The 72,089-nt window shown below is 39.4% G+C and overlaps 1 pseudogene; it reads left to right on the forward strand.

Moving 5' to 3' along the window:
• Window positions 1–3,801: 3,801 nt before the first annotated feature.
• Window positions 3,802–55,853, forward strand: LOC120961256 (nuclear transcription factor Y subunit gamma-like; annotated as a pseudogene).
• Window positions 55,854–72,089: the final 16,236 nt, after the last annotated feature.

A 72,089-nucleotide genomic window follows, 5' to 3' on the forward strand; every position in this document is an offset into this window, starting at 1 on the left:
AATGTTATCCAATTGCGTTTTCTCAATCAGAATCTTCGCTAACCGATCAGTTTGGCAGTGGAGTGGAATGGTGTTTGCCGCCATAGCAACGTGGTTAAAAAGTCGAGCAGTGGGATATGCAGTTGAAAACTTCATATAAAAAAACCATTTCAGTCGGATAGCCATATCTACTGCTCCACCCCAGTTGATATAACAGTGGAAAACTAAATAATATTAAAAACCATGTTTCACAGCTCGCAAAAAGGATGTTTTATCGCTGTTTGAATTATTTAAGATGTTTTATCACTCGATTTAGCTAAAATATTATTTTTTAGAAAATATAAATTTACCTGTTTTTTAAAATAAATAATCAAAACACATAAATTTAGGTTTATAACAGGTATCTAGTTTTTATAGTTCAAGCTAAGAAATAAGAAACCAACAAAAGAAATCCTTTTCTGCTAATCCTTCTCTTTTATCCAACCTTTTGTTATGGCCTTATGGCATGTTAGAATCGGTTCCGACACGTAAATGCAACGAGATTGAGAAGACCAGTAGTATACTAGGTACAAAACATTATATGCAACTCATATCCGTTGGAGCGGCGAGTTCCGGTTGGAATCGTTTGCGTTGTTTTGCACCTATCGAAGGTGTTGTGTCTACTTGTACCTTCCGGACTATCCCCAAAAACTCAGGGTCGCTTATGGAAGGGTACAGCCCGGGAGTGTTCGGATTGACACACACATCGCTATGTTCCACGCCTCGTGACAAACGTGTCACCCAATGAATTTTTTTGTTCATCCATTTAAACGAATATGTACACTTGAATAGCTTCTCTTCTGAATCACATACATTACAATTTTAACGTAGTTATTTTATTTTTATCAAATCTGACGCAATCATCATCGTACGTGTGGAAGCACACTCATTGTCGTATCAAGCTCGCCAGTCTTCAGTGGACGGTCCTTGTTCAAGGCATGGAAACGATCGTCCCAGGTGTTGTGCAGGGAGAGGGGGTGGGGGGAGATTTCATCTCTTGGCTTTGAATCAAATACACTTTAATTTTTTTCTTGGGGGAGTGGGGGGTATTGGTCGGAATCCCTCATATATGGGCCCCTGTAGTCTTTGAGTCTCTTCGTCCATGGAGCCTCTATCGTTCATGGAGGTCCACGATGAGACTACTGTACACACCATATATGCTGGACTTTATATCCACGGAGCCTCCTGCGGCCAATCAGTCCGCTTACGGTTAAATCCGCAATTGCGGAGAGGGCGTAGTAGGTTTAAATTTAAGTGGCCAAATGACTTGGAGGCGTCAGTCATTAAGGCCAGGATAATGGACTGGCGAGGGCGAGAGACCGTGAGCGGTTTCGGACACTCCTTATTGCACGGAATAAGTGTACCGCGTTGTTTCAATATATTTTTGCACGAGGGCGTAAAATACGGACGTTCACGGATCCAACGTTCGCGGTGGCTGGAGTTGATGGACGCACATGGTATATGGCACAGGACAAGCGTCAGTGAAGGTGGCAAGCTCAGAAAGGATTCAAACCTCGTCCTCCAGTTCATACGATTTTGTTTCAACTAGACTTGTTCAGCCTACAACCCGTTTTACACTTTACCCGGATTGTTTGAATAGGCCTACAGTCAGTACTGTCTAAGGCCTGGTGTGGATTCTTCACTAGATGGTCCGTAAATAAGCAAAATTTACTATTTTATTCATTCCGCAAAACAACACCTCTAAATGTAAACAAAAGTGTGATTGACAGATAGGCAAAATCAATGGCTACTCGAATCGGAAAGAGTTATCCACCGGTGGAGAAATTATCCACCGGTGGAGAAAATTATCCACCGGTGGAAAATAAATTCCACCGGTGGATTCGAGCAAATTAACCGATCGGATAAATTTTATCGACTTTCGTTCGCGATGAGGCCCATTGTTCGTTAACTGGAGCTTGTTTACCTCTCAGTTAGCCGTCACCTACTGTACATCAAATTATCAGAAAAATGCATGATTTTTTTACTCAGGAGTAACTGTCCGAAAAGGTCGTATTGCTTAATATGAATTATTCTTAATCAGCCAAGAATTAACTAAGAGCAAAAAAAGAAGGAAAATCTGCTTATGAATGCCAGGTTATTCTAGCATTTGTTTACCTATCATAGACTTAGCATCATACCATGGAGCGCAGGTGTTGACGGTGGTATACTAGGGTAAGTGTACCAATTGAGGCTATGTCACCAATTATGGCTATAATGAACAATATTTTGGCTCTAAAACAGTCAATTTGCATTTTGAAATCACGGTAGTATTTTTATTTCAAATATGATTATTTTAAAACATTTGTGCTTAATTAGTTCCATGCTGGCCACTTCCGTTTGTTAAATATCACCCTTTTAAAATGTGTTGCCAAGATGTTTGACATCTCTTACCATTTTGCAAAGGGGAATACCGGTAAGTAATAAGAAATATTTAGTATTAGAGACCAGTATTTCTTCGATAAAACAACATCATGGTACAAAATATTAGTTATTTAATCACTCCACTTCAAATTTTTCTGACATTTCATTTAATCATTTACCAATTATCGCAGCATGCTATGAATGCATTTTTCAATACTGTCAGTTTGGTCAGAGTGCTAGCTAACGAGTGTTGCAATTTCTTTGTTTGTGTCGGTTTTCCGTAAAATTTGTATAATTTGCTAAACAATAACCAGGTATGTAGAGTTTAATTGAACAAACGTTTTCTTTTCAATCTAATGTGTTGTTTTTTTTAGAATGGCTCCGTCACGTAATTTGTACGTACACCGAAGATGCGATTAGCGACTGTATTAAGTCTATTCATGCCGGTAAAACATTGTACGCTGCCTGTAAGGAATTTGGTATCCCAATGTCCACCAGCCGTTACAGAATAAGTGGTAATTGGAGAAATAAGTTTAAACCGGGTCCACAGTCTGTACTATCAGCAGATGAGGAACAACGCATTGCTGACTGGTTGAACGAAATGCAGGATCGTAGATTTCCAGTCACCCGAAGAGTTTTGCTATTTAAGTGAAAATAATTTCTAGAAGTTAATCCAGATCGAGTGACTCCTTTTCGTAACAACAAACCGGGTAAGAAGCGTATGAGTCTGTGTTTAAATACCAATTGTTAGAAACTGGCGCTCTAACTGGTAAATTTGTTAGGTAAGCACTGAGGGTGCACCAAAAAATTAGTTTTTTTCTTTATTCTCTGTTATCTTCGCTCTTGGGTGTTTTTATCGCAATTGATCGTTTCCGCGGTTTTTCTGCCTTTTTAACTGCTTGCGCACACACAAACATCGCCTCAGCTGACAGTCTGTTGGAAACCTTACAACAGTTTCCAACACCAATAATTCACAATATCTCCTCACTTCAGGTTGCAAATGGTTACGCGGCTTTATGCGGCGCAACAACAGTTTTTCCTTCCGTATGCCCGAAGCTTTGTCTAGTGCTAGTAGTCGAGTTAGTGAGAAAGATATCCGCGGATGGTTTAATTTGATAGATGGTTGGCTAACTCAGAATGGAATGCGAGAAATATTGAATGATCCAGATAGATTTTTTAACGCAGACGAAACCTCATTTTTCCTTCATCCAAAATCAAAAGAGGTTAATGCTTGTACTGGTTCCCGCAATGTTTACGAAGCAGAGCAAGCTGCCGCCAAACATAATGTAACAGTTATGTTTGCATTCGGAGCAAATGGCATTATTGTACATCCACATGTGATACTGTCAGGTAAACGTTTGCGGCAAGAGGTAGTGCAAAGTTCCTTCCGAATGGGGTATTGGTTAAAGCGAACGCGGTTGGATGGATTCCCCTAATTTTAAAGGAATTATTCATAAAATATTTCACCCTTTTGTCATCAACCAAGGGGTGAAATTGCCTATAATATTATTTGTTGATGGCCATGCATCGCACAATGCACTAGAAGTAGCCGATCTCTGCACATCACTGGGCATAATATTGATATGCCTATATCCTAATACCACACATATTAGACAGCACACATACGTGGCTATATTTAAGCCATTAAAAAACAAATGGAAGCGTGTAGTAGAAGGAGATTGAAAAATCAAGGTTGTGCTCTTAACATCTTGCACTTTGAGCCAGTTTTATGTGAGGCTATGGAAAAAGGAATTAAGAAGCCATCGATTATCAATGGTTTTCGGGCATGCGGATTGCATCCATTTGATGCTAATGCGGTAGACCAGGGGTCTCCAAACTTTTCAATTCGCGGGCCGCATTGCTTTGTAAATAACGTTGTTGAGGGCCATTTTGACGTTACTTTTGGTAATGATACCGTTTAAATCACGTTTTCATATGAAAATACTTTATGAACATTTTAAAATTCTGCACTTTTCTTTTATAGTAACTATATTTTTGGCTTGGTCTAGTAAAAATAAAAAATGTGATGAAAATTGTAAAACTAATATGATATTTACATTATCCTTGGCAACATCACCGCGGGCCGCATTATAGGCTCTCGAAGGCCGCATGCGGCCCGCGGGCCGTAGTTTGGAGACCCCTGCGGTAGACTATTCCAAGTGCATCGCCAAGACAGCAGCTGCTTTTAAAGTTGAACAGTCTGAAGTTGATGACTCTTGCGAAGCTCTTCGTACATCAATTATGGAGCCAAATAGCACAGCTAGACAGGAAGATAGCGGTGAGGAAAACGTCACAATAAGCTTGGAACGTATAATTGAGGCATACGACCTGATTGGTGTTGATATGAGATCTAAAATCGAAAGGAGACGTGAACCTCTTGTCTCGTGAAGAACGTGTCATTCGATTTTTTTTCGTGTTCGTCCTCATGTTGTATTCGATCAACAAAGATCTCCAATGAATAGCTTTGAGACCAATTCTACGGACATCGATGTAAGCAAATGTGAAACTGTTCACATTCAAGACACTGAAATGTTGCCAAATATATTGCCTTTGGATGAATATCTTTTCGATGAACCACGAACTGGCAATATTATGTTAGAGCAGCCTAAGGATTTCGAGCATGGTAAGTGTTCGCGCCCAAACGGTTCGCTCCGACAGTGAACTAGTTGCAGCGCGTGTGAAACACGCAGCAGAAGAAAGAGAGAGAAGTTCTAGAATTCTTAACGTTAACGTTTTTGCATTATTCTCGTGCGCGATCGAATTTATTCTCTCACACCCACACATATGAATTTCTTACGATTCTCTCCCATGCGCGAACGGTTAAAAGCGCGAGCCAGCGCTGAGAGAGTTGTTGTTGGTTTAGAACTTGCGAAACAGACAGACGTGCAAATGAACACAAGCAGTCCTGTTTTGGTACTCCGAGTGTATCAATTCCTCGTGTTAGGCAGAAAGAAAATCGGTCTTCCTCCAGACTGAAGCTAGTGGGCTTCAGCTCTTTTTTCACCGGGTGTTCTCCGCGAGGTGGAGGCCTTACAACCCTCCACAGTTTTCTTCTCTTCCCACGTTGGGGCAGCGCAGTCCCCAACAGTAAGTAAAAAAAACTGACGTTTGTAAAATAAATTTTGCCAAACGAACTATAGAACATTTTCCCAAGAATTACAGTGGAGTTAGACATCTTGGACGATCATAATACTACACTTAGCCTGCCCGAGGTATTAACTCTACCGCCAACGCCGCGTCGTAGTATTACAACCGTAAGTATTACATCGGAAGTACAAAACAAATTTTCACCCCGTACTAACGGCTGGAGAACGTACGGAGGCAATCCAACAGAAAAAAGTACAAAAAGAGTAAGAGGAGCAACTAAGGCAAAGAAAGGCTGAAGAACACCGAGAAGCCAAAGAAAAACGAGAAGAAGCAAAACGGACAAGATTGGAGAAGCGCGAAAAACATAAGAAAGGAGGAAAACCAAAAAAAAAAAAATCAAAGCAAAACGAAAACCGGAACTAGTTATGATTAGCAATTAATTAATTTGACTTCTACATAGATTATAGATTATGATTATTTTGATCTTGTGTATAGAATTAAGACTACCTACTTGCCACTAAAAAAAATCTTCTGATCTTGAATAAAAAATGTAATGGGTTATAAAATGGAAAAACAACATTTTTTCTTATTTGCGATCAAATTCAACTGAAATTGTGCTAAATTTCTAATTTTGTCATGGTTTGATAATAGTAGGAAAAATCATTTTCATCATAAGATTTAAGATTTATGGTTTATATCCATCATAGAAACCCTTATGGCGAATTGCTAGGAACACTATAGCCATAATGGGTACCAAAAGGTGCAATTGTTATTTAATTTTTTCCCGATTTTTATGAACAGTGAGTCAAAATAAAAAATATCCACATGTTCTACACATTTAAGGCTTCCAGAAAATGATCAGCTTTTTGCAAAGCAGCTCATAAATTATTTTTACCGCAGTAAAATCGGTATATCGACGACAAATTATAGCCACAATTGGTACACTTACCCTATTTTATGTTAATTTAACAGACAAACCTGTTAAAAAGTCACCTCCCATGATGTAGAAGTCTGCAAAAATATAACCGAAGATGGCAGATTGTAGACAACTTCCGTTATCGATTACAGTCTGTTGAAATAAACCCAGTAACTTGAGAACAAAAATTATATAAAATAACTGTATATCATCATTCCTGAATAAAAAAAATGTAAATCATATTTTATAATTTTGTCAAACAATCAACCTAAAAGTCAAACAATAGGAACTGGTAATACTTTTCATTACCGTATTAATACACGATGCGCAATCTCAGATTGCGCATACATTCGTTTAATCAAAACATATGTCATTTCGCGTAGCCAACCCTGAGCTATAAACGTCATTTCCATACAATTTCAGATTGCGCCAAGATTGCGCATAAATTTTCAAGATTATATGTTCGAGATATATAATTTTTTTTGACAGATAAATATATCAAACCAATCCGTTTGACAGATTAATACATGCGCAATCTTAGATTGCGCATCGTCTATTGCTACGGTTAGAATAACTTCACAAAATAATGCAAGACACATATAAGCAATTCGTTAAGAAAAAAAAAATCAATTGACATTCAAACTACATTTTTTTTACAGTCATGTCATCGCAAAGACACTGAAGGTAACTACACAAATGAATGTCGGTTTTCGACAGTCGTGTCATGGCAACAAGGAAAATCATGAGCTAGGAATGATTTTGACCAGCAGCCTACTGCGAAAGCCACAAAAAAATGAATACAGTTTACAACACTGGCGGAGTGCCACCATTGCATCGACAGTGCAGCGTAGTGCTACCGCTACACCGGCGGTGCAGCGTAGTGCCACGGGCCCTTTGTGGGCACAGTGAAGTACCATCGTTGCATCTGTGGCACAACGAAGTGCCACCGTTGCATCGGCGATTCAGCGAAGTGCCATCGCCAATCAGGCGGGCATCAGCGGTCGCTTCGCCAGTCCGGTACGATAACCAGCAGGTTCATGCGGTATCACCTGTCCCATCCACCAGCAAGAACCGGTCGGTGTTACTTCGACGTTCGAAGGCAGCTACTCCTCTCCGGTCGACCGTTACTCATTCGGGTACGGCTTCCAATCACGCAGATCCCGTCTCTACTCCACCCCGAGCCACAGTCACCGCCACTGACTATCCTGGTGTCGATCCTTCGACTGATGTGCGGCAGCAAATAGCGGACCTATTTGCATACGTAAAACGACGGTTTGACGATGTCGAAAACAACCTCCAGGCACACAGCGCAACTCTAAATAAGGAGATCCCCGTCATCCGTAAGACAGTGTTGATGACGGATGTGGTTGTGAACCAGATCAGAGCAGCGGTGTGTGCCGACGAAGGACGAACTCGACAACATGGAGCGAAAGTTGGCTGAGGAATATATGCGGCACTGTGTGTCGTGGCTCAAATGTGAGGTGATGTCGCCGTATTCGATGAAACGGTTGAACCAAGCAAGGGCAAACTGCTTTTTTCAAAGGCGTTCATGCCTTCCTGTAGGTGAACAGCCAAGAACGGAAATATACCGCTCAAAAATTATCCAAATATTGTGTCACTGATGGCAAAAGTTGGAAGCACTGACCACATGGTAGTGAAGGAAGGTTTCATCAAAATGTAATTTATTTTAAAATTGCACTACGCCGGCGCACGCGTTCCTGAGAACTAAGAAGCCAAAAACGAAGAACCTCACCTGAATGTAGTAGATCTTGAAGGTCTTCAAGATCGCGAAGATCTGAACTTTGATTTGAATTTGTAAATAGTAGATATGTAGTTTTTTGCCATATATTTTTTTCAATTAGTATAGTATAGTTAGTATAGTTCTAAATAGTAGCATAGGTTTTGGTTAAATTGAATTATGAAGAATTCATTTTGGTTTGTTAGTAGTATTAGTTCAGTGGTGTCCGTTTGGTGAGCTGTACGAAAAATGAATAATATTATTACGATACATGAACTCATGAAAAATATACCGAACTTAAAATCCAAAAGCTCTATATTTGCATCCACAATCCGAAAACATATTAAGTAGCAATTGTATTATGTGGGACGCATAAAAAATAAGAAAAAAACATTATTTTAAGAGGAGTAAGTATGCGACATGAAAATTTGTTTTTGGAGTTGCAGTCTTGTTTGCAAAGATTGCATACACCGTGAGGCATGTATATGCATGCACTAGTTGTTGCGATCGTTTCGCTCAAGATCACTTTTTGTACAGGAGAGCACCATAGGTTCGCTATATGATCCATAACGCAGCAACATATGCATCATAGGGCACATAAGGTGTAGAATATGGAGCGGAAACAGTGCATTCGTCTATGGCTCGCAATATGCACCATCCTAACGGACATGAATTGTTCATTACTATCCCTTGAGACTGTGCACCTTAAGCTGATTCCAAACGCGCTACCAGATACCTGTATAAAATAAATAGTAAAAGTGTTAAGTAATATGTGTTGCACCCAAATATTACTAATTGATAATAACCTACTTTTATGACTTTGTCACTTGCCAAAGAATCTGCTGCTGCTTGCTGACTCACGCAGCAAAAGCGGTTCCCTATGCCATGCGCTTACCACGCATGAAGACATGCAGTATAGATCTCTCCTGGGCTATAAAATGGCAATATACATTGCTGAATGTTGCTAGAACAAGAGCAATGCATAGGGTAAGAACTTTATCAAACAACAAGATGCTTATAAGTACTATTCTTACCAGGTACAACTGCTTAACCCCTACGATTGCCGTCGATTCGGTGTCCATTACATTGGCAATGGGCGTGCACAGGAACGATCACGCTTTCCGGCTTAAGCTGTGTTGTTGCTGTAGCAGATTTACTGCTAACAGTTCAACCAACCTATAGAGCCACCTTAGCAGTTATACAATCGTTACTAACCTAAAACCGGACGACATAACATTAAGAGTTCAACCAACTCAAAAAGGCCACCTCAACATAATCGTTGCTAACCAAAACCATCCAACTAAAAACACATCCAAATTAACCAACAATCGAATCAGGTGAGACAGAAAACCTACCATGCAATAAATGCTTAGCACACACAAACCGTAGGACAGAAAGCGCGAACCGACAATTTATAAAAATATAACGCGACGGTAATATGAAACGCGCCTCGCAACTCAGAACGGCTGCAAAACGATTGCGCAACAATAACGCCAAATGACAAACAAACAACCGGACATTGACTTTATGTTTTGATAAACAAACCTCAAACCAGGAAGGTTAGCAACCACATAATGAAAATAGGTCAATATTAGTCGTAAACATAAAATAAGTGTAAAAAGACATTGTATCATCACTGTTTAAGAATTCGTTATAAATAAAGCAGCAAAGCCGTCCGTTGCATAAGTGTAACTTGACCATCTCTTCTTAACGAAGTGAACGAATGATACAATTTATTCGCAATTAAACCAACTACGGTACGTTCTCGCCTCGATACCCCGCCTCGTTCTGCACTCTTCCTCCACATTCCGCGCATCGACTTACCGCACACGGTTCTGGTAAGCAAAGTGCGCGCCGAACCTACCACATGGTGACCGTGACAGCGTAGCAAGAACAAAGCTACAAGAACATTAAAGTGGAGTTGAAAAGCTAAAGTGCAGTGCTGTGTAAAAAAGCAAGTTATGCGCAAAGTGCGGTGCAGAAAAACAGACAGCGCCCGAAAAAAACCCTTTAAGGATATACATTACAAGTGATTAATAAGCAAGACTGAACAAGTGGATAAAAAGAACTAAAAGTGCAGTGAGAATAAGTGTATATAAAGATCGATTAACGATCATTAGGCCATCAGAAGTCACCTGTCCAATGTACATCCAACACTCGGACGCTGCGATAACAGTAAAGCACCCGAGCGACGGTTGGATCAGCGACGAAGACAACACGGATTTTGACGGACCGTCAGAGCCAGAGGACCCAGCGATCGTAGAGGCACGGCGTCTTACGTGGAAAGCCATCGACTCCGTGGAGCAAACCACAATCCTAACCCCAGAGGAGGAGTTCGAGGCAAAGCAGCCCTAACGGCCAACACACGAAGACATCTGCAGTTGCATCCGGGACACAAACGCGACGCTGAGGATCCTGGTCAACCTAGGCGTGGAGGTACCGTACGATCTTTTAGAAGAACTTATAGCGGCGGTCAGTTGCTATATTGAGGGAGTAGTCGACACGTAATTGGCTCTAGAACTCATTTCAGACGTCGACTACGATCCTAGTAGCTTGCGGTAAGTCTTACCAGCACGCCTGGAAGACAACGGTGTTCGACAGACTAGAACCGCAGATAAGGCGCTAAGAAGAATGTGCTTACCTCGGGAACCGAAACCTAAAGCTGTAGTCCTCACGGAGGAGGAATGATTTCCTGGAACTCAATGATTTCCTGGATCATTATGAGGATTAGGAAAATAAAATGACATTATGCATTGAAAAAAAAATATTCTTCTTGTAAAAGCAAATTTGAAAGAAATTTTTTTTTTCACTTTGAAGATTTTTCACCTCGAGAAAAAAAAAACATATATACGTATATATATTTAATAATAATATTTTTCGTCTAAAAGTAATTTTGAAAGAAAGAAAAGATTTTTTTAACTTCAAAGGTATAATTATATAATTCTAATTCATATCATATAATATAATTCATTATATATATATATATATATATATATATATATATATATATATATATATATATATATATATATATATATATATATATATATATATATATATATATATATATATATATATATATATATATATATATATATATATATATATATATATAATAGTAATAATTATATAAGTCTAATTAATGTAATATAATACGTTTTCCTTCAATTTGGTCATGTAAAATGAATTATAAGAAGATTAGAATTAATCAACAAAACATTGCAGCAAAATCAGGGAAGAGTAAGGCAGTGTGCTCTAACCACATACAGACTACAGGTGGACGAAATATACTCCGTATTTAGGAAAGAAGTAGGGACAAATTACGACAAATACGACGAGACAGAAATTAAATTTTACAATATTATCATTCAAAATTTAATTACTAACATAATCGAAAGAATGAACAAAGAGACAATTAACAACTCAAACGATTTAAACGAGACTTTGAAAACAAATAAGAAACTAACATCAAAGACCACAACTCACATAATCATATCACTTTTAGCTGCATACAAAAGACGAAAGCAATTCGTTCGCATTGCTCACGGAGCAATAAAAACAAATACAAGCGTAGACGCAAATAACCTGCCTAACATGGATATCTTAAAAATCATCAATACTGCAACCAATACCATACCAACATTCAGCGGTAGAGATGACGAAGCCAGGGCAATGCTAGCTGCATTAGAAATGCTAGAAGAATCAGTTGATGAACAACATCATCGCATAATAGTGCAAGCTATTGAATCAAATAGAGTCGGTTAATAGAGTGACGAAATAATAAACAAAATCAAGGCTCATTTGAAAAAGCCTCAGCCATACATGCTACAAAGCAAAAAACCACACCGAAGGATTTTGGTGAGGAAATTTAAGCACTGGCAGAAGAACTGGAATGGGCATATCTCAATGAAAAAATGGATCCAGAATTAGCTTCTGAAAAAACCAAAAAAATCACTTTGACCGCTTTTGGAAAAGGACTAAAAAAGGAACTACATCAAGGGCTAGTTTTGTCAGGTACAATCCCCAGCCTAGAAGCTGCTATCAAAGCAATTGATATCATGGACAAACTAAGTCAAAATCTCCTGTGAGTTTTGTCCTGTGAGAAAGTCGAATAAATGGCAGAATAATCAGGACAAAAGATATAATAGTTCCAACCAACGACAGCCCAATAATCCAAGAAACAATGAACAACGTTCAAATAACAACTGGAGGCAAACCCCCCCCCAAAACAATAACAATTGGAGGGCACAACAGCCGCAAACCGGGAGACAAGGGAATGCCCAAAATAGACAGTCTACACAGGGAACAGGGTATAATACTCAAAATAGGCAATCCACCAGTCCAAATTTTTTAGGGCAACGCGAGCCACAAAGAGCAGAGGTGGACCAGCCCTCCACAAGCCAATACGGGCAACATACACAATAAATGTGCAAAAATCAAATTTTATTAAGGGCTAGCAGATTCAATATGCAACCTATTTGTAGATTCAGGTTCCGACATTTCTATCATCAAAGGCAACAAAGTAAGACCTACACAAACTTACAAGCCAAAAGATATAGTGGATATCATAAGCGTAGGAGAAGGAACAATAACCACTCATGGGTCCACAATTACGGATGTAATCGTGGAGGAAAAGAAAATCCAACAATTATTTCACATCGTACCAGACAACTTCAAGATACCGGCAGATGGTGTACTTGGTACAGATTTTTGGATCATCGATGTATAATAAATTATGATACTTGAATTTTCTCTGTAAAACACTATGGAGAGTTTTTAGAAATACCCATTGAAGATACTATCAATGGCAAAACACTCATACCTCCCAGATGTAAAGTAATTAGAAAACTAGATAAGTTAAAAGAACTAGATACGGATGCGGTAGTATGCGCAGAGCAACTGCTAGAAGACGTTCTTGTTGGAAACTGCATTGTAAATAAAAACTACCCATTTATTAAAATCATCAATACTTCTAATAAAGCTAAATTAGTAAACAATAGCCATATCAAGACAATACCTTTAAATGAATTTGAAATTGTAAAAACTAATAATCATAAGGATGAAAATAGGTTAGCAATCATAAAGGAATTAATCCGAAAGGAAAACATTTCCGAAGATACAGATAAATCTTTTGAACAACTACTGTTTAGCTACAATGATATTTTTCATCTACCTAACGATCATTTAACTACAAATAATTTTTATAAACAAGATATAAAATTAGAAGATTAAAGACCCGTGTACATACCAAATTATAAATAAAATCATTCCCAAGGACCAGAAATCAAAAAGCAAATTAAAAAAAATCACCCATCTTACTGGTACCGAAAAAGTCCTCAGATGAGAAAAAATGGAGATAAGTAGTCGATTTTAGACAGCTTAACAAAAAGCTGCTCCCTGATAAATTTCCACTACCTAGAATAGACTCCATATTAGATCAGCTAGGGCGAGCAAAATTTTTTAGCACATTAGATCTCATGTCAGGATTTCATCAAATACCACGTATAAATACAATTTACCATCTTCATCGCTGCTTTTGATCTACGCACTGTTCTCCACAATAGAATTCATAGGTAGAAATTTGTCTGTAAAAAATGTGTACACAAACATAATAAGCGGTTTGCCATCCACAGTTTATAATGATTGAAACTTATCGTTCACTTCCATAGGGCCTAAACTTACTTAGTACACCAGTGGCACAGCATCATCGACTCGGTCATCTAAAACATAGACAAAAGGAACATATTGAGGACACTTTTCCTTAGACCGCACAGCTTAATGTTCTCTTACCCGGGATCCGGTTCCGGTTGTTCAGCAAAACGCATTGGCGTCGCAGCATGTTCGCGTTCTGTTGGATCATAGCACACATTGCATTCATAACATTTTCATGCAATAACTATTAATTGATCATAGTTCACGTTGTTGTATTCTGGACTATAAAAAGTAGGGAATGCAAATAACACGTTCAGTTTTAATAAACCTATCGATTGGAACTCATCGTAGTCTGGCAATTCAGTACACAACACGTTCCAACCGTGCTATTTGACGCGCATGACTATGGACAGTGTCGGGATGCATTAAATTCATTCTTTTAACACGGCTTGATACTATTTTCACTCGACTTTATACAATTGTTATTTAATAAATGCTGGAGCACTCTTGGATGAGCAGTCCACAATGTTTACATTTTCTGTAGGTGCCGCAATCGCTCCACATCAAGCATACGTAGGTGTGAAAGAGACGACAATAGACAAAAAATGAAATCGCACGTAGTCTTAGTTCTCGGTGGCAGTTAGGAACGTCCAATGGACCAAAATCCATTTTAACTAACGACGAAGAAAAACAAATTGCTCTCTGGATAATAGAAATGCAACAAAGAGGATTTCCAGTTACTAGAAACCACTTGTTACGGAAAATAGTTGACTACATAACACTAAATTCAAAAACAACGCCGTTTAAGGATAATCAACCTGGTATGCTTTTATGTCGTGTAAGAAAAACAAATCAAAACTAATTTCTCTTTTTGTAATGTTTATAATATATGAAGAAAATGGCTTGAAACATTTTTAAGGCGAAATCCCGAGCTATCGTTTCGCAAACCAGAAGCTGTATCAACAGCACATAGCAAAGTGAGTGAAAGTGATATCAGAGGATGGTTTGCATCTGTGTTCAAATGGTTAAGTGATAACGGCTATACCAATATTCTACAAGACCCTTCAAGAGTTTTAAATGGAGATGAAACATCGTTTTATATGCATCCTAAAACAAAGGAAGTGCTTGCATAAAAAGGGTCACGTAATGTATATGAAATCGAAAAAGCACTAGCAAAGCAGAACATAACGGTAATGCTGTCGTTCAGCGCCAGTGGATTTTTTGTGCATCCACACATCATTTTTCCCGGACAACGACTGAAAAGGGAAATTTTACAAGGTTTTCCGGCTGCATGGGGTATGGGCCATAGTATCCCATAAATCTATGGAAGTTGCAGATATTTGCGAATCACTTGGTATAATTTTAATTGCATTATACCCCAACACAACCCACATCACCTAACCTGCTGACGTTGCCGTTTTTAAACCGCTGAAAGACGCATGGAGAGATTCCCTGGAGCAATGGCGTTATGAAAATGCTAATGAAAATTTCACCCTGAACTATTTTGGCGAAATGCTACAGAAAGCAATGAAAATCGGTATATACACAGCTAGCTTAAAAAATGGATTCCGAGTGTGTGGTTTGCATCCCTTCACCCCAGAGCACGTTGACTATACAAAATTCCTAAACAAATTACAGTTACATCCCGGCAACAAATTACAGTTACAAGTCATCCAGAAATAGCTTCCCAGGCAACGGTAATACATGCAGAAGATACCAGAACAACACCTGCACATCCAAACAGTGATTAAAAATATGCATCAATTCCAACTGGCACACTGAGGCATGCGTTAGACATGATTGGAGACGAAGCGCTGCAAAGAATAACAAAAAAGACATTACAAAACTATCTCGCCTTGAAAGATACATTAAATATTTTATACAGAATTCATAAAGCCATATGTTACAATAAAATCAAATATGGAAGATTATGATTTACAAAGCATCTCACATTTAAGTAATTATGAAATGGAAATACCATTTGAATCCCAGAACCACCCACACGAACATAATATTGATACAGTTTATACAAGTGAACCTTTATCGACCGAATTTTATTCAACATTATTGAATGAAAATCTAGACAACCAGGAAATGGAAATACCATCTGAATCGCACAACTACTCACAAGACCATTACAGTGCAACAGTTTGTACAAATGAACTATTATGGACTCAACATTATTCACATGGTTTTGCATGTGAAGATCTGATTATCGATCCTGTTGAACCATTTTCTTCCGTCGAACTGTACAGACAAAGTTCCATACATTAATACGTTTTTTTTTTCGAACCATCTGAACCACCAATAGAGCAACTGATTGATCAAAATGATCGTTGATCGTTGATCGTTGATCGTTGAATGATCGTTCATGGAACAGGCTGAGCCCCCAAATTCTTCAGAAGGATCTAGCATCCTGGAACGTCTGGTGCAAGAATCGTTTGCGAGAGCCTAATACAGCAGACAAAGCTCAAAATAAGGAAAATGTGCCATTTTCAGACGTTTTCAACTTGCCCCCCACACCTTGCCAAAGTCAAAAACATCGCAATTTTAAATTGCGCTACTACTCAGTCCTTACTGCAGGAGAGCGGCTGCATGACATGAACCGCAAAGAGGAAGAAAAACTTCGACTGCAAGAGGAACGCAAGAAAAAAGCTATGCTACGCCAGAAAGACAAAGAAAAGCGAGAAGCGGAACAAAAAGCTACAAAAGAAGCTCAATTGCTAAAGAAAAACAAATGTGATAACGTAAAAAAATGCTATAGTCGAATTAAATTATTATAGTTAAGTGAAATAAATAGAATCTTATTCCTTAACAAAATTTTAACTGTGTTTTTCATGGTTTTTTTTTATCTGCCTGAAACAATATTTGATTATGAAAAGTAAGTTATAAAGAGTATAGTCTCCTCTCTCCGATACGGGTGTTAAAAATGATAGTTGAAACCCTCATAAATCGTACCCCTTATTACTAATTTTTCGCATTACGAGCAAATTCAAATACTCTACAAATGCCTCTCTCAGCGAGTAAATTCTCGAGTGACGATCAATATTTTCCACGTTCAGGATATGTATTTTAGCGAGCTTATGTTAACAGTAAGCATTTCTATAATTTTGATAATTTAATTTTTTTATTAATTGCCGGAATTAGTTTCCTCACTTTTCATTCAAATCATATGGAAAAGAGTCCCCTGCATAACGAGTTTTTCACATAACATTACATAACGAGTGAGTCACTGAAACCGGTAATCTCGTTATGCCAGGTTCTACTGCGCTACATGCTGTGTACACCTATTCTCATCCAAATTTGAATCATAATCCGATTGATATGGATTGCAATGCATGTGCATTTAAACGATTGTAATGGATCATTTGTACGTATGTTTGGATCCTTCGCAACTGCATTTTTATGGGCTTTTGATACGATTGAGGTTGGCAATCCATAGCGACCCGATTGAAATTCAAAATTACGTGAGATCAGATGTATATACTTAAGAAATTTTTACGCAATATTAAGACAGTTTGCCTAATATAACTAAAATTTTATTGATAATGTTAAAATTTGAAGCACAATAAAAAAAGGTTGAATAGAAGCATGGTTCAGTTACGATAGTCTGCCGAAAGCGGGAACTGTATTGGTTAATGTTTTGCTGTTAGTTTCTATTATGACCGTCACTGACAGCATCATCAGCATCTCGCAGCCTAAAGACATCAAAAACTGACAGTACGATAAGCAAAATTGTTAACATAAAATAAACTATTTAATCAGTTTTAATGAATATTTTAAGGGATATAGCAGTTTTAAAATGACATAAATAATTTATCCTAATTATTTATAATGAAACAAACGATTTTCAGTGTATATTCGCGATGCCGCAAATAGGAACAAAATCTGCCGAAAATAGGAACATTCTGCCGAAAATAGAAGCAAAACCAATGTTTGAATTTTCATGAATATTTCATCTAAAAGCTATTTAAAACTCAGCAAATGTGAAAATCACAACATACTAGGGTATTTTATCAACCAAACTAAAATAACTTTGATAGCAAAATATACCAAATAACATTATTTTTGCTATTTTACACCAAACAGTTGCATTAGGCTGCCGAAAACTGGTACAGTTACCCTAATGGTCTATGGTCGGAATATATAATAAATTTCTGGCCATAAATATAATGCTTAAAGTGTTCAACTGCCCAAACAATTTCTAGCAATTCCATTTCTATCGGATGATATCGTTTTTCAGCCCCTATAAGGGATCTTCTAGCATAGGCAATTAGACACTCTATCGTTTTCTCGTTAGATAGCACCGCCCCAAAGGCGTAATCACTCGTGTCAGTAGTAATGACCAAAATATCTGTATAATTCGATCTCAATAACAAAGCTTCAGAAATGAGATATTGATTAAGTGTCTTAAAGGCTTTATCACACTTTCCATCCCATATAAAATTAGTATTTTTCTTTAAGAGTTCGTGCAACGGTTTACGAATATCAGAAACATTGGGAATGAATTTCCCAAAAAAATTGATAGTTACTGTTGCATAGTAACACGCATAACGCAGTAACATTGCAAGACTCGATCAGAGTACACATTGAGTGAATAAAGACGATTCCATTCTGAACTAAGGAATAAAGCAGTTGTGTTTTTCTCAAGATATATTCCCTGCGACATATCATTTTGGCGACGAGGATTATTACTGAACCCGGAACCCGAAGCTCACGAGATTCTGAAGCTAACGAGAATTAGCGTCAAGGATGAACAATGAAAACCTTGAAACCGTTATCAACCAAATGGCTCAACTTCTTCAACAGATGGCTGCTTTTAAAACTAGAAGTCCTGACGAAATCCTTGAATCTTTATCGAAAACCATCGAGGAGTTTCGTTTCGATGAAGAAAACAACATCACTTTTGAAAAATGGTATGTACGTTTCAAAGACCTTTTTCAAAACGATGCCAGCAGTTTGAATGACGAGGCGAAAGTGCGACTTTTGCTGAGGAAGCTGGAAACGTCCGCTCACAGCCGGTATGTGAATTACATTCTTCCGAAGCAACCGCATGAAAATTCGTTTGAAGAAACCGTCAATATTCTCAAAAAAATCTTCGGAAAGCAATATTCGGTGTTCCACAAAAGGTACCAGTGCTTGCAGATAGTGAAATCTGCATTAGAAGATATCATCACTTACGGCGGAAGAGTGAATAAGGCATGCGAGGATTCTGAGTTCGAGAATTTGAAATTAGACGATTTCAAATGTCTAATTTTCATTTGCGGACTGCAAGCTCCGGAATTCTCGGATATCAGAGCAAGACTGCTATCTCGAATAGAAAACGCGACGCCGGAGGCTAAAGTGAACATTCAAACACTAATGGCAGAATTTCAACGGCTTATCAATCTGAAAGCGGATACAACGATGATCGAAAATCATTCAAGATCGAAGCATTCCGTGCATGCAGTTTCAGAGAAGAAACCGTATCGTTTGCCACAGCCTTCCCGATTCGACAATTCAAAAGATCAGCGTCAACCGAAATCAGATTCGAATACTGTCCCTCGTACTCCTTGTTGGCAATGTGGAAAAATGCATTTTGTACGGGATTGCAATTTTACAGATCATCTCTGCAAAGTGTGCAAAAATGTAGGCCACAAGGAAGGTTACTGTAAAGCCATGAGATCAAAATCTTCAAACAACAACACATATCAAAAGAGTGAGAAGAATCAAAATCAAAATCAAAAGAAATCTCAGGGAATTTTCGTTAATCATGTCACGAAAAACACTGCTAAAAGGAAATTTATCTCTATCATAATCAATGGCACACAAGCAATCATTAGACACATTTCTTCAGCGTTTAAAAGAATATGGCTTCCACGTCAAGCTGGAAAAATGTCATTTCTATCAAACTGAAATTGTCTATTTGGGGCATGTGGTAGATCGCAACGGCATACGTCCTGACCCAGAGAAGCTGAAAACCATCGCATCTATTCCAGCACCAACGAACATTTCCGAATTAAGATCGTTCTTAGGAGCTGTGAATTTCTACGGCCGATTTGTGAGAAACATGCATGAACTCAGACACCCGTTAGATCAATTGCTAAAGAAGGATACGAAGTGGAAGTGGAATTCGGATTGTCAGACATCGTTCGAAAAATTCAAGAAAGTACTGCAATCTGACTTACTGTTGACACATTATGATCCGAATCTTCCTATCATCGTTGCAGCAGATGCGTCTAGCACCGGCGTTGGCGCAGTCATTTTTCATAAATTTCCGAACGAATATTTGAAAGCCATTCAACATGTTTCAAGAACATTAACGTCTGCAGAACAAGGCTACGGACAACCGGAAAAAGAAGCTCTGGCTCTTACTTATGGGGTAACCAAATTTCATAAGTACTTACTTGGTCGGAAATTTACTCTTTTAACCGATCATAAGCCTTTACTATCCATATTTGGTTCAAAAAAGGGAATTCCTTTGCACACAGCAAACCGACTCCAACGGTGGGCATTGATGTTATTAAACTACGATTTTACCATCGAATATGTTTCAACCACCGAGTTTGGGTGCGCTGACATGCTATCAAGGCTAATCGACCGTTGCAAGCAACCAGAGGAAGATTACGTTATAGCTTCGATTTCACTTGAAGAGGATATTCAAAACGTCATGCACGAATCATTGAAACAAGTACCAGTATCATTTGCTGACATTCAAAAAGCAACAAGATTGGACGAAACACTGCAAGCTGTTTTGAAATTCATCCGGGAAGGCTGGCCGAACGAAGCGTCGTCAATCAAAAATCAAGACATTCGTTCGTATTACACACGAAAAGAATCGTTAACGCATGTAGATGGATGTATCTTGTTTCACAACAGAGTTGTTGTTCCAAACATTTACAGGAAAAAGGTACTTCAACAATTCCATCGCGGTCATCCTGGAATGGTGCGAATGAAATCCATTTCTCGAAGTTTCGTTTTCTGGCCGGGAATGGATGTCGATATCGAAAACTTTGTCCGGCGTTGTACTTCATGTTGCACTGCTGGCAAAGCACCAATCAAAGAAACACCTGAATCTTGGCCTGTGCCGGAAAAGCCATGGTCACGGGTACACGTGGACTATGCCGGTCCTGTAGATGGCGTGTATTTTTTGGTTGTAGTTGATCCATACACAAAATGGCCAGAAGTATATGCAACCAAAACTACAACAGCAAAGACAACTATCAAGTTTTTAACGCAATCATTCGCAACGTTTGGTGTTCCAGAAACTATAGTCTCTGATAATGGTACCCAGTTCACCAGCTTTGAATTCCAAGCATTTTGCAAACAATTGGGTATTTGTCACATCCGTACTGCACCATACCATCCGCAGTCAAACGGTTTGGCAGAACGTTTCGTGGACACACTAAAGCGTACATTGCGAAAAATTCGAGCAGGAGGAGAGACTTTAGATGAAGCTTTGCAGACTTTTTTGCAAGTTTATCGAACCACACCTACACCAGATAAGTCTCCAGCTGAATTGATGTTTCAGCGGCCTATTCGAACAGTTCAGTCATTATTACTACCTCCAGTTTCACGTTCACGAAATGAAAAGCCAGAAGCTGGTAGAAAATTCTTCGATCCTGGAGAAGCGGTTTATGCCCAAGTCCACCGCAATAATTCCTGGGAGTGGAAACCGGCATCAATAGTCGAACGAGTCGGTAGAGTGAATTACAACGTGTTTTTGGAAGACAACCAGCGAATTATTCGCTCACATGCAAATCAACTGAAGAAGCGTCTACAGGAGGAAACATCGTGTGGAAATAGAAATTGTCACGACACTGGAAATTTGTTAACTATTTTCTTTGACGAATTTGAATTGGGAACTCCACAGGCAGTTGAAAACTCAATTGAAATGACTGAACAAGAACATTACTATTCAGCTGATGAAGAGTCCGCTGAAGAAATTGAAGGAGAAAATTGGCAAACATCATCGTCCACAGTTACTACTCAAGCCACTCCACCGATGCCTGCATCTTCTGCTCAACCCGTGAAAGCGGAAAGACCTCGAAGAATTCGTAGGCCACCAGCCAGGTTTGAACCGTATTGGTGAATTAAGGGGGGAAATGTTGCATAGTAACACGCATAACGCAGTAACATTGCAAGACTCGATCAGAGTACACATTGAGTGAATAAAGACGATTCCATTCTGAACTAAGGAATAAAGCAGTTGTGTTTTTCTCAAGATATATTCCCTGCGACATATCAGTTACCAAAAAAGCACGTAACTGTTAAACGGTTCTGGGTGTTGGCTTTTCTAATATTGCCTTAATATTTGCTCGGGTGGGTTTGATTCCGGATTCATTTACTGTGTGACCCAGATATGTTGATTCCTTATGCAGAAGTTTGCATTTTGAAGGTTCTATTTTGAGGTTATGTTGTTTCAATCCATCCAAAACTTTAATTAGGTTATTAATGTGTTCCTCTCTTGATTCACCAAACACCACAATATCATCTAAATATACGAACACTTTAACCGGTTGAATTGTATAAAGTACCGTATCCATAAGCTTTTGGAACGTGGACGGACTGTTTTTGAGGCCCATTGGCATTCTTAAAAATTCGTAATGCCCCTTTGACGTAGAAAAAGCTGTTTTTGGTGCATTTTTAGGGGCTATTGGAAAAATCTGGATTTTAAATCAATTGTTGAAGAGTATTTACTATTACCAATGTAATGAACTGTTACATCTTCATTAGGCCATACGGCCCGTTGAAGATTAATAAATAAATAATAATAATCCATGATTTCCTCTACAGGAGGTATTGGATACATAAAGGGTTTTGTAATCAAATTTAGTGCAAGAAAATCAATAACAATGCGATTTTTCCATAAATATCCGATTTTTTTGGTATACAGGCGTCCCCCGAGTTACGACCCCCTCGTGTTTCGACGATTCGCAGATACGACGATTTTGATTTTGACAGTTTAAAGTTGTCATTGACATTGACAGATATTCGACATGCGACTTTTTCGACTTACGCCTTGCCTTGGGACATTTTTTCGGTCCCAAATACAGTCGTATCTCTGGGGACACCTGTACACATCACAGACGCATTCCAAGGGCTTTTGCTTGGTCCTATGATATTTTGCTTTAACATTTATTCCATATGTTCATCTATTATATTATTTACTGCAACTGGAAATCCGTAGTTATAAATCGGAATATTAGAACTTGTTTCTATTTCATGCATTGCTGCTTGGCTATAGGTTAAATGATCTCCAGGCAAGTAGAAAATATCTTTGTATTTACTAATTATCTGTTTAATACTGTTCTCCATTTAGTTATCTAAATGATTTAAATTTATCCTTTTCATTAATTCTGCCAGTCGTTCTGATCCGACTAATTTCCCTCGTTTGATCGTATCGAATAAATCGCAATTTGCCTGTTGTTTTTCGATACATGGGAGCAATTCAAAATTTCCCTCTTGACTGTTTTAGACATTCTCCTTTTGATGACTAACAGTATCTTGCAACATATTTTTTTCATTCAATTTTTCCTCCTCTCCTTTTGTGTATACTTGCTTCTTCAGAGTGATAGTCTGAAAGCCTTTCCTAATGACAATTGTGCACATTTTTTAAAATTCTGCTCCTATTATACCAGGGACGCTAAGTGTTTCAATTATGTAAAATTTTGCGCGGTATAACGATTTTTCAATTATTAAATAAACGAAAATCGAGCCCTTCGGATAAAGTTCCATTGAAGCTAGATAATTTAATTTTATCACTGTAATCTACCTGACCAAGCTGTTTTGCTGAATTAAAACTCAAGGCATTAAAACACGCTTCCAAATCAATTAGATATTCAATCGTTGTTGTATGCGAATGTCGCGATTAGTTTTAGATTAGAAAATTTTGACCATTAGTTTACCATCTTTTGTAGCCGCTATATCAAGAGTCTCAAGTTCTCCCTTGATGCTACTATGTGATGCTTGTTCTGTTTGTTCACCAATTTTACAAGGTTGATCAAAGAAAAAAAATATTTTGATCGCTGGGAATACTTTTATTTTTCTTTTGATTAATCCGTGTTCCTTGTTCTAGTTTTTTCTAGGCATATTTTGGTTCGCTTGTTGTTGGTTATATGTGGCGTAAAAAATATTGTATTGTGATGGCCTTTTTGAATAATTGTACCCATAATTATATTGGGGAGGGTTATGTTGTGTGTAGTTAATTCTGTGTGGTGTGAAATTATTTCTAGGCCTATAAAAATTACTGTTAGGATTAGTATGGTTTGCGTTATATGTTGTACTGTTGTGTTGTGGATGCCCCAGACTATTTACGAGTGAAGTGTTAGTAGAACACGCTGCGAAAATAACACAAGTAATGATGTTACTACTATCAAATTCTACGTGTTGGTCTCTTCCAGATGTAGCAACTGGCTACTGGTAGAAATACATAAAACATTCGTTTGAAAAGAATCATTGTGATGAGTTTTATAGATGATTGTGCTAAACGTTTGTGTGCGGTGTAACCTCTCTTCGATTTTCGAATGTGTTCGATTTGAACTTCTTCTTCTTCGAGAAATTCTAAAAGCTCGCCGAAAGCTAAATGTTTTTTGCCAGTGTTTGCAGCTCTGTGTTTTTAAGGCCCGCTAGAAAATGTATTTTTCTTCATGGCATAGGAATCCTCCGTGTTGTTCGCATCGGCACAGATTATTTTTTCTGTAATTTTTAAAACTCTCTCTTTATAATCTACAAATGGTTCATTATCCCTTGCTGTGATGTTTCCACCTGTTGAAACACAGTTCGATCAAATTACTCTTTATTTTCTCTCACGTATCATCGATTTCGGTTAAAAAAAATAGCGGCATTTCCTTTCAATTTGAACATAACTGTTCTTATCAAATACTCTTCTGATGCGCCTTCAGGGATTTGCTTCGCAAAGTATTCAACTTGGAAAATAATCCCTCCAACTCTCTCGTAGTTCCATGGTATTCTGGGATACACAGCATAGCTTTTTCGATGGGGTATTCGTACGCCGCACTTAAATTTGTGCCGTTCAACGCTCTTTCTGATCGTTCAACGCAACCGGGTAGGAAGCCATCAAGGAAGCTGATCAACGAAACCAAATGATCCTGTGGGTCCTGTGTCTGTCTCAATAGCTGCTGCCATTTTTGCTGCACTTAGCCCGCTTTTCGAGGATTCAGCAAACGAACCGCATGCGCTACAGATACTGCTGAGATCTCATTGTCGTTGTTCACAATCACCTGGACTGCTCGGTTATCCCAACACCACTGGAGCTCGATAGTTACACAAGCAGCTTCGCATAATCGGCGCCAGCTTTATGCGTCGCGTAGCAGGTACTCCTGCAGAGTGTCAGGCGTTACTGGATCTGGTCATCTTTCACCGACCAGATCCAGACAAACTGAGGCTAAAGCGAGGGCATTCAAAGACTATTAAGGTACACCCTCTCCACGAACCTCAAAATAACGTAACATTTTCCGGATAAATGAGTCTACGCCTGTGTAAATTAAGACAAAGCACCCTCACCCCCTCTCCCCGCTTCAAAACCCACAAATCTGACAGATGTTTACTTTAATTCAAGGTATGTTTATTAAGAAGATGAATTATTAGCGCGTTTTCCGAGCGCCATCATTGAGTATTGTTATGTCAAATCGCATACAATTTTCTATACCCCCCTCCAGCCCTCCCCGATTTTAATACCGGAGCCCCCCCTATTGTTATGTCGTGAAATGTCAATTTGCTCTGAAGCACTTCACCTCCTGATATCCATACACCTTGCTTTAATTTGGGTAAGTTTGATACTACTCATCCAAGGAGCCATTGGAAACGATGGTGCCCATGTTCCCCGCAAACGGGAATGCCATTTGCAAATCGACAACGGTAGTGTTTAGTTGCGTCATTTCTTCTTCTTTTGGGCTCAACAACCGTTGTCGGTCAAGACCTGCCTCTGTGGTAACTTATGGGGTTGGCTTTCAATGACTTTCGTCAGTTTTTTTTTCTTTAGGTTTGGACAGACTACAGATCGTCTTCAAAAAAATATATATCTCACAACAATCGTGAATACACAGGAGGTGGGTCTTGTAATTTAAACAGTTTTTTTGTTTTTGAAAAACACGTCATTGAGATGATGGACATGGACCTGACCGCTTCAGGAACAAGCTGTAATGTGATGGATGTAAACCAATGTGCATTTGTTGTTACCATGGCTACCGTAGTGGTCGAAGAACCTCTTGTGCATAAATTGGTCCAAGCTGAAGAGATGTAACAAATAATTGACGAGGAAGAATCAAACGATGCCACTCCTACAAAAACAAAAAAAAATCGCTCAAATAACTTAGATTGATTGACCAAACGAGATATAACAAAATTAAAGAAAAAACGTATGAATTAATGTTAAAGGAACTAGAATTAAGGAAAGAGGAGTTAGAGAAAACTTTAGAGTTAGAAAATCGCAAATTCGATTTAACACTCTGGGCGCTGTGTCGCTTTGGAATCACAGCTTTGTTCGCACTCCTTCTCTGTGATTGGTCTCTCAGCAACTCTCAGCAGAGCGTATTGCAGCGGGAAGAAAGAGAGAGCGCATATTGGAGAAGCGGCATCGTACGTGAGGATCGGAAAGAGAGTGAACGATCGTAAGCCAATGAAACGCTCTCATCGCTCGCTTATCTTGTACTGTGTTCTCCGCAGAATGCTAATGCAAAATGCCAGCGCCCAGAGTGTTAAACAAGAAATAGGCAAAAAAATGAGCTTAAACTAGCTATAGCAAATAAGAAAATAGAAATAAGTTTTGCAATGTTAGCTATAAAACAAAAACAATATACAGGCGGTCCCCGAGATACACGGTTAATGGGGAGCAAAAACGGAAGCAAAGTACCGCGTATCTCGAATTTCCACGAATGTCGAATCTTTTGCTTTCCAGGCAAAAATATCACTAATTTTCGTATAGTTTTCCAAGTAAGGGGTGATTTTGGCTACTTAATTAATTATTTGATATGATTCTGACGGAATTAAACAGTGTTAAACCGTTTGAAATAGTTTTTAACATTCGATCAATAGGCAAATTATTTGGAATTTTACAATTGATGTGTCAAATCAGTACAATTTGCTCAAATAACTGTCAAATTTAGAAAACCGCGTATCTCCGAATCCGCGTATAAGAGGTACCGTGTATCTGGGGGACCGCCTGTAGTTGAACATTTAACAGCGAATAATAACGAATAGAATTAAATAAATCCTTTTCTATTGGATTTGTAGCGAGCAATCAACGTACACCAGAGAAGTTTTATTTTAAAAATACATTACTTTATGTGGTATATGAGTAAATGTTCGAGGAGTGCAGGGTACGTGACGAGAAGAAATAAAGAGCGGGTTCTAGAATATATCTAGAATATAGAATATATTCAATATTCTACAGTTTTTCTTATGATATCCCAGTTGAAGATATTTTATTCATAAAATGCTGTTAGCAGTTATTCAATGTTATTCTGAATGCATATGTTGTGCAATGCACCACATGTACGGCACAAACAGGGTAATGGGTAATACAATAAATACGGTTATAATATAAACGCAACACACGCAATGCGGGGAGAGGACGACTGGTCCTTCTCGCGCCGCGATCCTCACAGAGAACGTCACAGGATGACAGCCCTGCTGTCATCAGTGAGCCCTCAGGATGAGGCAGCAGTCTGTCCACAACAATTCCTATTGTATGTTCGACAACGTTCCTTCCTTTGATATGTCTAAGACTGGAAATAGACGAACCGAGATCGTCGCGGTACCGCGAAATTCGCGCCTTGTTTATAACAGTTGTATAACAGTAGAGCTGTCAAATCTTCCGCGCCTCCAATCGCGCCTGCTGTTTCGCAGAGATACCCAACTTCGGTATTGCTGAGATTTTCGCGGTAGCGCGAACCGATTATTTTTACTTTTTCTGGCGGATTTGTGTGAAAACTCGTGTCGAGAAATGAGTTTTGTATTTTATTTTGCATACACTATGTGAAATAAATAATTTGATTCGCAAATTGATAGAAAAATATTTCTTCTTGGCACATTCAATCGTCACCAGACCTCGGATGGTTCCATACACGAACCGCGATTATCTCGCCTATCTGTCAGATTTTATAACATAATTGACAGCTCAAGTCATACGCGATTTTCGCGGTACCGCGATGATCTCGGTTCGTCTATTTCCAACCTAATGTTAAAATTATACTCAACGGATCCTTCTTCAGAATCACGATATGGCGTTACGAGCCAAGTCCCAGCTGGATATCCTACATCACCTATAAAAACGTTGTTAACACTTTGACCGCCGGTGTGACGTCACAGTTATTGAGTGAGCAAGTAGCGCATGCCCAACCAGCATTATCGCGCGATTTTTATGTGTATCTATCATTTTTCTCATTCTAACATTCACAAAATTTTTCATTCTGCCTCGCTCTTCAGGGTGTTGGTCTGTATTTGCTTGCGACTTGGCTGTGTCGCATCAACGATTCGCATGTTTCATTTAGCTCATCCCTTTCCATCGTTGGAGAGAAACTCTTGTGTCTCGCTTTTCTGGGACTTGTCCAAATTCGCTTGCTACACCAATCGTTCACGCAAGCGTTATCCTCTCGCCCGCTCTTTGTATCATTGTACAGGTACTCCCCGATATACGCTATCAATGCGTACCGGAGGCAATAGCGTATCTCGAATATTCAATAGCGAAAGTCGAATTTCGAGGTTTTCAGTCAAATTATAACTAATATCCGTATAACTTTGCATGAAGTGGTAGGTTTTAGCCACTAAATTAGTTATTTGATCTAATTTCAACTGAATTTTATACCATTTGAAATGGTTTTTAATGTTCAACCAAAGGGAATTTATTTTGCATTTGACATTCGATTTCTAAAATTAGTACTACTTGTTCAAAGAACCGTCAAATTTAGAAAAAAAGCGTATAGCGAAATCGTGTACATCGAGTATGGCGTATATCGGGGAATACCTGTATAGCCACACAAGGAAGGCGCTGCTTCGCGTTCACATGAAAATGTGATAGTGTGAAATCAAGTTTGCAAGCGGTAGGACGCGTCGGTGTGTGTCCGTTTTTTCTCGCGTGAAACCAGTACGGAAAAAATTATTTGGTAAGAACAGCTTTTAATAAAGAATTATATCAATCTGTATCAAACTGAATGGTAATAATTGGTGACATCAAATCAATTTCGTTTTGTATAGCAAATCGTAACACACGCACAAACGAAGTCGGCAGGGACCACGATAGAGATAATCAATTGGTTGGTAAGTATTATGCTTCGCGTTTAATGGAACAGCGGTTTTCAAAATAGATAATATTTCCCTCTTTCACCAGCAGTGCCAAAAACAAAAGGACAGGAGAGGCAGGAACGTTCCTCCAACGTGCTACCGCCTGGTAGAGGAGAAGCGGCAGGAAGGTAGGGACGATCATCCAGTGCGTTAGCGCAGCATGTGGGAGCAGCGAGAGGGAGGCAAGCAGGAAGAATTTTTAACGTGTGGACACAATTCGACGAAGACAACGCTGGATTATAGGGAGAACGAGGAGAGAAGGCAGGCAAGACGGGTACGTGTGTATTCCGCACCGGTTTTCGGCAGTGTGATTTGTGTGAGTATTGAAAAGTGTATGTGTGAGTAGAGGTAAAGAGGTTAAATAAAGAGCGAATGTGTGGAATGGAAAAATTAGAGAGAGTCTGTGTTTGCTTTGGGAGAGAGGAGAGAATGAAAGAAATTGAACAATAATGTAGCATACAGAAACCAAATGTATGATACACGCTGTCGCACCGTTGCAGAAACGTGCTCTTTAGTGCTGCTAATGAGCACGATTTGAGAACGTTTTGAGCCCGTTTTTTCTCATACAAAATTGGAAATTGTCGCGCGATAATGTCGGTTGGGTGGCAAGAAAGCGATGAGAGCGACAGTTTCTTGCACCATTGTTATCACTCTTTTGTTTCATTGTGATAAGCGGCGCAGCACATGTCGTTCTCGTTCTCTCTTTCATACCTCATTCGTTCTCAAGAGAATCACTGAGCGTCGGATGCGAAGTTGAACGGTGAGCAAAACCGTCATGCAAATTTATATGACACGGTGCTTTAAGTGTTAATATGAAGTTTAGTTCACCTGCATCTCCTGTGAAGAAAAATAAACAAATTATTATTATTATTATTATTATTATTATTATTATTATTATTATTATTATTATTATTATTATTATTATTATTATTATTATTATTATGATTTATTTAACAAAGTCATCTAGCCATTAACTTAATACTAGTTTACTAACTAATACAAAAACTCAACTCATGAGCAAATAAATAAAAGCTGACCACAAAAATAAATTAACAAAAATAATAAAAATTTCACTCGTCAGTATAAGCTTTGCAAAGTTTATTTTAGCACATTTACGCTTACGCTAGAATCGACAATAATGTTAACAGGGCTATATGACTTGATCATTCTCAAAAGTGGATCATCAGAACCAAATATCGTAGACCTACAAACAGTACTAAATAAGGGACGTTGCCTTAGATTCCTACTAGGTGCCTGAATATTAATTTGTCATAGAATTAACGGGGCGTCAATGTAACCGCTAATAAACTTATGTATAAAGCACACTGTGCCATTCGTTTATGTCAGTTGAGTCAAACTCATTTTGATAGTGATACAAATTTTTAATGAACTGCGGGCTGCAAAGTTGAAAATTGAAATATGACCCATGAAAAAAGACAATACTTTTTTTCGATTCATTTATATGATTCATTGAGCTCATGTGTTTCATAAAATTTCAAATAGGGTCTTTTACAAAAAAAAATATTTTTTGTATTTCTCGATTGAAACCTGGCACCGTTTGTTTTTCTGCAATTTCTTCGATATTCGGATGAATTTTTTGTGAACATACAATTTTTGAAACATTGCTCAAGTTTCGATCGGTTTATCTAGTTCTGTGAGCTATTTTGCTAACTTTCATTTGTGAAAACAACGTTTCACAAATTTTTCATTCAGATGACTGTATATTGCTGGGCTTCCGACCTCTCTGTATTTCTCTTTTAATGCAGAAACATACTGAAAGTAAATTACTTCTAATTTCATATCATGTGGAAGCTTCTCGACCTCCACCGAGAATGGCCCAACAATAAAAGAAAATATATGTTCCAAGTATTCTATATCAACAAATCTGCTTTCGAATTATTTTCTGAGTTCAACTATTCTCGATGCATACTTGTCAAAATGTAATCATTCAGTCTTGTTCTTAATTTTAACGCAGGTTGGAAAGTGTAACTGTTCATCTTTTAGGATGTGAGTATCAAAAAATGTGAACTTCACTACAAATGCTTTTAGTGAGTCGTACATATTGGTTATCAATTGATTTTTGCCTTGCCTTTTTAAATTTAGATCGTTTAAATGTCCTGTTATATCTGTAAGAAATGCAAGATCCTGCTGCCAAAATTTATTTTGAAGTGCCGTGATGTGCATATTGTTTTCATCCTTCTGTTTCAAAAACGAGATAATTTCTGGTAAAATGAAACAAACGGGGCGAGTACCGGCTTCGAACGACGAAATCCGTTCGACGCTCATGAGAGAATGAGAATCATGAGAAGCATTAAAAGACGTTTATATCTACGATTTAAGGATAGTTATGTTTTGAATTTTGATTTTTTTGCCGTTGGTATTGGATTTCATTCGATACATCATTATTGGATGATTTGTTATCAATTATAAGGCAGCTTTACTCACTTTCTTGAAATATATATATTTATATAACTATATTATTATAGATATTTGTATGTATATTTATATGTATATTCCGATATATTTTATGTTTTTTATATACATTTTCAAAACTGATGAAAATTTATTTCATTGGAAATTGATCACAAAACATTTTCAAAATGTTACATACCTCTAAGTTCAATTCACTTCAATCATTTAAAGCAAAATTTAAAGCAAAACGATACACTGGAAACAACATTCGTTCCAAATCCGCAGCGCAAAACCTCGCGGATTTCTCCCCATACAAACGGGAACGTTCGACCCCGGCAGGTAGAACTCATTCTTTCACGCGCTTCTTACAGGCTCTCAATGGTACGTTATTTTAAAACTGAGCGCCAAATGAGCGCCTTCTGACAACCGCGGCGAACAGATCTCGTCGTTCGCAGCCCATAGTCGCCCCGAAAAGGTTTTAATAACCTTATGACACGACAACCAATTAACCTCCGTGTAGTACGGATTGGTTTGGAATTCAGCATCAGATTCATTTAGAAATGTCTCAAATTGTCGATGATTTAAAGCGCGTGATCGTATAAAACTCACAACGTTTGTAAATGTTTTCAAAACTGGTTCTAATTTTAAAATTTTTACACACGATACTTGTTAGTGTACATCCCTGATGCTTTATGTACTCGTTTATTCCGTGAGACTAGGTGACTGGCCCTGCGCTCACGTGGCCGTTTTATTTTGCGTCTGGTTGCCCCCCCCCGACGTTCAGGCACCCAGTTTCCCGGGATACCCACCCAGTTCGCCATATGCCACCATCCGCCCAAGAGGTTGGATCTAGCCCGTGTACCCAAGCTAGGATATATGGAGGCACATGTTACCACTCTGCACGACGAGGACGTGTCGGGATAGGAGTTGGATGGGAGAGCCTGTATTATCCCTCGGAGGGCTTCGGATCCCATCCCATTGCAGAGCAATTCGGGGTAAGCCCAAATTGAGGTGGCAAGATGGCGTGGAGGCGTCCGCCATTAAGGCCGGGATAACGGACTGGCAGACGGAGGCGCGAGACCGTGAGCGGTTTCGGACACTCCTAAGGTAGGTCAAGACCGCAAAGCGGTTGTAGCGCCGGATAAGTAGTAACTTGTTAGTGTATCAGGCAATGAAAATGTTAAATAATTTAATTTAGATGAAGTTCTTGGAGTTTTTGTGAAATTCGAGCTATAATTCCTTTTGTATTTCCTGTCATTGCTTTTGCTCCATCCGTAGTAATCGATGCAAGTTTTTGAAAGGGAAGATCATATTTACAGGGTTTCTCAAGCAAATTAAACATTGTAACACTATTTCTAGAACACGTTAAACGATTTTCAACATCGTACATACAATTCGAATCCGTAAACCCTTTTCGATTTGGTAACACTAGGTTTTGGACCCGAAAATCCCAACTCGAATCTGGAAAATGTATGCTGGATGACTTTTCAGGCAAGTAGTTGATACAGCGAACTTCAATCCTTCATACAAATTATTATTTATTCTTATGTATTTTATTATTTATTATTTTAAACTTTTAAGGCTATCGTAATGTTTTAAATGCATAATACAGTCGGTTTTCTTTGATTAAAATATACCACGTGAAAAATGTACGGAGATTAACCCAGTCACTGCCAACCCAAAAAACATAATATTCCAGGCTATCCACGTAGCCATCGACTTTGGAGGTTTATAACTTTTGATTATCGAATATCAATGGAATATTTTGACGAAAATTAAATAAATTGATGCAGTTTCTAGAACTGTGCATAAATTGGTTCAAATCACTACTGTTTTTATGTTTAAGATTCTCAAAGTTGACAGGATTAAAAAAAAACATAACATAACATCGAATACATTTTTTTACTTTAAAAATTTTCACAGTGATATGGCTTTAATAGTTTAGAGAGCTATATATTACACTATTTTTCCGAAATATCTAAATATTGGTTAGCCGGTCCCGTAGTACAGTCGTCTACTCGTACGACTCTAACAACATGCCTGTAATGGGTTTAAGCCCCAAATGGACCGTGCCGCCATACGTAGGATTGACTATCCTGCTATTGGGGGGTAATCCATAAGTCACTGAAAGCCAAGCCCCACAAGTGGTATAGGCAGGCCTTGACCGACAACGGTTGTTGAGCCAAAAAGATGAAGAAAATCTAAATATTGGTATTGAGTATACAAATTGAGATTTGTCAACGACTAATGTAAAAGATAAAGGAGTTTCCATTTGAATGAATGGTGTTGTCTAAAATATTGATATTGCACAAGTTTGTTAAAAAAAAAACAGTTTATTATACTAATAAAAGACTACGAAAAATGTCAAAAAAAGATGGCTGTGGTTTACACTCATATTCCAAATTTCAAGTCAATCGAAATCAGAGAAATAAGCAATCAAAAACGATTTTTCTACCTGGGTTTAATTTAAACCTATTAAATTTGAAGATTTTGCGAACGTTAGAAATGGTTCAGAAAAAAATAATTTAGTCTTGTAACAAGCTTCAATTCATTGTACTGTAAGGATAAGCCAACCGAGTAAAGGTTATGTAGGAGGCGAGCTGAACGTAGGGACATAAGGACGTAAGGACAGCAGACACAGATTCACGTGTTTTTCTGTTAACAGTTCAGCGTGAATTGACTTCTTTATTATTCTTTTGACAGTTCACATCTTTTTGACATTTGTATAAATGTAAAGGTATGTACATATGTGTCATTTGACGTTTAATGCCTACACATGACAGTTCGGATTCTGTTTGTCTACAGTTAATTCAAATCGGTGAAATGTTTTAGTTAGTATGAAAGACAAATATTTTCAAATTTTATAGCTGATGCTGCTCGTCCTAAATAATAAGCAACATTTGTATCTAATAATCATTTAAATTCTTGTTCCAAACATTCTTGTCTTTTATTCCAACGAATTATAAAATACAGGCGTCCCCCGAATTACGACCCCCTCGAGATACGCCGATTCGCAGATACGACGATTTTGATATTGACAGTTGACAGTTGTTGTTTTGTTCAAATTGACAGTTATTTTTTAATTTTCACCGGCAACCGTTAAAAATTAATGGCCTTCACTGAATAAAAAAATGAAATGGTTGGCATAAACTAATACATTCTCGATAATTACTTTAAGGGAATAGCGAAATGATGTCGAGAAGATTAAATAATATACAATTGAAAACGATTTCTAGATCATATTATCCGTAACGACAATTTTTAGATTTCTGTATTGGATTTGCCATCCTTTGTATTCCTAGCAAAAACTCCTAGCAAAAAAAGTATAAACATATTTCACATGCTTTCTTCTTTTATATTCTTTGTCCCTCTATTCTTTTTTGTTGGGAATGTTCTCTTGGTTGTCGGTTTCGTGTGTCTCGTGGTCATCATCGACGTTTTGCCCGAAAACCGTGTGTGCTACAACATGTAGGGTAAACGTACCTATAGTGGTGCTAGTACCAATAGTGGTGGTATTGCACTAAAATGCGTCTCATACGATAAATTAACAGTAGTTAAGTTATTTATGATAGTGTGAAATGTTCTCTAGCCTTTTACAAAGGATTTAAAAATGAAATGGGGCCATTCCGTTTCTTAGTGACCGAAAAATCCATTATTTTGTGAAAGGTATCAACATTTTTCCAAAATCCTTAGGATTTCATAACGATACTCATATTCTTGTTAACGTTCTAAATGACCACATAACAACGCAATTATTAGTTTTTTAGCATAATTGTTATCAAATGAAATTGTTTTATTCAAATTCATTGGCTTTTGACCATATTTACGTATTTTTAAATGTTTTTTACGATAGTGCCATTATAGGTACACCAAACAGGCATGTTCCTGTAGTGGTCCTAGTTCTAAAATCAATAAAAACAGCTAATTTTAGATTTTTTTCGACGACATTTTTGACATGTCGTACTGTTTTCATTAAAATAAGCAACAAAAATTAGTTTTCTGTAAGTAATTTGTGAAACAATGGCCAACATTCGCTTATCTGGCTGAGTGAAAAATCGACTTCAAATCGAGCAAACTCTTCTGAGTATGGGTTGACGACAGGTGTTATTCAGTATTTCAGTCAATATTTACATCAACCAAATTCATACATTTTTTACGATCAAATTACGAAAGATATCATTATTATGGCAGTAATCCATGCTATTCATACGAAAACAGCCTCAAAACTAAGTTATATTGATATTATGCACTGTTTTGAGGCATCTTTGTTTACCACCACTATAGGAACACAATACGACGACTATAGGAACCATACTACCATTATAGCTACAACGAAGCAATATTCAGAAATTGTCGTTTCTGACACTTTAAATCCATTAAAATACATCTGTACCACCACAAATTGCCCCACTATTGGTACATTTACCCTATGGATGTGTTGAATCAGGTAGAAAACAATCCTGGCTACTAGTGATGGGCTCTCGATTTCGTACCCACAGCGCCGAAAGGTTTCTGATTATCAGTAATTCCACCAAGATTCCACCCGGAGCCAAATGATCCCGGCGGCTCCAAATGGTTTAGCACACGGGACAATACGGTCTGCGGTGGGGCGCAGACAATGCAATTTAGCCTGAGTTGGAGATCGATGGTTTTTTCAACTCCAACACATGTTCCCGTGCATTGGTGTGAATGCATCTACATTTTCTTGTATGAATGCGCACTGGCCTAGCATTTTAATTAGTGCGCTTCAACTCTCGTGGCTTGCAGTCGTTATTCACATATGTTTGGTATTGAAGAGTGAACTTAAACTCAAGCAGTGAGTATTTTTCTTCACTGGAGACTTTTTCTTCAAACGTACTTACACTGCCGTATTTTGCATTGTGTTTATATTATTTATAGATCATTAAAAGGAGTAAAAAATGGAGAAAGGTTTAAAAAAGATAATAGCAGAGAACAAAACAAAGCAAAGAAGTACCATCAGTTTTGTGGACAAGCTGGAGATAATACGTTTGTATGAAAGTGGGAAAGATTTTGCTTCAATTGCCAGACAAAAGAAACGGCCGGTATCGACGATTAAAACAATCGTAAAAAACAAAGATCGTATCAAAGATTGTACTAAAGGTAATATATCGTTACAAGGAACGATTGTAACCCAAAAAAGGCTAGGTACATTAACCGAAATGGAAAGACTACTAATCATTTGGATAGACGATATCACGGATAAAAGAATTCCATTAAGCACTAGAAATATCCAAGAAAAAGCCAAATCATTGTACGAAGATTTACGATCTAAGTCAGAAATAGAGGTTCTAGAAGATTTTAAAGCTAGTGCTGGTTGGTTTAATTGTTTCAAAAAACGTTCAAATCTGCATAATATTAAGATCACCGGTGAAGCATCCAGTGCAGATGAAATTGCAGCGATATCATTTCCAAAGCAGTTGGCTGATATTGTAAACACGAAAGGGTATCTTGCTGAGCAGATATTTAACGTCGATGTGACGGCGTTGTTTTGGAAAAAAATGCCATCCCGTAGCTTCATTTCCAAGGAAGTTGAATCAATGCCAGGCTTCAAAATAGCTAAGGAACGGATTACCATAATGTTAGGAGGTAATTTATCTGGAAACTGCAAGCTTAAACCACTTGCAGTGTATCACTCACTGAAGCCAAGAGCATTTAAGAATATTGACACGCAGACGCTTCCAGTGATATGGAAAGCAAATAAGAAAGCATGGGTGACCAGAGTAATTTTCTTGGAATGGTTTAAAGAAAATTTAATTCCAGAAGCAAAAGTATATTTAGAAAAACTTAAAATTCCTTTCAAAGTTCTGCTTTTGTTGGATAATGCCCCAGGACATCCTGTCGATTTAAATGAAATTCATCCTAACGTAGAGGTGATGTTTTTCCCTCCCAGAACGACTGCACTGTTGCAGCCCATGGACCAGGGTGTGATTGCCACTTTCAAATCGTACTACCTACGTCGAACATTTTCAAAGGCAATTGAGAGCATAGAAACAAATCATGAGACATTGATCGAGTTCTGGAAAAAATACAATGTTTATGACGCTATCAACAACATTTCAGCGGCTTGGAATGAGGTAACGCAAGTAACATTGAATCGATGTTGAAAAAATGTATTTCAAGAGGAAAATTACGATTTTCTAGAAGAAAATAGCGCAGATGACGTGCTACAAATAAGACAACAGTGTGCATCCCTACTGTTGCATTTAAATATTGAGGCAAACATTGATGACATCAATGAGCTTATTATTTATCAAAATGAGCCATTATCAAATAACGAGTTGTTGGAAATGCAATCTATTGAGGAACAAAACAACAGTTCTGATGATGAGGTTGCTACTGTAAGTTGTGAAGTGCCTAACGTGCATAAGAGAGATTTTTCAGCAGCCAAATTAGCTAAAGCATTTGAGCATCTGAGCATTGCTTTATCAGAAATCGAAGCACAGGAAAACGATGAACAGCATTTCGCAGCATTCAAAAGCCGTGTAAATGATGAGTTTGCGTATTATAAGGCAATTTACAACGAAAAGAAAAATGCATTAAAGCAGTTGTCTATAGAAAATTTCATCGTCAAAAAATAAAGCAGATGATAAATAATACTGCTCTTTACATTTATATTTCCTCTATTTACACTAATTATATTGAACGAAATATAATATACATTGAACTATAAAATATGCTACAAAATATAGCTTTTTGTTGTCTTAAATAGTAAAGTATAATCGTGTAACTGTATGGGCAATTCATAAAACTTAACGGAATATTTGAATTAAGCTTTCGACTCACAACCTGTTGTTATAAACGAGTTGTTCTCGACTTACGACGATTTCGACTTACGCCTTGCTTTGAGCTCTTTTTTCGGTCCCAAATACAGTCGTAACTCGGGGGTCGCCTGTAATAACATTTTTAGATGAACTTGACATTTTTGGATGACTTTACCAGATGTTTTGGTAATTCAATAATAAAAACAAAGGAGCTAATCGTATATTTCCTCACTGTTAAGGCACCGATGAAGATATGTCCACATATTTCTGATATATCCTTCACAGTCATTAGAAGTAATTAATTAAGCTCCTCTCTCAATGGCCTCAATAAGCTCTGCATTGTTATTTGCGTTTGCCCTTTTAGTGATTTCTTTCCACTTACTAAATAAGTTCTCAATAGGATTGAAGAACGACGAATAAGGAGGAAGGTATCGAACTTCATCCCCATCGTCTTCTATTTGATGGCGTATTTCATAACACTTATGAAAAGCTACGTTATCCATAACGTAGATGAATCGACGTTGCGCTTAACTTGCTCTTCAAAACTCTAATAAATTCCAAAATGGAATCACAATTTACTGCTCTTTCTGCTGTCTTGTACATTTGAATTCCTGATCTATATAGCACATATGATGGAAACATTGCGAGTGCGTATTTGTGATACTACTTTAACTGCTGGCGTTCCAACAGCCGATCTACCTCTACTTGCTCTCATGCTGATACAGAAGCCCATCTCGTTAACAAATATCACATTCGTTTCGGAAATCTGCCCGGTCAACGCATAAAAATTTGATGCGTAAGCTCTGCGAATCTCTACGGTTTGCGGATTATTCCTACGTGCGGGTATTTTTTTAATTATCTTTAAAGAATAATGAAAACTCTTGATTTCCCTTGCTACCGTAGGCTTACTCACACGAATAGAAAATTCCTCGAATACTTTTTCTACCAACTTTTGTAAAGTTATGATGCAATCTTCATCTATACATTCTTTTATTTTTTCGCCAATAGCTGCACTTATTTTTTTTTCTCCCTAATACCTCCACGTTTAGCAGCATAAACCACAAATTTGGTTTCATATTTTTTGATTATCCTATACACTGCTGAGCGATGTACGTTAACCATTTCAGAAATATCAGCCGCATTGCATCCATTTTGGTGAGCATTTATAACCCTCTGTCGATCAACATTGCTGTTGGTTCGAAGCCTTCTCTTTTGTGCTGCTGCAGGTTGTGCTGCCCGAGATGTCGATTGGTCCGTCGTAGTTTCGTCATTGATTACACCTGTACTTCCGCTAGAGACACTAATTTTAATTGAAAAATTTGCGTTTGTACTTTATGTTTACTTTTTGCGGAATGATTTCCATTTACAAAAATGACGCCATGCATCAATCCTTAATTTACAGTGCTTGATTGATTTCTTCACATCTACAGTGTTGATCGAAAAAGTAAGTTAACTATATCTTACGTGTTTATCGGTAACTTATTTCAAAATTAATTTACTTCTTTCGTTTTGAAACAGTGCTTTAGATGGTGAAGATGTACGAAGCATATATTTGTAATTTATATAACATTTAACGATAATGACTACAATATTAAAGTATCATCAAAATTAGTTCCATCATGTGCTCAAAGCAGTCAAGCCCAAAGCTAGTCCTGGCCCAGATGGTATTCCTGCCATCATTCTCAGCCGATGCTGTGAGTTCATTGCGCCGATCTTCACCAAAAAATTTTATTTTTCACTGCCACAAGGAGAATTCCCCTCTATTTGGAAGAGTTCATGGATTGTCCCCATATTTAGAAAAAGGTGAAAAGGAAGATGCAGCCAACTATAGAGGCATAACATCACTCAGTGCTGGGGCCAAAGTTTTTGAGAAAGTGATCCAAACAAGTTTACTCACGGCTTCATACCACTATATTAGCCCTCAACAACACGGTTTCGTTCCAAAGCGGTCGACGATTACTAACCTTGTTGACGTTACATCACATTGTCTCCGTAACATGGATAGCAGGATGCAAACAGATGCAGTTTATATGGATTTAAAGGCTGCTTTTGATAGCATCGATCACAACATCCTTTTGGCCAAGATAAATAAGTTGGGATTTGGGCGAAATTTAATATGCTGGTTAGAATTGTACCTTGTCAATCGATCGTATGCTGTATCTTTCCAACGGTGCCGTTCAAGGTCTTTCATTGCATCATCTGGTGTGCCACAAGGTAGCAACCTGGGTCCACTACTGTTCGTACTGTTCATCAACGACCTAGGGGTCGTCCATAAATTACGTAACGCTCAAAAGGGGGGGAGGGGGTTCTCTGTAGCGTTACGGTTTGTTACATAGGGGAGAGGGGGGGTTCACATTCTGTTACGTAACGTAATACAATCCTATCACTGGTCACTGACAAATGATCGCCCACCTGGGTAAGTTTTGCACTTTTATTTCTTTACATCTTTTGATAGGGAATACGAACTTGACATTTATAAAATACCAAAACAGAGGTTTGACAGAAAATTGCCATGAAAAAATCCACCGTGTAATACAGGTTTAAGAGCCGTGTGTCTCAGGTAAAGACTGTAGTTTTCAATTTTACTTCTTTGTTCTGAAGCAAGGTTTTTTTTCCCTTCTCCTTGGCTAGCATGCATTCTCAAATGCTCGTTTAGCAAAACAAACAATAATATACAGGTCGATGCGTTTAGCATAGAATGACATGTAACTGTTTGAATTTTGAAGATGCCATATGGAATGAATATATGGCAAAACCAAATTAAGGGGGAGGGGGGGGGTGGTGTTGGATCATGCGTTACGTAATTTTGGAAGGGGGGTCTCCTCTAACGTTACGTTTTGTTACGATAGGGGGGGAGGGGGTCGAAAAATCTCAATTTCAGCGTTACGTAATTTATGGACGGCTCCCTATCGTATGTAGTACCAGCAGCGAATCATTTAATGTATGCAGATGACATTAAAATCTACATGACGATAAAAAATGACACAGACCACTCCGAGCTACAACAATACCTATTCGATTTTCACCAATGGTGCAATCGAAACCGCCTGAGCCTCTGCATTGAAAAATGCCGAGTCCTTTCATTCACACGAGCACGAGAAATTAGGAACACCAGCTACACAGTTAACGGTTTACCAATACAACGCACTAATGCTATGAAGGATCTCGGAGTCATACTTGATTCAAAGCTGTCCTTTGACCAGCAAACAGAGGAAGTGATTACCCGAGGTAATCAATTGCTTGGCATGTTGTTTCGGATAACAAGAGATTTCAAAGACCCAGTCTGCATCAATGCGTTATACTGTGGTATTATCCGCCCGGTACTCGAATACGCCTGTGTTGTCTGGAAGCCCTCAAACCAAAGACTTTCTGAGAGAATGGAATCGATACAGCGTCGCTTCTCCCGATACGCAACACGCTTGTTACCTTGTTAATTCGACATTTGTTTGATTTTGGGGCCTCAGTGCAATCCTTTAAAAACAGCCTTAGAAGCGAATTATTAAGATGATCTAACTACTTATTTTAAACTAATATTAGACTTGAGAACATTCACACGGATCCATTGTTTTCCATTGAACGAGTAATAAACAATTAAACAATAACAATGAACTGTAGTATTATTATTTTATGATTCACTGTAACATTTTGACACAGCACTTTGAAGCCATCCATAAAAACTAGTGATGGGCCTGTCGCATAAAACCTACCGCAACGGAATCATCTGAAAGTGAGGGGGCGCTCCGGTATAGGATTTTGGTAACAGTAGGTTTAGTATGTTAGCTAAAAAATACACGGACCGGAAATTCGCGGCCGTCACTTATCTCGGGCTAAGTCGAAAGAGTGAACTTTCTTCTCTCCCGTAGCCCCGATCGTGAGCCTTCGGGAGTACTCGGCCCGATCAGTGTTGGACGTTGTCCACACTAAGCATTTACCGCGTGGCCCTCTGTCGTCAATTACAGGGAACAACACCTTCTGTGCGAATCGGTTGTTAATAATTATTAACAATGACAGTTTGGGAAGGTTGCTATTGACACTTTACATGTGGGTTTGACAGCAGGCAGAATTCCGCGGCAGACAACAACAAAAAAACCAAGACCTAAGTCGGATAAACCCGTTTTTTGCGGCAAAAGTAATTTACAATGCAATCGGTACAAAAGCAATTTAGGTCAATAAACTAATAGACGGCAAACTATTAATCAAAGTAGCTAACAAAAAAAACAAGCAAACAAATTGGCAACAATAAAGAAAATTTCAGATGGAAGAGGCGAAACTATGGTAAAAACCTAGGAACACCCGACCCTGAACACAAATAAGGGAGTGATCCGATGCCCAGAGATTGAATACCTCACAGAAGAAGAATTGTTAGAGGGACTAAAAGAACCTAAAGTGCTAGAGATCGTCATCATGAAAAGAAAAACAGAACAAACACTCAGGAACACCCGAACGGCAATTATAACTTTCAAAACGGGAAAGATACCACGTGTAGTGGATTTCGGACTATACCCAGTAAAGGTGGAACTCTACGTCCCCAGGCCCATGCGGTGCATAACATGCATGAAACTGAGACAGACAAAAAAATGGTGCCAGAAAGATAAAATCTGCGCGAACTGTAGCGAAATCGAATACAAAGATCCATGTAAAAAAACAAAATGTGTGTCATTCCCAGAAGCCCACCACGCACTAAACACAAACTGACCTGCATTCGTCTACGAAATGGAAATCAGCAGAATCGGAACAGAAAACAAGGTAACGTATGGCGAAGCAAAACGTATTCGGAGACGCCAATGCCCCGTTATCCCAAATGTTTATATAACTGAAACAACAAATGCACAAAAAACAAAATCCCCAACGAGAGAAACAAACACAAGCCCGAAAGGAAATTGAAGCAGAGATAAATAACTACCAAATCATCCCAACAGGCAACTAACACATCTAACACTCCTTATTTACCCGATTAACATTCACACTGCTTCAAGCGAATGTACAAGGAATAAAAAATAACAAGGAAGAAATCAGAGAAATACTGATTTAAAAAAATATAGATGTAGACTTGGTTGTATAATTACTCATCCGACACACTAAAAAGCCAACACTACCAAGTAATCTCCGATAACAGAGAAGATAGCTACGGAGGTGTGGTTATACTAATTCGTAACGGTATCAACACAAAAAAATCCCACTAATACCAACTAACCCCAATGTACAAGCCACAGCTGTCTACGCTGTACAAACGGGACTGGTAATCGCATCTGTGTATGTCAAACCTATAACACTAAGAGCAGAAGTGCTCACATCTCTCAACAAATATTCAAAAGTAATCACAACGGGAGATTTTAACGCACATAATTGGGAGTGGGGCAATCACTACAATGATGGGAAAGGTGGCAATCTACTAAAAATGATAAACGATACTAATTTCACTGTGATACATAAAAAAGAGCATACATTTATGAACCTTGACCCGAAAAAAAAACACGGCCTTCGATCTGACGATCGCAACGATAACAGTTGCCCCCGATATTAAAAGAACTCTTTTTTACATATCTATTGGAAACAGTGGACACAAAATAATCTTTACACAGATTAATACAATTAAATCCTCTCCGTACCAAAGATACATATACAATAGGAAAAAATAGATAAGGAAATTACTCTACTGTCGGGCAATGAAAACACGGACATAAACAGTATTACCAAAAATATTAATATGATAATCTTAAGAAATAGAAGTAAAACCACCTTAGAACCAATATCATAGTGGTCAGAAGAAATTAACAAGGCGTGGGGAAAAAATGTGAGTCCCAGAAAATCTTCAACCAAAACAAAACAATAACAAATCAAATAGAATATAAAAGAGATTTAGCCAAATTCTGATATTTAGGAAATCTCACCAAAACAAAGAGAATAGAAGAGAGATTCGAACAAATCAATATGCAAACAAGGATGGAGATCTCTATAGGTATAGACGAAATATCATATAACACATTAAAAATCCTTAGCAACAATAGCTCATCTGCAATCATCAACGACATCAACAGAATGTACCAAATAGGACAAATAGAAGAAAAAAAAAACTTAAAAAATTAAAATTATTGCCATTGGTAACCCAGGAAAAGACCATACCCTAACCGAAAATCACACACCCGTAGCCTTACTCCCAACCATAACCAAAGTTGCAAACACAACCATTTGATTTGTTTTTAGGAAAAATAGCGCCACAACATCCGCTATTGATTGGATTGTCAACACCATCAAGAACAACTTGAGAAAAACAGCACACTGGAGTGATTTTTATTGAACAGTGTGAAAGTTGACATCCTAAAAAAAATCCTCACCAGAAAGATGTTATCCACACAAGATATTTGATGAATTGTAGGATTCCTAAGTAACAGATGGGTCGAGATCACAAACGAAGGTAAAAAGATCAGTAGGAGAATATCCATGGGACTCCCTCAAGGTTACGTCTTTTCACCTATACTATTCAATATATATATACAGGCGACTGCCATAGTTTGAATCACAACAAAACTAAACTAATACAATATGCATACGATTTTGGTATCATAGAAAGTGGAATCACTGCCTCAACAACAATAGCAAAACTCCGACGCACTCTAAACACACTGCATGAAACACTCAATAGCCTAAATCTAAAAATAAACAACCAAAAAAATATACGATAAAATAACCCGAAATGAACTTAACAACTCAAAAAATAATCCATTTCAAAACCAGCATCAACCCTACTATCCATTCCATCAATGAAAACCAAAAAACAACAAGACGCAACAAGGTTAAGACAAAAAAGCCTAGAAATTATAAACATCCAACAGGACATACCAATATACACGGATGGCAGCAAAATACAAACCTTTTAGGTATATAGATAAAAATCACCCCGAATGAAATCATCACGATAGCGACAACAAAGAAAAAGCTAAAACACTGCACAATCTACACAGATAGCAAAGCGTCATGTATGATTTTAGAGACTGCTATAGACGAATTATACGTAGATGAAATCATCAACAGAATATTATTTAACCTAGAATTAACCCAGTGTAAAATCCAATGGATCCCTAGACACGTGGGAATAAACGGAAACGAAAAAGACGAAAAGCTAGCCAAGGAGGGCACAAAACAACAATCTATAATAAAGAACAGGCGATAGCAGGCCACCGAAACAACGTTATACCTAAGGTAACCTACTGTCGCAACAAGGATGGAGATCTGGTTAGTAACCAGCCAGAGGTCCTCTCGCGGTGGGCTCAGTACTTTGATGAATTACTCAACCAGGTTAACGAACAGCTAGAAGCGCCACTAGCAGATAGTGTCATGCTACTGCCACCTAGCATAGACGAAACACGAAAGGCTATCCGTCGGCTGAAAATTAACTAGGTACCCGGCACCGACGAAATTGCAGCTGAACTAGCATACGATAGCATAGCCAGGGTAAAACTGTATGACGCTATGAGCTCATTTGGAATCCCGGCCAAACTGATAAGGCTAGTTAGAATGACCAACGTCACTTGCCAGGTGAGGGTGGATGGAAAACTCTCAGGACCTTTTGCTACCACCAAAGGTCTGCACCAGGGGGACGGGCTTGCTTGTCTCCTATTCAACCTGGCGCTAGAGAGTGCCATCCGCGACACGAGGGAGGAGACTACCCGTCATGCAATTGACAGCGATTTGCGAGAACGCGTGAGGGCTCGCACGCCATGCAAGTTCACAGCCCCAAAACCCTCGCATTAAAGAGCTTGCGAGCCTAGGCAGGTTTTTCGCACCTAGTTTTAGCAGTCATAATTATAGCACCTCAAGAGCAGATATAACATTACAAATTGTAGCATACTAAACACCTCAATTGAGACATTTTATTTTGAAAAAAATCTATAAAACTTGAAATAGTGATCCTTTCGACAAATAACAATGCAAAAAAATTAATGAATAAAACAAACAGATTATTAAAAAAAACATTAGATTTAGAGCAGATGATACTACTCGCAACCCTCGCAATGTTTGACGGAATGGTATGATAGGAAGGATAGGGAGGATCCCGCCATGCAATTGACAGCAATTTGCGAGGGCGCCGGATAGAATAGGATAGAATATGTTGGAATCTCGCGTTGGAATTCCAACTACCTGTCATAAACGGGACGTTTAAAACGAGCGTAGGCGTAAACGAACAAGGCACGAAGCATAACAGAAGAAAAGTGTTAAAAGGGCCGCAACACAGGAACGAGCCCTTTTCTAAACCAACCGCGGAAAAACGGACAAATTTTTTGGCGCGTAATATAATAACTCGTTTTTGGCAAGAAATTTAATCCGCCTTGGTTTTAGTTCCCAACAGAATAGGATAGAGATATAAGCTAATAGCCACATACAATATGTTTAAGATAAATACTTTCAGCCAATAGAAAAACGTGGGATAAATTTTGGCGCGAAAAGGAATAGTATAACTAAGGGCTTGGCATAGGAAGTAGATTATTAAAGAAACTGTTTACCAAGAGGAAACGCTGCCCGGAAAAATACAGAAGTGTAAAAGTATTACTAAATTGGTGTCATAATTTAAAGTTGGAACGAAAGAAACCTTTTTCACCACATGGCGAACGTGACAGTGTACAGAAAGTTCTAATTTATTTAAGCACGATTTTGATAACGCAAGTTTACTGAACCTGCGTAAGTGCGTAATAGTGTGTCGCGTAAGTGCGTAAGTGTGAGAGATCGGGAACCACATAGCCCGTGGCAGATTTAGGGTGTTGGGGGCCCTAAGCGTTAAAAGGAGTGGAGGCCCTACGGTTGGTGTCGAGCGGTGGTATTCCGCGGGGGGGGGGGGGAAACCATATTGTTGCATTAGGTTTTGAATCAAACACATTTTAATGATTTGCGGGGGGGGAGTTAATAATACACGAAAATAATAGGCACGAAATTTAAAATGGGGGAGATAAATAATATGAACAAATTTAATAAATGTAAACAAAGTTTGAATCCTGGGGACCTTACGTCAAGTGACGAATTGTCAAAATGCACTAGAGTCCACCACCTGATATTTTTAATCCACCTTGGTTCGGATTTAATAAACATCCGATCTTCTCAGAGATGAGCGGAACAGTAGTGAGAAAAAATAGGTGCCGTGAGAAAGAAATGGTGAGAGGCTATAGTGAATCCAAGGACCGTAAAGATATCAGGTCAAGTTATAAGCCCGTTTTGACAGCTAGGTGGAAAAAGAATCGACGAAGAAAACTGACAGTTAGTTTTCCGCTTTTGGCGAACGCTTCAAGTTCAAATATTGACCATGCAAAACGTAAACAATCCATCAATACATATACAAGCGGGAAACCATCTGTCAAAATCGAAGCCCAGGGGGGGGGGGGATCGCCAAAAGCGCTATAACTACACCTCATTATACATTCCACCTTGAGTGAATCATAAAAAATCCGAATCTCACGCCATTCAATGTACGTTTTTGCTTCGTGGGGCCACCCGCTGCGCAAAGCGATCGAAAACTTCTAAAACTCAAACTGCAAACATATTTCACAGCCCATAAATGAATAAATGAACACATTTGAACAGTCGTTTAACCCTGTCACTGGCAACCAAGAAAACATCATATTCCAGGCAACCGGGCTACCCGGGTAGCCAGCGACTTTGGAGGCTTATAACTTTTGAATGCGTAAATAATAATGATGCAATATGCTGATGAAAATTAAATAAACTAATGCAGTTTCTAATACTGTGCACAGATTGGTTGAACTCGCTGCCGTTTTTTAGCTATAGTATTTAAAAGTTGACAGGATTTTGTTAAAAAAAAATACAAAATGTAAAAAATTTTTTTTTCAGTACTTCACAGCAAAATGACTCTAGTAGTTTAGAGAACTGTATGTTGCACGTCTATTATATTTTTTTTAGAATTTTTCTATGAGCCATGACAAAGATAAAGGAGTTTTGATTTGAATAAAAACCGTTACATCACACCTGTCATAATAATTTTATAAAATGCACATCTGCGACGAATGCAAAAACTTCATAAAATGGTCTCTGTTGGTCACTCATGTTGATTACACATTGTTAAGAGACTGAATTTAAACATTGTGTGTGATATTTATTTGATATTGGTGTCTTTCTACCATCAACGATCATAACGTAACGGTTTTTATTCAAATTGAAACTCCTTTATATTTTTAATTCCTAGTAAAAAATCTAAAAAAAATACAAGAGACGAGCAACATAAAGTTCTCCAAACTACCAGAGTCATTTTGCTGTGAAATTTTTAAAGTACTGAAAAAAATATTTTTTACATTTTGTAATTATTTTCAAAACCATCCTGTCAACTTTGAAAAGCTATAACTAAAAAACGGTAGCGAGTTGAACCAATATATGCTCAGTTATAGAAACTGCATTAGTTTGTTAGATTGTCATCAGCATATTGCATCGATGTTGGATTACGCATTCAAAAGTTATAAGCTGCCAAAGTCACTGGCTACCCGGGTAGCCCGGTTGCCTGGAATAGGGGTATTGGAATATTTAATTCTAAAAAACAGGTTAATTATACTCAAAAAAATCTACGAAAAATTCCAGTGAAAGATGGCTGTGGATTACATACATATTCCAAATTTCAAATCAATCGGATTCCTAGAATCAGAGAAATGAGCAATCAAAATCGATTTGGCTACCCGGGTACCCGCACGACAAAATCGAGCAGTTTTGTAGCTCGGATTTTCGATCGCTTTGCGCCAAAAGCGATCGAAAAATCGAGCAGAAATCCCGCACGACAAAATCGAGCAGTTTTGTAGCTCGGATTTTCGATCGCTTTCCGCCAAAAGCGATCGAGAAAACGAGCAGAAATGTCAGGGAAAACGCTTGGATTCCGATCGAAGAAATATTTCAATCCTAAAATTTCAGCGCTGAAAATTTCGAAATATTTAATTTATAAACTTGCAACAATTTGGAATGCGAAATATTTCACAGCCATGTGCTGTGAAATATGTTTGTAGTTTGAGTTTGAGAAGTTTTTGATCGCTTTGCGCAGCGGGAAATTTCAGCGCTGAAAATTTCGCAATATTTCATTTATAAATTTGCAACAATTTTGAATGTGAAATATTTTACAGCCATGCTGTGAAATATGTTTGCAGTTTGAGTTTGAGAAGTTTTCGATCGCTTTGCGCAGCGGGCAACGAATAACTGCTGGTAAATATTAAAGGTTTGAAATTTTCACCGAAACGCGGAAAATAAATTATCCGAAATAGTGAGATTAAACACCCTTCTTCACGAGGAAAATCTCGCATTACGATCCGAGGTGTTCCGTATGATAATATTTTACATTTTTGATAGAGGCAGATAAACCCTACCCACATTATTTCACTTTTCATACAAATTATATGTGAAAGAGCAGGAGAAAGAGATGAATATGAGGGTCACCGAGTAGAGCACTTGTGAAGGAAGAGTAGTGGTTGAGCCTGGGAGTAAATGTTGAACGGTCCTGTTGTAACAATTATAATTAGGAAATAAACTATAAGTATATGTGTGTCGTCGTCGTTCGTGTTCGAGACGATCGTCTATGCTGCCACTGTTGCCGTTCCAGTTCAAAGAAAACAAATGTTCATTCCGTTCTGGCTGCAGCCTTATTCATGTGGGTGTCCACGTCATGTCGCCTCGGGTGTAGCTTAAGCAGTGTTTTAGTAAGGACAAGGCCATGCCACACAAGCTTCTACTTTACATATCATCATCTCAGCACCGCAATTTTGAGGGAAACGCATCATCACCGCTACCGCAAGTTCGTCAGCGCCGTCGCGGTCGTAGCTCGGGTCAAGTGCAATAGCGGAACGAAAGTGATGCCGGTAGCATTTTTTGCAAAACGTCATCACAGGTTCCCTGACCAACATCGTCAAAAGGGTGTCATCACATCGATACTCTTTCACTGAATTATTATCCGTGTCCGTTCCACTCCGAATAAAGGACGAGCTGTTATGCGCGAATCGACATGGGATCTGACCACTTCCCGCACAAGCGGCCGCATCTGGGACAGCACAATTACCCAGTTTGGACACTGCTGCTGCTGGGCGGCATGAACCCTCGTCCACTGAAGCTGAGACTACACTACCAAACCTGTAGAACAATTGAATCCGACGATATCCAGGGCATGTAAGCATTAACCAATCCAACATAGAAGTCATATTCTATAAATGATATAACGAGTTAGCATTAAGAAAAATTGTAGCAGTAATTTCGTCTTCTGTAAACTTATTTATGTTGCTCACGCCAAGCAACAGCTGGCCGGCATCAATTTTGACAGACAAATTGTAAACAAGGTATCCATAATATAATGGTGACCCTCTCAAACGCTCTGTCGTAACCTGTATAGAGTCTAATAACCTTGGGTACGTTAGTTTAAAACTGAGCGCCAAGTGAGCGCCTTCTGGTAACCGCGGCGAACGGATTTCGTCGTTCGAAGCCCATACTCGCCCCGGTTGTTTATTTCGTTGCGTTTTGCTTTTAATACTAGTTTGGTGGTTGTCGAATGACTTGGTGGATGCTGGACTGATTCCGGATTTGTGCTCACTTAATTTCATTCAAAAGGTATGTATAATTAGTGTGTTTGTGTGTGGTTGTGTGCAAAGAAATATGAATGTGAAATATTGTACTGATGAGTTAAATCTATAGAAGAACATTCTCCTTATTCGAGGCCATATAAACCTCAGCTGAAGGTTTAACTCACGCTGTCGAAAAGATGCTTTACACGTTTTCAATACTCAGTATTAGCACGTACTGCTAAAATATTTGCAGTTGGATTGTTCTCACAGCGCCATGTTTCTTGAACCGATTGTATATGCACGAGATGTTCAGAGTCATTCCATTGTGAAAGAAATGATACTGAATGTGTTTATCAGGAATCTTATGGTTTTATTTTCATTGATTTCATTCTTCTATTTGCATTCTAGATATTTATAATGGGACGAAAATGCGATAAAACTGTAAGTATCATCCTTAACATGTTCAGCGGTGGCAGGGCCCAGAGCCTGTCCGTGAACTTTCCCGTATGCCGGTGGCAGTAAATGGGGCCTGCCATTGGTCTTTTGCCTGGGAAACAACAAATATTGGTTCGTGCACAAATCGTGGTTAACAAAAACCTTATCCCACACAGAACAGTATTGATGCACAGAGTAGAATTGAAAAACTAGCGGAGAAACTCATTTCTTTTCTACATGCATGCTTGGTTTAAAATCAATTGCTTGCGTTCTACATGCCTGCGGAGCGGAAAGTTGATGAAAATCAGCGCCGGGTTGAATGTGTTAATGATAATGTAGGATAACTCGAATGTTAAAAGGTCAAAGTTATGCAAGAGAAATTCGTGGCTGGCTTAGTCATGATTTTGGCTCCGGCAGGTTTAGGAAGATGGTCAGCAGATCCAGCTTTAGAAGGTCCAGTAAAGCATACGCGATTTCATTATTCAACTATTCGAAGTTGAAGTTGTTTAACGTTTAAAGTTCGAACTATTCCATGCTGTTTCCGACGAGTTTCGATCGGATTCACGTATCTCTTGCTGAAATCCCTCAACTACTGAGTAGGAATCAATAATGATAAAAATGCAACCGAGTCCGTAAAAAAAACAGTACATATAAATTGAATATTTAACACATGATAAGCATGAATTACATATTGAATCTTAAAAGAAAATTAAAAAAAGGGTAGTAAAAAGGTAAATAAAAGAATGATGATATGACATTGGGAAAGCAATCAATTTTATTGAGTGTTAATATGTAATGTATGTTTAACCATATAACCTTTTTGTATTTTATAGATTATTCTTTTTGAGGAAATAACAATCCAACTGATTCAGTCTATCGAAAATTTGCCAGAGTTGTCGAATAAAACACTTCCGTATTATAAAATGAAAGAAAGCAACGAAGCAGCGTGGCAGAAATTGTCGAATGAATACAATATTCCCACGAAAGATTTGAAAGATAAGTGGAAAGTGGAGCTTGAGGGGTGCTTATCGAAGCAATTTATCCAAAGTTCGAGAGAGTCGTGTCACAGGATCCGGTAAACATTTTTATATATAACGTTTCACTGTATTAAAATGAACTATATCACCATTGTTGTGTACGAGTGGATGTGCCGGGCTAAGGATGCTGCTGCCATCTAGGATCTCGTCTAGTCTAGCTTGTAGTTTAAAGATATTGGCTTACTCGAGAGCCTATATGTATGAAACGACTGATCGCCGAATATGTTTGATCCCTGAACCTTTTTTGATTGAATTTTAGACAAAGATGGTCCATCCAATCGGCATTTGTGTGTGGTTAAATTTTAAATATTTTACCGGAAATAACCTATCGACCGTTGTGCGTCACAGTACACAGTTAGTGAGTATGGTGATTTTTCTTTGAGGAGACATTTTCCAATTGTTATGTGTGGTATTGCGGTTTGTACCGTATACATGTGCACTGACGTTGTATCAAACCGTCGACCTATTTTTTCAACGCATTACGCATAAAGCAAAAATAACATTAAAAATGTAACAATTTTTTGAAAACTTTTAAAGCAACAAACGATGTATTTAAACCACCTTGGTTTGCATTTGAAGCAATGCAATTCTTGAATGAAAATATGAATGTTGGTGAAACAATTGACGCTGTAAGTTATGTTCATTCTATAAACTTCATTTTTGAATTAATAGTTCTTTTAAAATTAATTAAAAAATTAATCATATTCGAACCATTACTACTAGTGGGTTAAAGAGTGCATTAAAAAACGTCTTCTTCTTCTTCTTTTTGGCGTAACGTACTACGCGGACAAGACGGCCTATACAACAGGTGTTAACTCGGAGGAGAATTTCGGATAAAGTCTTGCGCGTTTCTTTCTGTTTTCTAAGCTACCAATCTTGTAACGACGATTTGCCAGAGAAGAAGAGGACGTCTATTTATTAAACGGCCTTTTCGTCGTCTATTTATTAAATCTAAACCGCTAGTGATGTCAGCGTAAACAAGTTCAAACAAATGAACGGATTTGTTCCGCTCCGCTTCAAACTGCTCGACTCCAGCAGTTGCTCCAACAACAGGCTTTCGAGACTTTATTCATTACCACTCGTATAGTCAGTCCTTGGTACGGTGGGGGCTTGAACCCATTACGGGCATATAGTTAAATCGTTCGAGTTGACGACTGTACCATGGGACCGTCAAAAAATGTAGTTTAATTAATTTTAATTGTGGAATTTGTATTAAAAATAACAACGTTTTAACCAAGACCTTGAATTCTAGCAATTACGAGCCTTATGACAGATCTCAAGAACACTGATACAAGAGTTTTTTTTTATTATGTTTATAATTTTTGGAAGATATCTTTTTAGCAATTTTCAATACTAGCAATATTAAATTATGAACAATAATGTTGTGAAAGGCATTTCCTTTTATATTTTGCGTTACACCGGTCATACTCGGTTGATTATATGGTCCGTTATGCATATATGCAGAACAATGAAAAACGAGGCTGGATGATACAATGCGAAACTAAAATATGTTACGCTAATTTGATGAATAAGAATTAGATATCTTGCAGCCAAAGTAATGCTATTTAACAAAGTAATTTACCAATAATTATATTTACAGGCGAATAATAAAAAAACCTATCCATGAATTGCTACCAGGTCTGATAGAGATATATTGCTTGATATTAGTTAGTTAATTGCTGATAATTCATATTTATATGTTTTTCTACTATGCTAATATGCTGATATGAACTTCAATCCTAAGTTCATATTCTATTGTAGTATATATCGTTAGCTATATGTTCCCGGATTTGTACAGCAAATATGCTGTAGCTCCAGAAGGAATTGCTCGTGACGATAGCAATCGATTGGATGATCCGTTTCTAGCTAAAAGCCTTTTGCACCAACATCTGCATACATAAAAAACCCTCAAAATCAACGATGGCCATCAGTACAACACTGAAAAACCCTGTATAATTAAAATACAGTGAGCCAGTTTTCTTTGGGCAACGTAATCGAACATGTTTGCCATCTATTGCTCAAATTGCGTGGGGAAAGCCGAATTTTCTTTCAAACCCATTGGAAATTTCTTTCCACTCCTCTTATTTTTTCGGTAACTGAAATTCAAAAAACAAATTTGGCATTGACCATCTTTAATATATAATTTGGCAAAGAATTTTAATAGTCACTACTACAAAAACTTAATTGTAAATAGCTAATATGAATATATGAATGATTCACCACACATCTATTCACGAGTGCGGTTCGATCTGTCTAGCTCTCCGTTTTAAACAGTTTATTTGCCCGTGAATTACTCGCCTGTGACACGTTAATCACGCAAACTCTGATCGCTGAACTTGTCCATCGTACTGGTTGGATGTTGCATTGAGTGATTGTCACCCGATTGCAGGTTTATTTAGTGAATTTAATTTTGGCGTGCCGTGCTGGTGTTGAGGATCGAGTGTTCGCCATCATAGCCTGAGGTGCTTTCATACACACAGCTGTCTGCACACGCACATTGCATCTATCGCCTTCACTACTATCAACTCGATACGCATACGCACTTATCACTACACTCACATCCAACTGCACATATTTAAAGTGAGCAAGATGAATTGTGGAATCTGCCTGGAGCTCACTTCTGGTGTCCCGTTTGTATGTGATGGTACCTGCGCACAACACTTTCATCCGTCCTGCACTGGCCTCCCAAGTGAATCCGTACGTGACTTACGAAGATTTTCCCAGCTAAAATGGTTTGCAAGAATTGCGAAAAGGCATCAACTTCACTTATAATCAAGGAACTAAAATCAACAATTACGGATTCCCTGGCACTAATGAAATTCGAACTAATGAAAGAGTTACCTTTTACGGAGAAAAGGGTTGTTGCCCCGACTAATACCCGTGCCTTAGAGTCAACACGCACACAGATATACGAAGGCACTCATCTCGGACAACACTCACACATGTAACGGGAAATACTCGATAATCGCAACAGACCACTACTGCGAGGCACTAACACTGATGACAATGGTATTAAGATAAAAACCGTGGCTAATCCTGAGCCTCGTTTTTGGCTATTTTTTACCAACATCAGTCCTGATGTGACTCCCGACGATATGGCAAATTTGGTTAAATCCAAGCTCAATACAAACGATATACATGTTCGCCGGTTAACCAAATATGATGCGGATCTGAGCCGTCTAACATTTGTTTCCTTCAAAGTCGGCATTCCATCAACTTTGAAGAATGTGGCTCTGTCTCAAAATACTTGGCCAGCTGAAGTTGCGTTTCGTGAATTTACCGATTACCGTTCGCAACGGGGGTTTCAGTTTACATACCAACCACACGCATTGCACCAACATCAACAGCAACCACCGGCTCCACAGTCACCGCCCCTAATCGACGCACAATCACCAATACTCACCTCATCGCCCCCGCATCTTTCGTCCCCATCATCACCAGTATCCCCGTCACTGCATTACAAACTACGCAGCCAAACCAACAACCCACCATAGACGAACATTTTGCTGCAACGTCTATAACAATACGTACATCAACGCCAGCAACAATACCAACAACAACAACAATAGTAACAACAGCAACTACAACAACAGCTACTACAACTAATTCAACAACATCAATATGAACAGTAGCAGCAGTATGTGCAATGCCTGCCTTTCCGTCTACATCGACTGTTATGGCCCCATCTACTATTGCTCCCTTTCTCGGTCATACGCAACATTCAACAACTTTCAATATTTACTATCAAAACATTTGTGGTGTGCGTACCAAAGTTAATGAATTGCAGTTATCTATATTGGAGTCCGACTACAACATCATCATACTCGCCGAAACCTGGTTGGATGAGAACATTCCATCCTCGCTTCTATTCGGCTCTGAGTATACAGTAACCCGCGGCGATCGTACGGCATTCAACAGTTCTCTCTCTCGGGGCGGAGGCACTCTCATCGCAGCATCTCGTCATCTAAACACCTGTGAGGTTATACCGCCGAGCGCTTGCCTCGAACAGTGCTGGTTACAAATCAAGCTTCCTTCCTGCTCTATCTTCATCGGTGTAATCTACATACCCCCTTCTCTTGCCAAAAATCAAAATACGCTCAGTGCACTTGAGGCAACGATCGATAGTATAGTGTCGAGGATGAAAAAACATGATCGTATGCTGCTTTTTGGAGACTTTAATCGAGCGGATATTTCATGGATACACGACACAACACATCAGTATTTTCGTGCACAAGTTCACCCAGCATTAGAATTGTGTACTTCTATTAATCACACATCCGTGAATCAATTGTCGTCTCATGTTAGGAGTAATGCAGGGAACCTCAATCGCTCATATAATTTTAGAAAGTGTGATTTTCAAAAACTTAATAATTTGCTGTTAGATACCGATTGGTCCCGTGTGCACTCGGCACCTTCGCTGGACGAAGCGGTCTCTATTTTCACACAGCTAGTGTCTTCAGCTTTCCCATTGTGCTGTCCTTTACGTAAAGCCCCTTCTTTTCCTCCCTGGTCCAATTCAATCCTTAGATCCATGAAACGTGATAAGCAGCGCTACTTACGCGACTATCGGGAATACCGCAATCCATACACTAAACGACTGTTCAAATATGCAGCAACGGCGTATCGCATTTATAATCGGGCCCGTTATAAGTCCTACATAGCTTTCTTGCAATACCGATTTACTTTTCACCCAATACAGTTCTGGAGCTATATCTCTTCCCTTCGTAACAATCATCGTCTGCCCAGTAGTTGGTATGTTCCTTCCAGGTGTTTAAGAAATCGGACTGCTCTTGCAATACCTTTCCGCAATACAGCGTTTGGCTTTTTTCTTTTTTCTTTGTTATTTTTTCTAATTATGTCTCTGTTATTCTTAATTTCTTTTTTGTTTTAAATATTTTCTTCTTATCCGCTGCTTATTTTCTTTTCACTATGGATTTCCATTCTGTTACATCCTTTTCTATTTCCCCTTAGTTTAGTTAAGTTTCAGTTTGTTTAGTACCAATAGGGCTAACTAGGTTTTCAGCAATTATATGTTCAACCCCAGAGGCAGACATATTAAAATTAATAGATGAAATGAAATGAAATGAAATGATTTTTTTGTTCTTTCAGTAAACAATTGACATTGAATCACAACCCAGTAGCGGAATTTGGGGCAAGTGTACCACCTTAAGCATTTCAAGTTATAACTCACTCAAACGTGTTTTTCAAAAGCCGATTTAAATCTCATAACCATTTAACATCTATTTCCTCACTTATGACTGAGTTTCGCTTGAAAGAAGTCCCGCTGCGCAAAGCGATCGAAAACTTTTTAAACTCACACTGTGTTACTTCGGTAACAATTTCTTTCCGGGTGTTTGAAATAAGAAAATGATCTTTGACGTTTTGATGCAAATTCTATATTTTTAACTTGTCCGGTCACACTCGCTTTTGCTACTGCCAATAGTTTCGCGCCGTTTCCTGTCTATGCCCTTATGCTCGACCTTTATGGGGTGTATGACCGGAGGCTGGATCGTGTCTCTTCATCTCTTTCGCAATGTATATGTTTGCCTCTTTCAGTTGATAACAACCTTTACGCCACCTAGCGGCACCTTTTCTAACTTGGTTTATCTACATATCTCGGTCGCTAGGTGACAGCAGTTGTGTTGTTTACCTTTTTCACGCAGCCAAAACAGTCAACACAAAAACGTGCTAACATACCCCACCCCGTCAATCCTAAGTTGCGCAGGATTTACTTAAAATACTGGCACGTTTCTATTTGATGCTTCTTCTAAGCGTTAAAGTGTGTATGGACAATATATGATGTATGGGTTGACTCAGTGCAGTGCTAATATAAATGTTCATAATTCCGGTGCTAACATTTCTGTTTCTATAGAGGCAAGTTTTACCACTGCTCGTTTCAAAAGTTTTCCAGACGCTGTCCTTACTACTGCTTGTCTCACTCGTCCGTCTCGCCCAGCTATTGTTTCTTCTACAATTGCTCTCACCCAATCCTTTCGACTTCCTTCCGTAATAAATACCAAGTTTCCGACCCTGATTGGTATGTTGTCATCTCGCCACTTTTTCCTAAGATTGAGGTTAGGAAAATATTCCTTCAACCATCTGTCCCACATTTCGCTAGATAGTTTCCGGCTTCTTTTGTAGCTGTTTTGGAGTGTATCAGCCAGATCTGGGCATGTTGCTAATGTTGATTTGGAGCCGGACGAATCTCCTAAAAGGAAATGGTTTGGTGTCAGTGCTTCTGCATCAGTGGTATTGTGTGGCATATAGAAAAGTGGTCGAGAGTTAATTAGACATTCCGCATCAATCAAGGCAGTATTTAGAATTTCATCATTCAATTTTCGACCATCAACAAATGCATTCATGGACTCTTTAACGCTCCTTACCATCCTCTCCCATACTCCGCCCATATGTGGTGCTGACGGCGGATTAAAGTTCCAGTTTGTGCGTGAGTTTGTGAAGGTGTCTGCCAATTTAGAATTTAATGCTGCTATTTCTCTTTTTAGCTCGTTGTTTGCACCAACAAAATTGGTTCCGTTGTCGGAGAATATCTCTATAGGCGGGCCCCTTCTCGACACAAACCTTCTGACAGCCATTATGCATGAATCAGTGGATAGGCTGAATGCAACCTCTAAATGAACCGCCCTCGTTACAAGACATGTAAACACAGCAACGTATCGTTTTTCGGTTCTTCTGGCGTTGACGACATCTAGCGGACCTAAGTAATCCACTCCAACATAGCTAAAAGGACGAGCATAGGATTGCAGCCTCGCGTTAGGTAGAGGTGCCATTCGGGGATTATATGGTTTGCATTTTTTTACCTTGCAATACTGACAGTCTCTCGCCCTTTTTCCAACCAAAACTCTCAGGTGGGGTACATAATATCTTTGGCGAATCTCGTTAACTACAGTCTCATGATTTGCATGTCCTAGTCTGCAGTGAAATGCATCGATGATAAGATTTGTCACTGGATGTTCTTTAGGCAAGATGATAGGATATCGAGCATCGTAAGCGATATGATTAGCGTTTGCAGTACGGCCATCGATTCGTAAAATGCCATGGTCGTCTATAGTTGGTGTCAGCTGGTACAATTTGCTATTGTGCTCCAGATTTTGTTCATGTGTTTCATTCGCCATAATCTTTAGCTCTCTCGGAAAGCTTTCTTGTTGCGCCACCTTTATAAAAGCCTGTTCGGCCTTTTGGTACTCGGAACTTTGTAAGGGCATTTGTTTGGTGGTTTGTGAACTCTTTATCATTTTTGCCTGACGTTTCGTGGGTATTAACGTTTCTAGTGGTAGTTTCAAAATTTTCCTGCGACAGTTACTTATGAATCGATATACGGTTGCTATAGTACGTACCAACACCGTCCATTTCGAGAACCTTTCTACTTCTATCAAGATGTTATTAGCAACTTCGCTATGCACATTAAGTGTTCTGCGTTGTTCGTTTGTCTTCGCTATTTCCTTCTGTTCCGGCCAATTGTCTGGCGGGAGATATAGGAATGAAGGACCATTGTACCACTTACTATCCTTGACTAGAAGGGTATCTTTGCTCCATTTGGTTAAGCAGTCCGCTGGATTTTCTTTTGAGGGAACGTGTTTCCACATGTGAGGCTCTGTTAGTGAGAGGATTTCACCTATCCTGCACGCTACAAATTGTTTGAATTCTCTAGTTGCTGATGCGATCCAGGAGAGCACGACTTCGGAATCAGTATGGAGGAATTTCTTACTTATGGGAAGAGTATGGTTCTCACTCACAGTACTCATTAATCTCGCGCCCATCAATGCTCCTTGCAGTTCCATTTGCGGGATCGTTAAATGTTTTAAGGGAGCTACTTTGCTTCGAGCCATCACCATCGAGCAGTGTACGCCGTGTTCATCTTCTACCCGGAAATAAGCTACACAGCCATACCCGAGTTCACTCGCATCGGTAAAAACATGTAGCTGTAGCGATTTGTACGCTTTAGAAGCAGTATTTCCAAAATAACACCTCGGTATTTCTATTTTGTAGATTAGAGGAATTAGGTCTACCCATCTTTGCCATTTTAGAAATTCGGCGTCAGCCATTTCTTCATCCCAACCAAGTTTTGCACGCCACAGGTCTTGCATGATCATACGACCATGTATTAGGATGGGAGCGAGTAGTCCCAATGGATCAAAAAGACTCATTATTATTCTCAGAGCAGTGCGTTTAGTAGGCCTTTTCTTTTCCTCGAGGTATGGTAATAGGTCGTCCCTCCAGGTTGCAGTAAACTTAAACGTGTCTCTTACTGGATCCCAGGCCATTCCTAACACTCGTTGTTGTTTTTCTACGTCTCCGTATTTGATTGTTACGGATTGGTTCGAGGTGTTTTCGAGACTATTTAAAACAGTTTGGCTGTTACTGACCCAATTTCGCATATTAAATCCGCCCTTAGAATGAATTAATTTTACTTCTTGTGCTCGTTTAATCGCTTCTTCTTCTGTATCGCAACTATCAAAATAATCATCCATGTATGTTTTCCCTTTTATGGCTGCAGCCGACTCAGGAAACTCAGTTGCATTTTCTTGCGCATTTCTATGCATGACATACTGTGCGGAGCAGGGTGAGCAAGATGCGCCGAAGGTCGCGACATCCATTATGTATACTGAAGGTGGTTGGCTAGGATCAGTCCGAAACAGGAACCTTTGTGCGTGCTTGTCTTCTTCACGAATTTTTATCTGGTGGAACATTTTTTCAATATCCCCACCGAAGGCCACTCGTCGTTCTCTAAATTGGCTTAAGACACTGGGGAGCGTTACTAGTAGATCTGGCCCTTTAAGTAGGAATGAGTTTAACGATACTCCGTTTACTTTTGCCGCTGCATCCCAAACTAAGCGTTTTTTGTCGGGTTTACGCGGGTGTCCTACGACATTCAATGGTAGATACCATACTCGGGAGGGGTTTGCTCCATGCACTTCCTGCTTTGTTGCCTTATGTGCGAATCCCATGTCTAGATATTGCTGAATTTGTTGGTGAACGTTCTGTCGCAGTTCTGGATCATTTGACAGCTTTCTTTCGAGACTTTGTAAGCGTTTTACAGCCATTGGGTAACTGTCAGGGAACACCACTTCATCTGTGTTCCAAAGTAGCCCTGTTACAAACCTCTCCTCTTGACGTTTAGTGGTAATCTCAAGCAAATGTCTGGCCCTAGCTATCTCACTTGTTTCAGGCAACGCGTTAAATTTAACACCAACCTCTTCTAATGTGAAATAATCACGGAGCAGCATGTTCAGGTCTCCGTCGCTGTCTTCAGTGTCGCGTTGCACCGCATTGCCGGGTTGCACCGGACCAATATGCTGCATCAAGACGCCGCTCGTCGTGTTGTTGTACGGTCCGTACACAGCCCATCCAAGAGGGCTCCTCACAGCGACCGGTTCGCCTGCCTGCCCCGTCCGGGTCTCCAGTGGTGTAAGCAGCTCCATGTGTTGCAGCCCGATTAATAACTTTGGCTCAGCTTTCAGAAACGACGGGATCGGCAATTTCTGAAAGTGAGAAAAGTTATTTATTAGGATTTTGCGGTTTAGTTCTTGCTTCGGCAGACTTAGCTTTTCGACCGTACGAGCGCTGGAAAGCTCGTAACGTCTATCGTCGCCTCGCGCCGAAATCTGCACGTCTACTCGTTGTGATGCATTTTCCTTTCTCGTCACATCGGCTGTCCAGCTTAGTTCCAAGGGCTCTGGTCTTCCGCTTACGCCAAGGGTGTTGGCCAGGCTGGTTTCCATCAAGGTTAAGGATGAACCTTTATCCAGGAAAGCCAGAGTTTCTACACTTTTCGGTCCATAGTGCACTATGACTGGTACGATTCGGAACAGCACACCAGCCTTTGTCGTACCGTTATGGGCTAGTACCTCTGCACAACGTGTCGCTGACGGCAAATGCAGCAATGCGTTATGGCGAGCTTCGCACCCGTTTATCTCGCATCGGAATCGCGATAAGCAACGTCGTAGGCCATGTTGGTTAAGGCACAGCTTGCATAATCCATGCCGATCTACTACATCCAAACGGTTCTGCACATTCATTAGTCGGAACTCTTGACAGTTCCTCACTCGATGACCTGTATCACCACACGCAGGACATTTCCGCTCTTGCCAGGTGTAACGTCGTGGTTGTGCTAGGGTTCCCCTTTCAAGAGTATCAGTGTGATGGTGTGTTCGATAGCGAGGAGGAGGAGGGTTTGTGGGTTGTTGTGGAATATAATTGCACACTTCGCAGGCATGCTCCATCAATTCATCCATGAACTCACCAAATTGTTGCAAACTGATATGTGGAAGACCACATTTATATCGCGACCACTCCAGTCTCCTTGATGCTGGGAGTTTCTCTACTAGTTCTCCTAGTATTGCTGGGTTCTGTAGGTGGTCTTCTAAGTCTGCTGCTACTAGGTGGTCGCAGAAATGTTGCACTGCTAACCCGTATTTAATCAGCGACTCTAGGTTTTCTGGTTTGGGCGCTTCGGTTTGTCGTGCCTTGTCGATTAACTCTTGTACGATTAGGGCAGGACGTCCATAGAGTCGTTTCAACACTTTGATAATGTCTGGGACTGCGTTTGGCGTCGTGAGTTTTGATTGCACTGCCTCTCTAGCTGCACCATGAAGGCACTCTTCTAAGCGCAACAAATTTTCTCTATTATTTATTTATTTATTTATTTTTATTTTATTATTTGCTCGGCCACGTTGGGTTACAGCAATAGTGCTTACTGACTATAGTATAACAATTATTCACGAAGGAGTTGGAAGGAGTTTATGGTACGGAAAAGGAGCGAAGACGGGATCGGTAGACAGGATAGGATATGTTGAAATCGAACAGATCATAAGTACTATTAAAAGACGACATAGCTCTTACAAAAGGCTCATTGCGAGCAAAACGTGTACGACATATAGGTAACTGGAGACGAAAACGATAACGTAAGGTGCGACAAGGTGCATACAAATGTAAGCGCGACAGAAGTGAAGGGGTATCAATCGTATTGAGCAATATGCCAGCGACGAAAGAAGCCTGAGCGACCGAGAAGCGGTGCTCCAACTTGGCAAGGCCTAATAAAGTGCATCTATCCTCATACGAAGGAAGCGGAATAGAGTGATGACCCAGCGACCTACGAAATACGATCCTTGTAAAACGTCTCTGGATCCTCTCAATCCTTTGGAGCAGAGATAGTTGGACAGGAGACCAGATGACACAGGCATATTCCAGTACGGAACGGACCCAACAACAATAAAGGGACTTAAGACAAAAGGGATCACGAATTTCAGTGGACATGCGACAAATATAACCAAGACTTTTGTTGGCCTTGTTGATGACATAGTCCGTGTGCTCCTTGAAAGAAAGACTCGGGTCAAAGAAGACGCCAAGATCCTTAGACAAGGACGCACGGGGAATAGAGGCATCACAGACACTATAAGCATGAGTTATACTTGTAGAAGATCGGAAGAAAGACAAGACGGAACATTTTTGAGGACACAGGACTAAACCGTTAGAAGCACACCATGTAGAGAATTTACAGAGCCAGGATTGAAGGACTAGACAATCAGCTGTAGAAGATACAGGAAGAAAAATTTTAACGTCATCCGCATATAGCAAGAAGCCGTTAGGAGGAAGGATCGAAGTACAGTCATTGAGGAAGAGAATGAACAGTAAGGGACTAAGGACACTACCTTGAGGGACTCCCGAAGAACTAAGAAAGCATTCAGAGAAAGAGCCACAGATTTTAACTGCATATGAACGATTCTCAAGATAGGAGTTGAACCACGGCAATATAGAGCCACCGAAACCTAGTTTTCGAAGCTTAGCAACAAGTAATGATAGAGGTATACTGTCAAATGCCGCTTTGAAATCGGTATAGATAGTGTCTACTTGCTTACCACTAGACAGATAGTGATATAGAGAAGACAAAAAACACATTAGGTTGGTGGACACTGAGCGATTGGGCATAAAGCCGTGTTGTTCCGTAGAAATATAATTTTTTACACAAGGCATTACAGATAAATGGACAATTGACTCGAGGATTTTAGAACACGCACAAATAATAGAAATGCCTCTGTAGTTTGATGCTAGTGTGCGGTCACCTTTCTTATAAATGGGAACAAGCCAAGCTAGTTTCCATTGACTAGGAAAAATCCCTACACTAAGCGAGCGAGAAAAAAGACGAGTGAGAATAGGAGTGAGGGTATTGCCACATTTTTTCAAAACACAGGCAGGGATGCCATCGGGGCCTGGTGAAAACGAAGTTTTAAGTTTGGATAAAGCGGATTTTACTAGGCTTTCACTTACAACGACTGAATTACATGATATCACATCAGAGGGCGTGTAAGACAAGCCTACGTCCAAAGGAACCTTAAAAGTACTAGGATCGACAAATACACTAGAGAAATGTTTGGCAAATAGGTTACATATATCAGGATTGGACGTAGCAGAGGACAGATCAAGAAACAGGGTGGATGGAAGGCTAGCAGAGCCTCGCCGAGAGTTCGCAAAACGAAAGAATGACCCAGGATCAATAGTGAAGCGCATTTGAAGACGCCGAACGTAGCGACGATACAGATGGCGATTAAGAAGACGATAAGCCTTAGCCGCATATTTATATACACAAAGATTGTGTAAAGTATTATTTAAACGGTAGGCGCGTTGAGCGCGGTTTTTGTCCGATTTTAATAGACGTAAAGCTCTGTTCGACCACTTAGGATTAGGAGCGGGTTTAAGGAGAGGACAGCAGGAAGGGAAGGCGGAAGTGATTACATTAGTAAACGCTGCTACAGCTTGATTAATGTCACAGTCAGCATCAATAAAGGACCAATCGGTATCGGCTAATATACGATGAAGCTTTTGGTAGTCCAATTTCCTAAAATTGAACATACGAGCCGTAGGTATTCGTTGGGAGGGTGCAGGGCGAGAGTGCGTAAGGAGCACGCTTGTCTCAAGAGCAGGATGATGATTGTCTAGCGCGACGAGTGGAACAGGTGAAGCTATGACGGGGGAGCAGCATTCCAAGAAGCCAGCATTGGCAAATAGAAGATCTAATTGTCTTCCGCGTATATTTTTTATGCCGGATAATTGCAGCAAACCGTTTACCGACATTCCATCAAGCAGAGAAACATTTTCACGAGATACACCAGTAGGAATGAACTGATTAACGCACGATGCCGACGGTTGCCAGGAGAGTGATGGTGAATTAAAATCACCAAGTAACACCATAAGATCATTTGGTTTAAGTTTGCCAGCAACGAAACTAACACTCTCATGTAAATCGTCAAGGACTACTTCGGAAGAACGCAAATCGGGTGGGATGTAAACGGCGCCGATATAGATTGCAAGGTTTTGAAGCTTAACAATTGTCCAAACAGACTCCAGCGAGTCGAACGGCAGTGATAAAGTTGACGTGTTCAGCACGGAAGAGCAGGCAATGAGTACACCACCACCACGGCAACGGTTACTGTTGAGAGAATTTCGGTCGCAGCGATAGATGACATACGCATCCTCCGAGATAAGAGAGGACGGAATTGAACCATCGAGCCATGTTTCAGTTAACACCAACACATCCATATCAAGCTCAGATAGAGAGAGGCGTAACTCGTCTAGTTTTGTGCGCAATCCTCTTACGTTTTGATAGTAGATGTTTAGTCGATCGATCGAAGGAATGAGAGAGCGAGATGCGCCGGGAGTGCTCTCGCTGCAAGTTATTAACGGCGGAAGAGAGTCGGACGGATTGTGTGTATTAGATGCAGGGTTAGCTTCCATCAATTCGGGTAAAGTCGGTAGTTCATGAAAATCTTCAGCCGGATCAGCCGGTTTACGCTTGCTGAAAGTACTGCGTATAAGGCAAGCTCATAGGACCATGATCGGGCGAAATAGTGAAATCAGCGTTTCGCAGTTGTGTCGTGTGGTTGATAGAAGGTGGCGATGAATGGTGATCCGATTCACGGGTAACAGGCGCAGAAGGTGCATGGGATGCTGCAGTAGTGGGTCGCCAAACATTGACGGAGCGGGGATTAAGGTTGATGAACTCCTTAAAAGTGATCCCGCGAGGCCAGGTTGAAGCAGCCAAAGCAATAGCCCGGTGCGAATCCGGTACACCAATTTTAAAAGATACGTAGGAGAGCGTAGAAAGATCCCGGTCGCGTCGTACAAGGCTGTATACCAAGATGTCGTCTGTCCCTATGTTGGAACAGGCCATTTCACGGATCGCTTCAATCGGAGTATCAGGAGCAATACGGGAGATAAAGACCCAAGTACGGGGTGGGCGTTCAGGAACGGTCGTAATATTGTTGTAGGACAACCCTGTACCCGATGACAGCATAGCGCGTGTAACGGTATTGGTAGGCGACGAGTCGGGAGAGCGATCCATCAATCGGCGTTTAGAAGGATTCTCACCAACAGCTTGATGGGTGAGCTTAGAGGCCGCAACTGGATTCGTGGTCGTTGAGTGCGTAGCAGGAATCGCGGAATGGTGAGCACTCGATGTAGTAGTATGCGTGGCAAGATGAGAGTTGAGCTTGTTCATTAGTGAGTTGAAGGAAGTGAGAAACTCACGGTGCATGAGATCAAGCCCCTTGATGCCATGCTTAACTTCATCAAGCGTTGTGAGTAGTGGAGCCTGTGAGTAGTTGCGTTCCATTGAGTGAGAAGCAGTAAGTGAGTCGATGAAATCTTTCACGGAACGAATTGATGATGCTGATTCCTGTTTCATCAAAGCTATCTCGTTTCTAAAACAATCCAGTGAAGAGGAAAGTTCGAGTCGCAAGCCAGCTGATGTCGCCTGCACAGAACGTGAGGTATCGCGGAAATCGGACTGCAACGATTCCAACAGGTAGGCAGCATCACGAGAAAGGCCGTGCGAAAAGCGTAAAGTGTCAACGGCCCGCAAACGCTGAGCACAATCCGCGCAAGCCCAGAATAGATTTTGTGACTTCTTAAAATCACGCAGGAGCGGGGTTGAAAGTCCAATGCACTTATCGTGGTAATAGTGTTCACACAGACCGAAGCACGGAATTGGATCGTTGCTAATAGCACCTTCACATTTCTTACAGATCACGGACGCCATCGCAAAATAGCGCAAAGTTCAACTGCACAATGAGTGGTCAAAACAACCGCAGGCGGATCGCAATGTTTATTTGTTGAACCGTACAATTCACAGGTGCCGCACAAATTTGTGATACGTGAACGCGCGAGTGCAAATTAACCGAACTAAAACAGTTCAAGCACTTAACCAAGAAACCGAAAAATCGCGGTAAAAATCAACTTGGAAATAGCAGAGTGAGAAAGCACAACCAGCCGCTATGAGTGACAAGTGACCGATTCCGCAATTATTAGAGAATCCGCAGGCTTCATTGGACTCGTTGTAGCAGCTTATGAACACGGCCCATTCTTTAGGAGAACCACTAAATTTTGGCAGCTGTTTTGGGTAGTGGTTCCTCGCAGTTATTTGGCTGGGGGTCAAGCCGTTTCTTTCCACCATCGCGTTTTCCAGATTATTTTCAGCTATTCGTCTTTTCGTTACTGGTGACGCTTCAGTTTGCGGATGAGTCTGCACTTGAGCAGGTTTAGCCAAAGCCTGATTTTGATCTCTTACCCAAATTTTTGCTCTTACACTTTTGCCACTTATGATGGAACATTCCGAGCCTTCGATGTCGAGCTGCTCCTCGAGTTGCATCCTGAGCTCCTCCTGCTCGAGCTCCATTTTGGCCATCTTTAGCTGGAACTCCTTCTCGGCCATTTTCTTCTCGAGTTCCTGTTTCTTGGCCAGGCGCTCTAAGGCGTTTCGCACAGATAGTTGAGAAGACGCTGAGCCGCCCCGTCTTGTGCTTGGTGCTTTAGATTTGGCCGTTTGGGGTGGACTTGGCTTATCCTGCACTACGGTTCGCTCCGAACTGCCACCCTCGCTATCAGCTGCTCCCTGCTTCTCTACATTCTGGCAGCTTTCAGCGGGCTTGTTGTCCTTTGCACTAACTTCCTCACGTAGCGTCGGTTTGGCCTCGCTTTTCCCGATCACAGGCACTTTCTTCACACACTGAACACAGAACCACTTTCTTTTCGCTACGTTTGCGGTGACGCCAGCACACCCGTAATGGTACCACTTCGCGCAACCGTCGCACAGCACCATATCGTCCACGGTGTTCGCTTTATCGCAGGCACCACAATCGAAGCGATTTTCTTCACTCTGCATTTTTATGCCGTAAATTTATAACTCGCGAAAATACAAGTGTGAAAGTTAAAAACTTTGTTACTTCGGTAACAATTTCTTTCCGGGTGTTTGAAATAAGAAAATGATCTTTGACGTTTTGATGCAAATTCTATATTTTTAACTTGTCCGGTCACACTCGCTTTTGCTACTGCCAATAGTTTCGCGCCGTTTCCTGTCTATGCCCTTATGCTCGACCTTTATGGGGTGTATGACCGGAGGCTGGATCGTGTCTCTTCATCTCTTTCGCAATGTATATGTTTGCCTCTTTCAGTTGATAACAACCTTTACGCCACCTAGCGGCACCTTTTCTAACTTGGTTTATCTACATATCTCGGTCGCTAGGTGACAGCAGTTGTGTTGTTTACCTTTTTCACGCAGCCAAAACAGTCAACACAAAAACGTGCTAACACACTGCAAACATATTTCACAGCGCATGGCTGTGAAATATTTCGCATTCAAAATTGTTGCAAATTTATAAATGAAATATTGCGAAATTTTCATCGCTGAAATTTTTGGATTGATATATTTCTTCGATCGGAATCCAAGCGTTTTCCCTGACATTTCTGCTCCCTTTTTCGATCGCTTTTGGCGGAAAGCGATCTAAAATCCGAGCTACAAAACTGCTCGATTTTGTCGTGCGGGGTGCAAACAAAACAGTTTTTGAAGCGTTTTAAAAAGGGTCCAAAAAGACGTTGTTTTTTGGGCTATGGGGCAAGAGTGCCACTCGTATGGGGCAAGACGGCCACCTGGTTAAAATAACCGTATTTCTTTGATAATTGGAAATTATTACGTTTATACCACTAGTGTATGTATTCCTACATGTCTTGAGTCACCAATGAACCCCTTTTCATCACAAACTGTATCGCAATATGGGTTGTTGCTGGTCTGTTTTTCCGGAGTAGAATCCGCTCGTAAAAGCGCACCATACCGCTGAACGCTACAACAATGTTTACATTTTTGACATCTCGCGCCTATGAAAGATGATGGCACACTTGCCCCAAACAGAGATGGCTCTTTTGCCCCAAAAGTTGTAACTTTTTTGAAATTGAATTTTTAAGTGACAAAATAAAAGTTTTTTTCAACCAACCCCACAAAAAATTTCACGTTTTCTCAACTATACGGTGGTGTAAATATTTTCTCGGTTGATTGTTCGCATGATTTTTAAGCTTATTTGGTTGGATTCAAAAATTATAATATTCTGCTCAATTTTGAAACTCAACATAAATCAGTTCAAAACAATGGGAAACATCGATTGATCTATATGAAGTTTGGCTCAGTATACCTAGTCATTGGAAAGCAACCAACTGTATACAAAATTGATCATGAAACTAAAGTTTTCAAGGAAAAATGCTTGGTGGCACTCTTGCCCCGTATGGCACACTTGCCCCAAATTCCGCTACATCGACAACTCGAGGGGTAAAACGTGCTCGAATTACGCAGGATTGTGCAAATAGTGTACTAGGAGAGTTATTTGTTCTTACGTCCAAAGTAATGAAACGCCAAATTGCAAAAAAAAAAATCAATCGGATGCATTTGAAAAATACGTGCACTGTTCATTGCAAAAGTAAAATCCCATGCATAGGTCGCTAATAGAAAGCCGGATTATTCAAAGGATTGCGGAATATCCGGATATAAACACTGAAGAAGAATATTTGGAGGAGGAAAACGAAGAGGATTTGCAATAATTTAGCCTATTTTTTAATCATTGTAAGCTGTGTTTAATTGATTGAGCCGGTCTCGTGGTACAGTCGTCAACTAGTATGACTTAACAACATGCCCGTCATGGGTTCAAGCCCCAAATAGACCGTGTTGCCATACGTAGGACTGACTATCCTGCTATGGGTGGTAATCTTAAAAAAGTCACTGAAAGCCAACCCAAGTGGTACAGGCAGGCCCTGACCGACAACGATTGTTTAGGCCAAGAGAAGAAGAAGTTTAATTTATAAATATTAATATCGTCAGCTATACAAATAAAACATTGGGGGCCTTCACGATTCTAGTTAGTTTTTTGTATGGAGTTTGATAGTTGGAGGCTGAAATCATGTAAACACTCCATACAAAACCACACAAAAAACTAGCCTGCAATTTTCGGTCTAGAAAATTTTAGCCTAAAAGCTAGAATTAGATTCGAGTACCTGCTCGAAAACACGGTGTTGTTTACATTTACTCTAAGATGCATTAAAGAGATTACGTGGTGGAATCTAGAATCAAAGTGTATGTGGTCCAGGTGGTCTCATAGCATTTTTTTATAACCAATTTTGAACCTCACTTTTTGACAGAACTAGTGAAAACTTTTGCTCCAACGAGCTTTCTAAAGGCTTGACGAATACACAAAACACTCTTAAAATCTTCATTCAGAAGCAGAATCGATAAAAAAAAAACCTTCTAAATTCATACACCTTGGGATAAGTCCACCTGTATATTATACTCACTTAGATAGCTGCTCGAAAACTGCTATACAATGCAAACTGCTGACATGCTGAAATTTCAGCCTACGAACTTCAAACGGAAAGGGCCCCACAAATAGATTGTAAATTATAAGATAAGGAAAACGAGTGTATTAATGTTTATCGACTGAGGATATCCATTCAGTTTTAATAGTTTCATAATCGAAGAGTGAAGTAAGTTACACATAGTTGCTTGTTTGGGAAGGTATCCGCGAAGATGGAGAGTAGCATGTGTTATGCTACTTATGTTAGTTGGTTCTTGAGAGCACTCTAAAATCAAACTACCAATATTTTCAGCCATTTTCCAACATTGAGTCTTTCTGGAAAGTTCGGAAATCATGTATTGGAATACCACTTTCTTCACTTTATGAATGAGGATACTTTTTAATATAGTTCTGCAAAAATCAGAACTATAATATATCGGTCCAAGGTCCTAGAATAAGTCCCTAATGGTTTTTGCCGAATGAAAGCACCCCCATCCCACCACCGCCGAACTGCGACACGCGAGAATATTTTGAACCGTAATGTATGATTTTTTTGAACTGTTGTATGATTTTTACCCAGTTGAAGACAATCATTTAATTTATTTAAAATTTTCTTTTCATCGTTAATGTATGTAGGAAATAGGAGACAGTTGACAGTTGTCAGACAAGGGATGTAAGGCGAATGTCAAGGAATGAATTTAGGATCACCCTGTGCTGATGTCAATCGAACTGACGACGCAGTAGGTTTAGCTAGAGCGAAACATTCACGCGGGAGAAGCCAAGCGAACTAGACGAAAGTGAATAAAGTGGATTGTAAAACCATCGCTTTCCGCGTATCCTCTTTTCTTCTTCGTTCTACATGGGGGCTCGTCCGGGAAGAGGCTAGGCGATGCAAAGTGATGAGTTTACAGTTATGAAAAGTTGCATAATGTGTTAAAGTTGATAAAGTTGTTCAAGTCGTAAAGTTGATAAAGTTGTAAAGTTGTTAAAGTCGTTCATGTCGTAAAGTTGATAAAGTTGTAAAGTTGTTAAAGTCGTTCATGTCGTAAAGTTGATAAAGTTGTAAAGTTGTTAAAGTCGTTCAAGTCGTAAAGTTAGTAAAGTTGTTAAGTTGCAGTAGTGGTTCGAATTGGAAAAGTTGACTTAGTCGGTGTTTCACCTGATGTGAAAGTGTGAATTTGTGACGAAAAGTTGACATTGTGACGCATAAAGGTTGTTA

Source organism: Anopheles coluzzii, chromosome 2 (genome assembly GCF_943734685.1).
Source record: "Anopheles coluzzii chromosome 2, AcolN3, whole genome shotgun sequence".
Lineage (NCBI taxonomy): Eukaryota > Metazoa > Arthropoda > Insecta > Diptera > Culicidae > Anopheles > Anopheles coluzzii.